Genomic DNA, 72,089 nt, shown 5'->3' with positions numbered 1-72,089 from the left:
GCGTCTGTCTGCGGCCTTGCGCGGGGTCCGTCCAGCATTGTGGGTGTCCGTCTGCGGTTTCCTTGCGCGGGGTCCGTCTGCGGCCTCCATCCAGGTGTCCGTCTCCATCCAGCATGTCCGTCTGCGGCTTTGGAGGTGTCTGTCTACGGCCTCCATCCAGGTGTCCGTCTCCGTCCAGCGTGTTCATTTTTGGATTTGGCGCGAGCCGAGAGGAGCCGGATTTCCTGTGTGTTTGGCTCCTCTCGGCTTGTCTCGGCTCCTCTCGCGTGGCTGCGGGCTCGGCTCTAGGGTGCGGGGATCGGCGTATATCGCACACCCACGATTTTCCCCTGATTTTAAGGGGAAAAAAGTGTGCAGTATACGCCAATAAATACGGTACATATCGGCCTTAACTAAGAAAAATAAATAGCTTTTTAAAAAAAAAATGGGGATATTTATTATAGCAAAAAATACACAATATTGTGTTATTTTCAAAATTGTCGCTCTTTTTTTTGTATTATAGCGCAAAAAATAAAAACTGCAAAGATTCTCAAATACCACCAAAAGAAAGCTCTATTTGTGGAAAAAAAAGACGTAAATTTTGTTTGGGTACAACGTTGCGTATCGCAAAAAAATGGCCTGGTCATTGAGCAGCCAGATTTTCCAGGGCTGAAGTGTTTAAGCATTATTTAAATCACTGCTCCTGAAAAAAAATGTAGTTTAAAAACTTTTTTTTGCACTGATATATGTCCCCTGGGGCAGAAGACGGGTCCCCATACACTTTTTATGGCAATAACTTGCATATAAGCCTTTAAAATTAGCACTTTTAATTTTTCATGTACGTGTCTCATAGACTTTAATAGGGTTCGCTCAAACTTTTTGCCTGTTCGCATGTTGTGATGTGACTTGAATCGGGAGGGTGTTCGGCCCATCCCTAATAATCATAGAGAATGTAGATAAAAGATGCAAAGCTCCCTGAGCCTTAGTTTGTTAGATATAAGAGAGGTGCCATGGCGGTGAGAGCAGCAGAGACACAGACCACAGCCTTCTAGGAACTGAATGGCAGTTAGATCTCTAAATCAGTGAAAAACTTGGCAAGCATAGCCTTCATCCCTCATATGACCTGAGCCAGTTTTCCCTTGTTGTTAAAAAGGTTTCTTTGAAGTTCTGTCATAACTAACTTCCTTTAATGAGCACTCTTCTATTAATCAGCCGCTGCATCTTCCGTAAAGAAGCTGTGGTTGATGATCAAACAATCTGTGAGTGACGAGGTCCGTAGTCATCTGGGACCTGATAACATTGGAATAATTATCATGGAAATACAAGATGGAGTCAAATAGATTAAAATCAAATTATACGATAATAACAAATAAAGGCATAAAAACTTTGTGGCTTGAAAAGGCTGCAGTATTTACTAACGGTAATGTTAAAGTGGATGTAAACCCACTCTCATTCTTTCTAAACTACTGCCATAGTGGTTATCTTTAAGGATATACATGTCTCCTGCATGTATTGTTACCTGTCAAATGTACCTCTGTCTGTTATGAGACCCGAAAAACTGCAGGCTCTGTGGGTGGGTCTGCTGTCCAGAGCTCGGTGGGTGGAGTCGTGATGTCAGCAGACTCCCTGCCCACCTTCCCCACTCCCCTTGTCAACATGCATTTTCTTCTGTCTATTTCTTACACTGAACTTCCGCTATGATCACTAACATCCAGTCAAAACCCAGAAACGTCACCGCATGACTTCAGCATGCCCAATCATGCTGAGGTGTGGAGCAGCCAATCCTGGTAGCGCTGGAGAAGGAAGGAGGGAAGGAAGAAGGGAATCAGGTAGAACAAAGTCCAGGAGCAGGCCGAGGTCAGTACCAGGAAATTAGACAGAGCAAAGTCCAGGAGCAGGCAAGGTGAGTTCGGTATCCAGAATCCTCAGAGCAAGGTCAGAAACAAGCCAGGTCAGCAGATGAGTCTGCAATGTAGTAATAAGTGTGTTGTTCAATAGTGATTTTTTTTTTCTCTCTGTTTGGCATGGGGGTCCATGAAAAGTTTTCTACGGGACCCTGTAAATTCTAGTTACCTCCCTACATAAGAACCATGGCCTCTAGCAGAATCTATAGTATCCAGCACTTTCGAGTGTGTATGATGCTTTTTTCCCTGCCGCATGCTGTGGTTCCATTCACAGGCCTCTATATGACAGTGCACAATAGGGGACAAAGTATCGGAAATCTCAGGAATGTGTTTAATGCTGAAGATTGTCAATGCTCTTAAAGACAGGAAAGTTTGGGCTGGGGTGGTAAGTAATAGTTTTATTTTGTAGGAGGGATGCTGCTTTAATTTTTACTAGATCCATGTATTTTTTTCAGCATAGCCCTGATTTCCTCTGATGTCCAGGAACAGATCTCGGACCCAACCCATATTCATGAGACTGCAAATTGCAAAGATGGACTTTTAAATATTCCCTCATCTCAGTCTATGACTTTATTCTGTATCCAGGCAGTTTTTGTTTTACACTCCTATTCCCATTTAATTAGCGTTCCTATGATCTGTGACTGTATTCAGTGCTGCGTTCGTGTTTGGCTGGCTTTAAACCCAAATGTACGATTGCTGCTGTGATCTTGCTATTGTTGTATTATCTTACTTTATTCCACAAGGGCCTGCAATTGCTTAGATGCGCTTCCAGGCCCATAATGCTGCAGAGCAGGTAATTGTGCTGTTTAATTCTCAGGAAGATCTCTAATTTCCAGATTGCAGATGTGATGGTGAGGAAATGAGTCTGGATGTGTAGCATAATGTAAAGAGCAGATTGTTGATCTATAAGACAGAAGAGTAATGGCTCATTAAGTCTACGTCTAGACACAACCCGTAGAAAATAAAAAGAGCCAGTGTTTCCTAATACAAAGAAAGCAGCGTTCAGCAGTCTATGTGTTCTGCACTTCTGAACACTGCCTGTCGGCTGATGTTACATGTTGTGTATAGTCCATAAAGAACCTCATATTTATCTAACCATTAGAATTTATGAAGATAAGAAGAAAGAAAATGACTGTTCTGCCCATAGCAACCAACCAGCTCCAATACTCATGGGTTGCCCATAGCAACCAGCAAGCTTCCAGCTGCCATTTTCACATGCTGCCCCTTATCAACCAGACAATCTCCAACTGCCATTTTCTTATGCTGCCCATAGCAACAAACCAGCTCAAATTCTCATTGTCTGCCAATAGCAACCTGCCAACTTCCAACTGCCGTTTTCACATGCTGCCCATATCAACTAGACAAACTCCAACTGCCATTTTCCTATGCTGCCATTTTCATGTGGTGCCCATAGCAATTATATTATAGTTATCATATTTATGTGATGCCCATAGCAACCAGACAGATTCCAACTGCCATTTGCATGTGCTGTCATTTTCATGTGGTGCCCATAGCAATTAGTTAGATTTTAGTTATCATATTTATATGCTGAGAATTGCAACTAGACATATTTCTGTCATTTCTCTGATGCAAATAGACAGCTATGGCCAACACATGTACAGCATTAGCCTTGAATGGTTATAGCTACCAACTCATTAGGCTAAGTGCCATAAAAGGTGGCAGTTATACAGCACAATTACAACCCGATAATACTAAAAACTAATGTTATTTGAGGGTTATTTGTTGTAAAACCTGTCCTTGATGGTTTCATGTCCATGACTCTGCTCTAAGAATTGCAGCCACAATTCTTTGCTACATTCCCAGTTTTTGTATTGGCTATCACTTTTAACGTGCATATAAACTGTACAATAACTATACAAAAATGTAATTTATTACAGCTAACCATTCCATAGACATGGTGGTTACATTTGATTGATTTTCCTGCTATTTTTCCTATATTTTGTCCTGCTAATCTAGCCAGTATCTCACTTCCTGTCTTACGTTGCTCATTCAATGTACTCTATCTATGAAGATACAGCATAGCCACCCTTGGACCACCCCTTTATTAAATAGTAACAAATATAACAAACATTCCTTAATAAAGGAAAACAAAATACTACAATAACCATCAAATTAAGGTTGTCAATCCTTGGAGGCACCAAGTATCAAATTATCACTTTGTATCTGCGTACTACTACCACGGTCCACAGCCGCATCACACTGGTTCAGGGACGAACCACATTCTGCAGATACCACCATTGTAAATACCAGTTAATCCACCATAACTGGCATTTTACCAGTGACTCCATGCCTTAGATGGGTCCCTAATAACATCACCACAGCAGGTTATTTTAAAATGCCTCGACCCCAACCACACTGGCCTGTAAAAACATACATATAACAAACCAATTTGATGCAGGGCGGGCGGGAATGCTTCTCCTCCACGTCTCTGACCCCCCTCCCTCCCGGATATCCGTCTCCTTGTATATCCCAACAGACTGCAGACACCCCCCCTGCTGGCCAACCAATGACCTGCCAATTCTAACTGCGAGAGTTAATCCCTGACTTACCAGATTCCCCTGTGGATCCTTATCATGCTAGCCCTGCTCTTATTTTTCATTTTTTGCTGTGGGCTATACTTTATCACTGAAAGTGAAAGAAAAAAACATCCCAGATTTTGGGTTGCCCCCAGAAAAGTAATAGAAGGGAAATTTTCTGATGGGGACGCTAGTTCTGGTGACCTGGGAGTCCCTAAGAGATTCCCTTAATTTACAAGTATTTCCTCTCACTTTCTGTGGCTATGTAATGACAAAAAATAAACTGACAGGTGTTATGACCTCCCTTACTCTTATCCAAAATGAAAAAAACGTTTTGCCTATAGTTCTACCTTAAATGCGTGTGATCATTATTCTCTAACAATTCACTTTACACTGTATTCTGCTTCCCGAGGAAGACATCTACGATTTTTTTTAAGTTGACGACATTCTTCCTCAAATAGTATTACATTCTGGGGGGGGCACATTTTTACTGCTGTAACAGTAAAGAGCCCTGTCTGTAATCTGACGTTAAACCTCCTTTCTTCTAACTACAAATCATGGCTGTTTGTCCTCTTCAGGGACCTTAGAAAACAATTCATCAGTTACTGAATTCACTTTTGATACATTTGTACAGTGTAATTATATCCCCTCTTAAGCACCTATTCTCCAGAGTGAATAACTGTAATCGATGTAATTGATCCTCATAGATGAGGTCCTCCATCCCCCTTATTGGTTGTGTTGGCTGTCGCTGAACTCTTCCTAATTCATCAAAGTCATTCCTTAGGATTGGTGCCCAAAACTGAACTCCATATTCAAAATAAGCTGGAACTGGTGTTTTGTAAAGGGGTAGTATTTTTTATGTATCTCTGGAATGTAAGTCCTTTTTGATGCATGAGAGTATTTTATTACCTTCTTTAACCCCCACATTGCAGGCATGTGGCCTGGTATGGTTCAGTAAGGAGGGGGAACGCTTGCTCGCCCCCCCCTCTTTTTGCTGCATGCTTGGATAAGGGTCTGGTATGGATTTTGGGGAGGGCCCTACACTGTTTTTTTCCACATTTTTCTATTGCCTGCAATGTTTTTTCATTCAGCTGTCAGTGGGGAAGTCCATTGACAACTCTATTCCATTCTAATCTGTTCTTTTGTTTTCTATTTTATTGTGTTCGGTTTTACTCTATTATATTATATTCTTTTATTTTCTGTTATACTCTTTTATTTTCTGTTATATTCTTTTATATTCTATTATAATTTTTTTATATTCAATTCCTTTATTTTCTATTTTATTTTATTCTCTTTGGAAATTGGAAAACTATTCGGATTCAAAAGCTATGCGAATTTGATTTTGAAAACTTTTCAAATTCGAAAACATTTAAAATTTGAAATATATTCTATTTCGAAAACTATTTAAAATTGATTTGAAAACTATTCTAATCTATTTGAATTTGGAAGATTCAAATCGATTTAAATACAAATAAAAACAAAGGGGGCGTGGCCTGGCTAGCAGGGAAGATGGACGCTTAGTTTCAGAGCTCCTATCACCTCAGATTAGCACAGCAGCTTAAGCGACAGAAAACTTCACCTACCCAACAGGAAATTATCTGGTTTTGTATCTGACACCCTTCCTGCACATAATTGGAAGACCAGCAGGGGAAAAAAACGTGGTCCGAAACCACCGCAAACGGAATTCCTGGACCGGGGGAAAGCAAACCAGGAAAGACCGCGGCTTTGGCCTAGTAGTGGAGCGGCGGCCATTTTTACCTTCCGGGGACGGCTCCATACGGTCATATCTGACCCCCTGTACGCCTCAACACCCCACCTTTGCCTGGACCGGGGACCGGACAGCTCGGGGACGCCACTGGATTACCTTGAACCCCTCAAAGTCTGACTGAACGGCCGTGGACCCGGCCCTCATCCGGATTCGGCGGCCATTTTGGTCCTCCTGAGAGACGGCTTCCTGCGGTCATACCGGACCCCCCGTGCCTCACAACACCTTACTTCTGCCTGGACCGGGGACCGGACAGTGTGGGGAAGCCACCGGAACACACTGCTTCCTGTAAATCGCGGCTTGAAAGGCCGCGGACTCGGCCCTCACCCGGAGTCGGCGGCCATCTTGGTCCTCCAAGGGATGGCTCCACACGGACATATTTGACCCCCTGTGTCCCTTGACACCTCACCTCCGCCTGGATCGGGGACCGGACAGCTTGGGGTTGTCCTAGGAACATACCACATCCCTCAAGCGCAGACCGGAAGGCCGCAGGCCCGGCCCTCACACGGAGTCGGCGGCCATCTTGGTCCTCCACAGTATAGCTCCCTGGGGACATACCTGGTTCCTCCTGCCCCTCTTCACTCCACTTCTGCCTGGACCGGGGACCGGGAGGCTTGGAGACGCCACCGGAGCACATTGCACCCCTCATCCGTGACTGAAAGCCGCAAACCCGGCCCTCACCCGGACTCGGTGGCCATATTGACCCTCCCCTGCACCTTAACAATCCTCCACCCCCTGGACCGGGGACCAGTCGGCCTGAGGACACCACAGGGGTCCCCTACACCAGGTAATATCCTTCTGCAGGGCCACGACCCAGGCCCATTCCCAGGGTCGGCGGCCATATTGATACCCTCTGTGGGGGCTCCCACCAACCACTTTAGTCTCCCCCTACTTATTTATACCCCATTACTTCTTGATTTGGGGACCGGGCGGCCCGGGGACATCACAGGATTACTCAAGCCCCTTGGAAGAACTGCCTGGTGATCTGCAAATCGGCACTTGCCCGGGGTCAGCGGCCTTATTGGTTCCCCCAGAAGCACTTTGAGGCCCCCTGTCCCCGCTTTTTCGGATCCCCCCCAACAACCCAACATATTTCATACCGACCGAATGGCCTGGAAACACCATTACCGCTCCAAGTTGTGCCCGGCTTGAACCGCGAAAAGTCCCACAAATTCTGTCAGACCTTCGGCCCGGCGGCCATATTGACCCACACAGAGGTTGCCTACATCAACTCTGACTAATTGATCCAACTATTCCTGCCCAGGTCTCGGTTAGTATGGGAACCTCATCCCGCCGTTCCTCGGCTTCTCGTTCACGGTCACCCAGACAAAATACCGGAGTAGCAGGGCATAACACCATGGATCAACCCCACACTCCCCGAGGGAGCACCCACCCTCCAGGGCTCTACCCAGACCATACACCAAGCCTCCTCACAAACACCCACAGATATTGTATTGACGGCCCCAGGACCAGAGATACCCTCTCAAATGAATAGGGGTATGGCGGACACCGGGAGTACTGGACTACCACAGATTAATATATTGGACTTAAGAGCAGTGGCGGCAGACATCAAGGACACTCTCGCCGCAGCAATAGCTGAACTCCGCATAGACCTGCGTTCCCTCTCTGACAGGGTGTCAACCACTGAACAAATAACGGATGAACATGAAGTAGTTCTTCAAAAATCTACCAGAAAGATAGATGATCATACCCTCCAGCTGAGGGAAGTCAACCGACAGCTAGAAGATTTAGACAACAGAGGCCGACGCCGGAATCTCCGTGTGAGGGGATTGCCTGAGGTAGTTGAGGGCGATCAGATTCAAAGAGAAGTTACTACCCTGTTCAACTCTATTATAGGTAAACCCCCTCAAACCTTTATCGATTTTGAGAGAATACACCGTGCCCTGCGCCCGAGGGGTAGAGATACGGATCCCCCTAGGGACATAATATGTTGTATGACAGATTTCAAACTAAAAGAAGAGATTCTGAACAAAGCCAGGGGACAGAGATTGCATTGCGGTGAAACCCCGGTTCAACTGTACCAAGATCTTTCAGGAATCACCCTACAACATAGGCGTGATCTTAAGCCATTGCTGGAAGCCTTGCGGTCAAGAGATATTAGGTATAAATGGAAATTTCCCTTCTGTCTGTCAGCTTCCAACCAAGGTCGCAATGCATCTTTGAGAGTGCCAGAAGACCTGCCCAGATTTTGCGAAACACTTGGGTTGCCTCCAATCTCAGTACCTGACTGGTATGCACCCTACCGCCGGTCAGTTGGGAGAAGGGGGAGACCTCCAGATACACCCATGGAAACCCAAGCTACTAGGTTTCGCAGGATGAGATCCCCCTCCAACTCAAGATCCCCCCAGGACTCCCCTGGGGCAAGAAGAGAGCAAGACCACATGACCCCACCGGAGGCCAGAAGGGCCAGAAGAGATCACAAATAAATGATCGGATTGACATAGGTACACGTTGTCTAATGCACCTTAAAAATTTCATCAATTTCAGTTTGATATAATTCGTCTTTTCATCTTTCTGATTCCGCAAGGATAATTCTCCTCTAAGTCCCGGAGAAAGAGAACTACTCTTCCCTCTTACCCTCAGGACACAAAGCTAATTGCTTTCCATAACTGTGTCATCACCGACTGATGTCCCTCGGTTCGACCGCATAGACTTCCCTAAAAAAAAAAAAAGCGAACGCATTCTGCTCTCAGAAACTGTTCTATAAACACCAAAGATACACTTTGACCAAAGAACATTGAGCTATTGTCTCGCCCTATACTGAGGACTATCCATTTTCCCCTGTCCAAACCCGGTAATACTCCACCATTAAACGATTGACGATCACAGAAACCGATAACCCTGGAATCGGTTTTCAGAAACTGGAGCTACCTGAAAATTCTCCGATCATCATCTCAACTGGATAGTATGACTCTATCACTTTAGTCCAAACCTTATGCTCATCATTAGTTTTGTCCTCACACTTGTGACTACTTAACACCATTGCCTCTCTTACCTTTTCCTTCCCTTTTAGAACTCTGAGGGGACCTCGACTTCTATAAATACTTACGGTAGCAGGTAAATGGCCTTGACCGGTCTTGTTGACAGCACACCCTTGCTACTGTCACTTTTACTGTATGGGTGGCTGCCTAACATTAATGATAGAGGCTCAATAGAAATGGTATAATAACAACTTTAATAGTGATTTTACGTTGCTCCCCCATAAGTTGAAAAGTTGATCAGTTTGTCTTTATTTTACTTTTTTATATAGTAAGAAGTAATAAGTTTGATTTGACAGAAATGTAAGATTCACACTGAGAGATCCTTTAATATTCTAAACTAACCAGTTCTTATGATCTACTTTAGGTCAATTAACAAAACTGGCACCTGTTGCAACTTTAATATGCACTCTGTCTTCACTCAGTCTGAATCTATTCTGGGGTGATTTGACAAATATTGGTTACATTTACTTGAATCGTTAAGAAACCTAGTTATAGATTTATAGATAAAATTTTATTGACAAAATCTTTTCTTCCTGTGCTGGCTTTGGCCAACCCCACAACAGTGGTGTGATGGGGCTTCCGGGCTCTAGATAGGGTCCTGGGGGTCTGGTTCCCACTGTACCTTTCCGATTGTTCTCTGTAAATAGAAAGTGAGTGGAATATCCTCCACCACTTAATCGGTAACTACAAATTACAGGCCGTCTGGCCTACCTTTAACAACATTGCCCTCTACCTTGCTAAATATCCCTGAGGCCTATATTCTTCCTATCTTAACCCTTTTTCTATCACATCTTTTGCCCCTTCCCTACCGGATTATTGCTTCAGAGACATGACTCCGGTATCATCACCCTCCCCCATCTTACAGAAGGGGGGACCTTTAAGCCACATTAAATTATATTCCCTAAACATTAGGGGATTGAATACTCCCGAGAAACGTTCACGCTTACTTTTCTCACTTCAAAAAGAAAAAGTACACATAGCCTGTATCCAAGAGACACATTTTCGCACGGACGTAATTCCCAAATTGACTGACAGGAACTTCCCGCTAGTGTTCCACGCTCCCAATAGTGAGGCGAAATCTAAAGGAGTCTCTGTTTTAATTTCTCGACATTGTCCCTTTCAAGTCTCAGAAATTCAGAGAGACCCTTTGGGAAGATATATATTCCTACGTGGTACCATACATAACGTGGTGTACACGATAGCTAATGTATATGCTCCCAATACAAAACAAGTATCCTTTTTTCGCTCAACCCTCTATCAACTAACTTCCTTTCAGAGGGGTACCCTTATTTTAGGTGGGGATTTTAACGTTCCCCTACAACCAGATCTTGATACATCCAATTTTTCCACCTGTTTAAAATTTAGTGCTCTGAAAGCTATTAAATCCACCCTCTCTATCCTGTCCCTACACGACACTTGGAGAACCCTTTACCCAAACGTGAAAGATTTTACCTATTTTTCACCACTTCATAAAAAATATTCACGGATAGACCACTTCTTCCTCACACAAAACGACCTCACCTCCCTAGTCAACGCTACTATTGACCCAATGCTGTTGTCAGATCATCACCCGATCACTATTCTGCTCTCGATCCCTACAAATTGTCCCAGATCACCCATTTGGAGACTTGACGACTCCATTTTGCTAGACAATAATTACACCTCTGATATATCCAAGGTCCTCTCAGATTACTTTGCTGTAAACATTACAGATGACACTCCTGCTCCATTGGTCTGGGCCGCTCACAAATGTGTTGTTCGAGGTCATTTCATTTCAATAATGGCCAAGCGAGCCAAGCTGCGGAAAGCACGCATTTTAGAGCTATCAGATAAAGTTAAGGCCCTGGAACTTACACACAAACAAACATTAGCTACCCAAACACATGACGAGTTAGTAAAAGCCTTCTGGAGGAAGTTAAGAAAAGACTTGCCCGCAAACACACACTTACAAGCAAACTGTTCTATGAACACGGGAATAAGTCTGGCAAACTTTTAGCTGCGGACCTGCAAAAAAAAAAGGCATCCTATACCATCAATAATATAACCACCACTTCCGGGGAATCCATTGTTACTAACAGTGGAATCGCAGATCAATTCGTAAAATACTTTTCTGGGCTATACAATTTGCAGAAATCCCGTCAGCAGGTAGAAGCTACTGATAGAAAGACTTTGATGGAGGAATTTTTATTGGAATTCTGCCCAATGTACACCACCCCTGAAGACATAGTAGACCTAGGCTCCCCAATTACCACTGAAGAAATCACTTTAGCACTAAGCCAACTCAAACCTGGGAAAAGTCCCGGTCCAGATGGCCTGCCAGTAGGTTACTATAAGACCTTTTCCGACATATTAATTCCCAATTTTCTGTCAACATTTAACGCCCTTGCGGACTCCCCCTCACGCTCAAAAGACTTTTTAGAGGCTCATATATCTCTGATTCCCAAACCAGGCAAAGATGCTACACTTGTTTCCAACTATAGACCAATATCGCTATTGAATGTTGACGTCAAGTTATACGCCAAAATACTTTCAAACCGTATTCTCCCATTAATCCCCAAACTCATTTCAACTGATCAGGTTGGGTTTGTCCCTGGAAGGGAAGCCAGGGACAATACTATTAAAGCTCTTAATATACATCACTGGCTTTCCTCCTCAAAGAAAAACGTTTTTTTTTTGTCATTGGACGCTGAGAAGGCGTTCGATAGAGTGGCCTGGGATTTCATGCAAGCGGTTCTGACTAAGATGGGCTTACCATCACGCCTTACCCAAATGATCCAATTGCTGTACACTGATCCCACTGCACGGGTCAGGGTCAATGGCCACCTATCGAGCGCCTTCTCTATAACTAATGGAACCCGTCAGGGCTGTCCCTTGTCCCCCCTTATTTTTATCCTCACGATGGAACCATTTCTCAGAAAGCTTCGGGAGAACGATGCCATCAAGGGGGTCGAGATCCGGGGAAAGCATTACAAGACAGCAGCTTACGCTGATGATGTGTTGCTATTCCTTTCGGATCCGATAACCACAATTCCCAATCTCTTAAAAGACTTCAAATTGTATAACATTTTGTCTAACCTACAAATTAATTTTGAAAAATCGATAGCTTTAAATATTTCTCTGCCAACCCAAGTAGTTGAGTTATGTAAACAAAACTTCCCCTTTAAATGGGAATCTAACTATATTACATACTTGGGCATTAAGATCCCTAAAGATCTGAGTAAGCTATTTGCACTAAATTTCCTACCAAGCCTTGCGACGATCAAATCAGACTTATCGGATTGGAACAACGGCAGATTCTCGTGGTTTGGTAGAACAGCAATCCTTAAAATTAATATCCTCCCGAGGATCCTATACCTTCTCCAGGCGGTCCCGATCATGATCCCACAGACCTTTTTTGCTACTTTCAAAAAACACTGTAGAACATTCCTATGGGCAGGCCAAGCTCCCAGACTGAGCTGGTCTAAACTGATCCAGCCAAAGCACAGGGGGGGCCTGGGTATTCCCGATCTAACCCTATACCACAAAGCGTGTCTACTCACTAGGCTCGTAGATTGGCATCTCCACACTGATAATAAGGATTGGATTGCCCTGGAAAACGCATTCCTCTCCTTCCCCATCACCCATTTGCCATGGATAGAACATCGCTCAATTCCTATAGACTGTCAGAACCACCCTTTAATAGGTCCTACGCTCCAAAATTTCAAAGTGATATGCCGTTCTCTGAAAATAACTCCCTCCCCGGGCCCGCTGACACCCTTATCTCATAATCCTGACTTTTCACCAAACATATCCTATAAATATCCAGTTGTAGACCCTAATTCTCAGGCCATTAGAGCTCACCAACTTTTCCACAATGGTAACTTATTAACCTACCCAGAGCTAACTAAAGCGTTTCCTCAAGTGAACATGTCCGTATTCAAATATCTCCAAATCAAACATTTTCTAGGTCTCACCCAGTCACAACGGAAATGGTGCAGAGACCTCTCCCCCTTAGAACAAATATGTATAGCGGGAGAACCTAAACACCATCTGATCTCTACTCTACACTCACTACTGATGCCAGACCCAACTCCTTCTTCAAACACTCGTTCAGCTTGGGACAGGGACCTTTCCATGTCCTTATCTGACGAGGACTGGGACATTATATGGGATCACACACACAGAGGATCCATTAATGTTTCAGCACAAGAAAATCGATATAAGCTCTGTACTAGGTGGTACCGAACACCGGAAAAACTCCATAAAATTTTTCCAGCGGTTTCCCCGTCTTGCTGGAGGTGTGATGGAACAGATGGCTCACTTTTACATATCTGGTGGGACTGCCCGCTATTAGTCCGGTTCTGGAAAGAGGTACATGATCGTATTGTACGAATAACAACAATACCAATAAGTTTTACCCCAGCGCAATTCCTGCTACATCACACTCCCATTCCAAGATCGCAATACCGGAGATCCCTAACACTCCACCTTGTCAATGCAGCTACCCAATGCATCCCTGTTTTCTGGAAGTCCAAAACTATTCCAACAATTGATGACTGGCATGCACGTGTTGACAGGGTGGAGGAAATGGAGCGCCTTATTCACCAAGCTAAGGACATGCACGAGAATTACAGACATACTTGGTCATGCTGGTCATTGTATAGAAACCCCCCTACACAAATACCATCTGGTACCCGGAGAAATTCTAACATAACATCTAGAGATGTACTCACCCAACGACCTAATAGTTAGGTACTTTCTCATTCCGTTTTCGAACACTGGAAGTTACGCCTATTTTGCTCCGACCTCCCCCTCTCGGCACTGCCCACAGACTGTCCCCGTTAAGGGGTGGGTAGGGCGGAGGGGGGCCGCTGTCACAAAGATATTGCGTAGAGCTATAATGCTTAATTTTTCTTCTGTTAACATGGAATTTAGTGTTTGCACTTTGATATTTGTTCTCAGGATTTGACCCATTTATGAACAACAATGTCGTTATCTTGTCTTGTATGACATATTATTTATGATCAATTGTTACCATAAGATCCTGTGAAGACTTTATGTGAAATTGAATGACATATACATGTCTTGGATAATACTGTAATGATTGAAAAACTTTCAATAAAATGTTTATTAAAAAAAAAAAAAAAATACAAATAAAAACAAAACAAATTCTTAAACCAAATTTCAACGGATTAAACTAATTTAACTAAACAAATTTAAGTAAATAATGAATCGACACGAAACAAAACACATTTTTTCGTTCTGCACATGTCTGCTGTTTACCAAGATACTAGCAACCCACCTGACCCCACATTTACAAGACATCATACACTTAGATCAAGTAGGGTTTATCCCTGGTAGGGAGGCAAGAGATGGGACAATTAGAGCTCTTAATGTGGACCGGTCTTAAAGGGGTTGTAAAGGAATTTTTTTTCCCCTAAATAGCTTCCTTTACCTTAGTGCAGTCCTCCTTCACTTACCTCATCCTTCGATTTTGCTTTTAAATGTCCTTATTTCTTTTGAGAAATCCTCACTTCCTGTTCTTCTGTCTGTTACTCAACACCGTAATGTGAGGCTTTCTCCCTGGTGTGGAGAAAGCCTCTTGAGGGGGGAGGGGATGAGCAGGCAAGTCAGGACACTCTCTACTTTGCAGATAGAGAAAGGAGCTGTGTGTTAGTGGGCATACTGACACTCCTGCTCGCCCCCTCCCCCCTCAAGACTAAGGTTTGTAGTTACAGACAGAAGAACAGGAAGTGAGAATTTCTCAGAAGGAATAATGACATTTAATGGGAAAAATTTAAGGATGAGGTAAGTGAAGGAGCACTACACTAAGGTAAAGGAATCTATTTGGGGGGGGGGGGGATTCCTTTACAACACTTTTAATGGACCAGTCATTGACCAGACTCAAGTTACAAGTCACCAGACTTGGCCCCTCTATAATGGGTTGGCTTGGGTCTTTGTATTTGGTACCTGTGACACAGGTTAGAGCTACAAGACATTATACACCTAGATCAAGTAGGGTGCATGGTATAAAGATGAGAGATGGGACAATTAGAACTCTAAAGGTGATATATTCCACCCTACCAAAGGCTGTGCAATCCTTTATTTTTTTTCTACAGATGCAGAGAAGGCATTGGACAGGGTGGATCGGTCATTGATCAAAATCACATTAGAAGCCACCTGACTTGGCTCCTCCATAATGGGTTGGTTTGGGTTTTTGTATTTGGTACCTATGACACAGGTTAGAGCCAATGGAGTTTTATCCACCACATTCAACATTAGAAATTTTCATTTTTATTTTGACACCGGAACCATATTTACAGGATGTTCAAGTAAATCCAAATATTAATGGAATCACAATTAGACACCAACACAATAATGTCTCAGCCTTTGCTGGTGACTTCTTATTTTTTATTAGCCAACCAGATATCTCTTTCCAACCTTATGGCTGAATTTCAGTGATATTTAGAACCGTCAAACCTCTGCTGATGCAGAGATTCAGGTTCAGCTTTATATTCAATTGGGCATCCTCTAATATCTATTACTAGGGGAGAGTATGTGTAGAGTATGCAAATTGCATACTAACGCCGATACACAAGCGTACGCGCGCCCTGCGTACGCAGTTTACGTCGTTTGCGTACGTCGGTTTTGCAGCCAATGCTACGTAAACCCATCGTTCCCGCGTTGCGTTTTCGAAAAATTACGTTGTTTGCGTAAGTGAATCGTGAATGGCGCTGGACGCAGCGGCAAAACGGTGCGCTGCGCCTCCGTAAGAAATGGGCAAATGTACCTGAATCTACCCCCTTATCTTCACCTGAGGACCCTCGTATGCTGCCTTGTAGGCATGTGCATTTCGTTTCGTTCCGAATCGAAATTCGGACGAATTTTTCATTATTCGGACATTCGGATGCATACGAATTCCCGAATTGCAATATTAATGAATTTACCGAATCCGAACGAACGTTTTCGATTCCGAATCGAAAACCCGCGGACGAAATTCGATCGGAATTCGATTTTTTTTTTCGAATTCCGATCGAATTTCGTCCGCGGGTTTTCGATTTGGAATTAAAAAAATTTTTTTTTCGAAAATTCAAAATCGAAAACCCGCGGATGAAATTCGATCGGAATAAAAAAAAAAAAAAAAAATTTCGAATTCCGATCGAATTTCGTCCGCGGGTTTTCGATTTGGAATTCGAATTTTTTTTTTTCGAATTCCGATCGAATTTTGAAATTATATTCGAAGAGAGAATTTTCGAATTCGACCAGATTTTTCTAAATTCGGTCGAAAACGAACGAGTTCCGAAAACGAATTTAACACATGTAACGAACCTAACTTAACGAAATTAATTAAATAACGAATTAAAACGAAACGAAACAAAATTTCCCCTTTTGCACATGCCTACTGCCTTGTATACATTTTGTTCTTTCAAATTAATTGCAATTTTCATTCTTTGTTTTGTTGGAAAAATGACTAAATAAATTCTAAACAAACATAGAATGCATCAGGGGAAATTCGATCTTTGCCTGTGCAAGGCCATGTTTTACCAGCACAGGGATGCCCAGGTGTTGCATGCATCTCTGTGCTGGCAATCTTATAGCTTTTTATTGAGATGCAGTGGTTACACAGACACAGCCGCTGCTCTCAATGTGACATACTTGCAGATGCACGGCCCTGAACTCACCCAAGATCAGTTCGGGAACCGCACCCACACAAATGTCAAAATGTCTGTACAGCCGCTCAGGGCCATCTTAATAGCATCATGGGCCCCTGGGCAAAGTAATGCTATGGGGCCCCTACAAGGTTGCCCCAATTTACGCACCTACTCTCAAGAATGGAAGTACAATATTTCTACTTTATAGTGTGTCACTTGCCACTGTCCCCTGTCACCAGATTCAGCATGTCACTTGCCACCAAATTCAGTGTGTCACTTGCCACCAAATTCAGTGTGTCACTCGCCACTGTCACCTGTCAACAAATTCAGCGTGTCAATTGCCACCCATCCCCTGCCACCAAATTCAGCGTGTCACTTGCCACCGCTACCTGTCACCAGATTCAGCGTGTCACTTGCCACCAAATTCAGTGTGTCACTCACCACCGTCACCTGTCACCAGATTCAGCATTTCAATTGCCACCCATCCCCTGCCACCAGATTCGGCGTGTCACTTGCCACTGTCACCAGATTCAGCATGTTACTTGCCACTGTCACCTGTCACCAGATTTAGCGTGTCACTTGCCACTGTCACCTGCCACAAAATTCAGCGTGTCACTTGCCACTGTCACCAGATTTAGCGTGTCACTTGCCACTGTCACCAGATTCAGCGTGTTACTTGCCATAGTCACCTGTCACCAGATTCAGCATGTCACTTGCCACCCACCCCTTGCCACCAGATTCAGCATGTCTGGAATGGGGGGAGAAGGAGGGGGGAGAAGGATGGGGGAAGGAAGAAGAAAGAGGGAGGTAGAAGGAAGGGGGGAGGAGGGGGAGAGAAGGAAAGCGGGAAAAAAGATGAGCGAGGAGGAGGGAGGAGAGAGAGGAGGAGGGGGGAGAAGGAGGGTGGGAAAGAAAGAAGGGGGGAGTGAAGGAATGTTGAGGGAGAAGGAAGAGGGGGGAGAAAAAAGGGGGGAGAGAGAAGGAAGGCGAGGGAAAAGGAACAGGGGAGAAGGAAGGGGAGGGGGGAAGAAAGGGGGAGGTGGGGGAGAGAAGCAAGGCGAGGGAGAAGGAAGGCGAGGGAAAAGGAAGGGGGGAGAAGGAAGGGGGGAGAAGGAAGGGGAGAGAAGGAAGAGGGGGAGAAGGAAGGGGGGGAAGAAAGGGTGGAGAAAAGGGGAGAAGGAGGGGGAAAGAAAGGGGGGAGAGAATGAGGGGGGGGAAGGAAGGTGAGGGGGAGAGAAGGGGGAGGTGGGGGAGAGAAGGAAGGCGAGGGAGAAGGAAGAGGGTAGAGAAGGAAGGGGGAGAAGGAAGGGGAGGGAGATGGGGGGAGGAAGAGGGGAAGAAGGGGGAGAGAAGGAAGGTGAGGGAGAAGGAAGAGGGGAGAGGAAGGAGGGGGAGAGAAGGGGGGTGGGGGAGAGAATGAAGGCGAGGGAGAAGGAAGGAGAGGGGGGAGAAGGAGGGGGAGAGAAGGGGGGTGGGGGAGAGAAAGAAGGCGAGGGAGAAGGAAGGAGAGGAGGGAGAGAAGGGGGAGGTGGGGGAGAGAGGGAAGGCGAGGGAGAAAGAAGGGGAGGGGAGAGAAGGGAGGGGGAGAAGGGAGGGGGAGGTGGGTGAGAGAAGGAAGGCTAGGGAGAAGGAAGGGGGAGATGGGGGAGAGAGGGAAGGTGAGGGAGAAGGAAGGGAAGGGAGGAAAGGGGACAAGGAAAGGGGGGAGAGAAGGGGGAAGGTGGGGGAGAGAAGGGGGGAAGGTGGGGGAGAGAAGGAAGGCGAGGGAGAAGGAAGGGGGAGAAGGGAGGGGGGAGAGAAGGAGGGGGGGGTCTGGTCACAGTGCTCACTTACTTGAATGGTCCCTGGGGGCTTTCATTCAGTGACTTCTCTTAGTCTTGTAGTCTTTGACTCTTTAATCTTCCCACCCCTCATCCCCTTCACAGACATGCAGGGAGAGAGGGGCAGGAGAAGGGGAAGGAGCAGCGTGGGGGATCCCTTCTAGGACAGCCACACCTCCCGAACGCTTGTCACTGCACATTGAGCAGTGAGGATGGAGCGGCTCAGCAGGCAGCCTGGAAAGGAGGGGATGGAGAGAAGGAGCTACAGGTTTCCTGGCCATTCCTGGGTGAGCTATGGATGTACTGTGCTGTGGAGAGCCTTAGTTATCTGGTATCTTCCAGCTAACTAAGGCTCTCCACAGCACCAGAAACACCTTCCTCCGCTCGCGGAACATCCGCAGCACACTACTTCAGAGCACCAACTGACACTCCCCCCGGCTAGTGCCATTTGTCCAGTTCTGATGTCCAGCTTTGCTGGGGCCCCAGGTGAAGTGGGGCCCCTGGGCTGTGCCCAGGGGTGCCCGCTCAGTAAGACGGTCCTGCAGCCGCTGTGTCCCAATAGACATGAATGGGACTGCCTGCATGGGATGCATGGAACACCTGTGTATCCCTGTGCAGGTAAACACGGCCCTGCATGGCGCACGGATCAAATCACCCCGTGTGAATGAGACCTAAATACATTATAATTGGCATCATTTTTCTCAAGGTTTCTACGTGATAACATCATTCTGAAATGATATTTGCGTTTAGTTTGAAGGGGTTCATCATTAATCACCAAATATTTTTCAGGGAGCAAACTTTAAAAAAAATATGTGTTTTCATGTGTCATTAGAAACTATAAGTAGAAGTAGTTTGCAACATTATTACATAACGTGTAATAGCCAGCTCATGTCTTTTACACAAGTACTGTACATAACAAAAAAAATGATATATGAATAACCTGTACATTCCTTGTAAGGAAAGCTCATTGTGTAATATCACTTGTCTGACGGATGTGGTAATAGACATAGCATGTTGTCAGCTACAGGGGAATTTAGAATCGATTATTCAAGCATCTGCAGGTTTATGATGCACAAGAACCCTTTAGGCTATGTTCATATATATCTATTTTCAAGCAGTGCATGAAAATAGATGAGTTGTCAGTGTAACTTACAGCCCAACTACAGGCATATTTTTAAAAATATTCTCCCAGCAAGGATTTAAAACAAAGAAATAAAAAACAGCTCCGGTTGCAATACTGACTTCCTCAAGCTTAGGTTAGCCCCGGAAGCAATTTCTTTCAACCACTAGATGCCCACATACTTCTAAGATAAATGAAACCTAGCATCATTCAACCTGAATGACTGAGGACATACTGTGAGTGCAGAGCATCATGGACCTATACCCTGAATGGAAAAATTGGGGGAGAAACTGTGCTAAGAAAATATTACTCTCAAATCCCAAAGTTGGTGATGAATGTGGGATAAATAATTTAAACCTACTGAGAACAGAAGAGTGAGCAAAATGTGAAAAAAATATGGTTGCGCTAGCTCCGTAAAGATGGCACAACTAAGTGCATAGAATGAAACATTAAAACATCAAGATGTAATATATGAATAAGTGAAAAAAAAAACAGTAAATATATAGCTATTACACCTAGAATAATGAAATAAGTGAAAACACCTAACTAGGTGATATAGTGGGAATGTAAAAATCTCCACATGTGCCACATGAATAGATCATGAATTCAAAAAATTCAAATCAAAGAACATAGAATGAAATATACACAAATTGATTAATAATTCAAAATTGGTAAGTTGAAAAATTCATGCACCCGTGGAAAGAAATAGTCTATAATAAATTCGTCCATGGATTAGAGTCCTCTCATTGTGAAGAAAACCCTGTGAGATCCACCACCGAACTGAAAGAAATGCCTGCTTACCAGAGTTCCATGATCCCCCACCACAGAGGATCAGGAGAAGCTTGAAATGAAAAGCCCAATCTGATCCAGACAAAACCCAGGCAGATGCAGTCCCAGTCAGCACACTACAAGAACGCTCAATGAATCCCAGACCCAAGTGCCATGCCAAAAAACATATTGCTTCCATAGTGTAAAAAAGTTACAAAATGTATTGGACAGATAAAAAAAACACACTTACAATTGAGCAGTGTAAATACAGCCTTAAACCTGCGGTGCCGGCCCGACACACACAGGTAAACCCGTTCCTGCTGGATGTTGAGTATGGTGGGTGGTGACGTTGATGCTCCGCTCTGCCCTATGTCGTTTCGCAATAGAATTGCATCTTCCAGGGGCACTATACCCTGAATAGATGTAACCATGGCACTCTGCATTCACAATGTAAAGATGGAGAACAGAATATGTCATATTATCAGAACCGCTTTCTGCATCACTGTGGACCTTTACTACTGGGAGAAGATTTGAAAAAGACCCTGCGCATGATTTGACCAGCCCTAGGACATCTGGAAAGGTGTTAAAAAAATACAGCAGGGGCACCCCTGAAGGGAACACTGGGAGATGGGAATAGTAAGACCTTGTGTTGGTGTCTTTGGTGTCATCACTTTGAACAATAAAAGGCAATCCGAATTTCTGGATGTGCAGCCTTTTCTTTTCTTACAAGGCCAGCGTTGAGCTTTAATCACTTGCTGCCCAGCCTATAGCAAATTGACAATCAGACAATCAGGACTTGATGATGTCCACCCGGATCAACGAGAGTCTTGCCCAGCTGTCATTTTGCTATAGGCTGGATATCATATGACATCCTTCCCGATTAAGTCAGCACCGTTCTGCGCCGCGATCTGTCACTGGCTGTTTCCACCGGACACAGCCGATGACTGATCACTGTACTGGCCTGCTGCTGGTACCATGTGACCACTGTAACCAATCACAGCAGGTCACATGATAGTTGTAAACAATGAATGGCTTCCTTTCAAACCATCCATTGTGTGCAATTGTGTTGCTAGCTGTGATTGGTCACAGTGATCACACGATACAGACTGGACCAACCACAGCCCATCTGTGCCATGTGATCAGCTGTGGCCAATCACAGCTAATCACAACAAAACAAACTGAATCGATTTAATTCCGTAAAATGCTTGCTTATAGCAATGATATGATATCTGGTAGACCTATGCCCCCCTTCTGTTTTAGGTAGGGTGAGCCTATCCCAGCCCAATCTAGCTGGACGATCAGCCCATAAAAAGGATCTGCAATTGGTCTTAAAAGAGGTGGAAAAGGCCGTAGGAAGCTTTATCGGAACGGCTTGCATTAAGTACAGAAGACGTGGGAGGACGTTCATTTTCAATATCGCCGCCCTGCCGAACCACGAAAAAGTCCCTTTATTCCAGGTGAGGTAAATTTCTGGTATAGAGCTCAGACAGGCGTGTGGGTAGCTTGATTCCCAGGTAGGTGATATCGTGGGGCTCCCACGTGAAAGGGAAGTTCTGTTTACAAAGTTCAACCAGGGGGCCCGGCAGGGATACGTTGAGCGCAGTGGATTTACTGAAATTTATCTGAAGGTTGGAGAGGGTCTTAAATGTTTGGAAGTCTGCAAGAAGGTTGGGCAACGTGATAAGCGGGTTAGTAAGGAACAACAGGACATCATCCGCATAAGCCGCAATCTTGTATTGCTTGCGGCCTATCGTGATGCCTCGGATATCCCGATTATCTCTCAGCCTACGGAGGAAGGGTTCGAGGGACAGTATGAATAGTAAGGGCGACAGGGGGCACCCCTGTCTAGTTCCGTTGCTGACCGAGAAGGCGTCTGACAGTTGGCCATTCACCCTGACCCGGGCTGTGGGGCTAGAGTACAGGGCCATGACCATGTGAAGGAAGCGATCGGGTAGTCCTACCTTACGCAGGGTAGCCGACATATAGTCCCATGCTACCCGATCAAACGCCTTCTCGGCATCAAGGGACAACATAAAGCCACTGGCGTTTTTAGTGGTCATCCAATGGTGGAAGTTGATGGCTTTGGTGGTGTTGTCCCTGGCCTCTCTGCCAGGGACAAATCCAACTTGGTCAATCGTTATAGGTTAGGCAGAAAGGGAAGCAGAATATTATATCTTTTTTCTCATACTGTCACCAGTCAGTTTCCCTGATCACTGCCACACCAGTTATATGATGATATACTGCACTGGTAACATTTTTTTTTTATTTCTTCATTTTACAAGGAATTATGACAAAAAGTTACAACTTTAAAAAACTTGCCATGCCTCGTTACTAAATACCTTGGACTGTCTACATTCAAAAAAGGGGTAATTTGGGATATATCTATACTGTCCTGACATTTTTGGACCTAAAGAAATGAGATATGCCACCATATACCATAGTTTGTGGACTGTATGGGGCAGATCCACAGAGCAAGTACGCCAGCGTATCTACTAATACGCCGGCGTACTTTTAAATTTCCTGCGTCGTATCTTTAGTTTGAATCCTCAAACCAAGATACGACGGCATCTGGGTAAGATCCGACAGGCGTACGGCTTCGTACGCCTTCGGATCGTAGATGCAATACTTCTGCGCCCGCTGGGTGGAGTTCGCGTCGGTTTCCGCGTCGGGTATGCAAATTAGCGATTTACGGCGATCCACGAACGTACGCGCGGCTGTCACATTTTCTAACGTCGTCTGTAGTCTGCTTTTTCCGGCGTATAGTTAAAGCTGGTATTTTGCGGCGTATAGATAGACTTGCCATGTTAAGTATGGCCGTCGTTCCCGCGTCGAAATTTGAATTTTTTTTTTTTTTGCGTAAGTCGTCCGTGAATAGGGATGGACGTAACTCACGTCTAAGTTAAAAAAATGACGTCCTAGCGACGTCATTTAGCGCAATGCACGGCGGGAAATTTCGGAACGACGCATGCGCAGTTCATTCGGCGCGGGGACGCGCTTCATTTAAATGAATCACGCCCCCTACCCGCCGATTTGAATTCCGCCGCCAGAAATACACTACGCCGCCTTAACTTAAGACGCAAATTCTTTGAGGATTCGAAAATCCGCCAGGTAAGGTACGGCGGCGTAGCGTATCTCTGATACGCTGCGCCCATCTAATTATCTGTGGATCTGGCCCTATAACTTTACAAAGAGTAAATAATATACACTGATTTGGGTTATTTTCATCAAAGAAATATAGCAGAATACATATTGGCCCAAATTTATGAGGAATCATTCATTATCAAAATTTAATAACAGAAACGAAAAAAAAAAAGTTTTTGTTTCAAAATTATTTTAGAAAATAAACAAAACAGTGGTGATCAAATACCACCAAAAGAAAGCTCTAGTTGTGTGAACAAAATGTAAACATTTTTGAGTACAGTGTTGCATGACCGCGCAATTGTCATTCAAAATGTGACAGTGCTGAAAGCTGAAAGTTTTAAGTAAAAGTGCCCTGTATTGAAGAAGTTAATGCTGACCACACATGCAAACAGGCAATTTCAACCACATTCAGTTGCAAACTGTGTAATCGAAGGCTGGTTGAAAGCAGTTACAATTGCCTGAAAACAGCTGTTCGCCCAGCATTAAAGGTGACCTCGTCCTTAATTTGTTGTCTGAAATCGATTAGACATACCTGCTTCCAGATCACTGTGCTGTTTTATAGGATGCGGTCTGAAATTTAATCAGAAATCTAGTGATGAATATAAAGTCGGCACGAATGCAGACCATGTCACAAGAAATAACTTTTTATTGTTGGCATTCCCTCTTTGTAGTGTTACATTTTCTCCAGAATAGTCATTAATAGAGCTTAATTACTGCGGAACATTTTCAACCATTCACCCCTCCACCCCTTCTGTTGCTGAAGTTGCCTCTCAGCAGGTAAAAATTCCTTCTGAAGTCACAAATGACAATCAGATCCAATTCTAGATCAAAAAATTCCCTTTAATGTCCTTTAGTAATTATAACTCTGCATATCATTAGCTGTAAGAAAAAGCACCCAGTCCATTTTTACATTGCAATATTGATTTTACCATTTCTACCTTATGCAAAGGGCATTCCGCAGCCTAAAGAGTTTTTCCAATTTTAAACAGAAAGTGGAAAATCTGTCGACAGGCCCCCCCCACAGCTGATCAATGGGGGTCTCCTTAATTAGTTCCCCACTGAGTACTGCTTTGAGTAGGGGGACCCCTGCCATTCAACAGTCTGGGGGCATGTAAATCAGGCTTTCCAATTTCTATTTCAAAGCAGAAAATCCCTTTACCACTTTAAGTAAAACAAAAATGATTAACTGATGGTAATAAAAATGATAAAGCTGTTTATGGAGACCGTGGATTAAAGCAAAGTTCCACCCTAAAAATGAACTTTCTATTAACAGCTTGCCTTTAATGTAAAAATTTTTTAAAAAATGTAGTGCGATGATCAGTGTAGTTTGGTGGTCAGTGTAGTGTAGTGTAGTTTGGTGATCAGTGTAGTGGTCAGTGTAGTATGGTGATCAGTGTAGTATGGTGGTCAGTGTAGTGTAGTATGGTGATCAGTGTAGTGGTCAGTGTAGTGTAGTATGGTGGTCAGTGTAGTATGGTGGTCAGTGTAGTATGGTGGTCAGTGTAGTATGGTGGTCAGTGTAGTATGGTGATCAGTGTAGTGGTCAGTGTAGTTTGGTGATCAGTGTAGTGTAGTATGGGGGTCAGTGTAGTATGGTGGTCAGTGTAGTGTGGTGGTCAGTGTAGTATGGTGGTCAGTGTAGTACGGTGGTCAGTGTAGTACGGTGGTCAGTGTAGTTTGGTGATCAGTGTCGTTTGATGATCAGTGTAGTTTGGTGGTCAGTGTAGTACGGTGGTCAGTGTAGTATGGTGATCAGTGTGGTGGTCAGTGTAGTTTGGTGATCAGTGTCGTTTGATGATCAGTGTAGTTTGGTGATCAGTGTAGTTTGGTGATCAGTGTAGTTTGGTGATCAGTGTAGTACGGTGGTCAGTGTAGTGGTCAGTGTAGTGTAGTATAGTGATCAGTGTAGTGTAGTATAGTGATCAGTGTAGTGGTCAGTGTAGTACGGTGGTCAGTGTAGTGTAGTTTAGTGTAGAATGGTGATCAGTGTAGTGGACAGTTTAGTACAGTGGTTAGTGTAGTATGGTGATCAGTGTAGTATGGTGGTCAGAGTAGTATGGTGGTCAGTGTAGTGTGGTGGTCAGTGTAGTACGGTGGTCAGTGTAGTGTAGTTTAGTGTAGAATGGTGATCAGTGTAGTGGACAGTATAGTACAGTGGTTAGTGTAGTATGGTGATCAGTGTAGTATGGTGGTCAGAGTAGTATGGTGGTCAGAGTAGTATGGTGGTCAGTGTAGTGTGGTGGTCAGTGTAGTGTGGTGGTCAGTGTAGTGTGGTGGTCAGTGTAGTGTGGTGGTCTTCCAAGCACTAGGCCTGAGGTCTCATCTGGACATCCAAATCTAATTTAGAGCCAAGTCTGTGGCAGAGACTTGTTTTCCTTTCCCAGAAGCTTTAAGTGGCGCTCTGGCTGCCAGGCCTGTGAGAGAGGTCTGTCCGGGGGCACTTCACCCACTCCGGCTGGAGTGGCGACGCATGTAAATACCATTGCTAAAGGGTAGGACTGCATTTACTATCCATAGCCTGATACTGTGAAGTTGCTCTACCTTCACCAACCTATCCTGTCTACTTCAAGTTACATGTTGGTCGTGTTTGACCGGGAAAATAAAGCATTTGAAAATTGTCAACCAATGGTCCTGGACATTCTGTTATTGCTCTCAGCACCACCATCACCCCTAGACACAGTGGCCCGGATTCAGAAAGGAGATACGACGGCGTATCTCCGGATACGCCGTCGTATCTCTGAGTTGCGTTGTCGTATCTATGCGACTGATTCATAGAATCAGTTACGCATAGATTTCCCTAAGATCCGACCGGCGTAAGTGTCTTACACCGTCGTATCTTAGGCTGCATATTTACGCTGGCCGCTAGGTGGCGCTTCCGTAGATTTACGCGAGGAATATGCCAATTAGGTAGATACGCCGATTCAGAAACGTACGTCCGCCCGGCGCATTTTTTTACGTCGTTTACTTGCGGCTTTTTCCGGCGTAAAGTTGCCCCTGCTATATGAGGGGTATCCTATGTTAAGTATGGATGTCGTTCCCGTGTCGAATTTTGAAAATTTTACGTCGTTTGCGTAAGTCGTTCGCGAATAGGGCTGTGCGTAAGTTACGTTCACGTCTAAAGCAATGACGATTTGCGGCGTAATTTCGAGCATGCGCACTGGGATTCTTTCACGAACGGCGCATGCGCCGTTCGTAAAAAAACGTAAAATATGCAGGGTCACATGAAATTTAAATAAAACACGCCCACATCATCCAGATTTGAATTAGGCGGGCTTACGCCGGACCACATACGTTACGCCGCCCTAATTTAGGGTGCAAGTTCTTTCTGAATACGGAACTTGCACCCTAATTTATGGCGGCATAATGTATCTGAGATACGTTACGCCCGCAGATAGATACACCATTGTATCTGAATCTGCCCCAGTGAAGAGGTAACTTAAACACGCCGATCCCAAATCTAATCAACGGCTCCTCCGGGGGTAGCGCTACATTACCTATGTGTTGAGACATTCAGATATGGACGGTTCATGAGCGGTTCATGCCGCGTACACACGATAATTTTTCAGCATGAAAAGCATGTAGAAAAAATTAAGTTTTCCAACTTCATCATTAAAACGACGTTGCCCACACACCATCGTTTTTAAAAAATGCTCTAGCAAAGCGCGGTGACGTACAACACGTACGACGGCACTCTAAAGGGGAAGTTCCATTCGCCTTTTGGCTGCTTTAGCTGATTCCGTGTTAGTAAAAGACGATTCGCGCTTTTCTGTCTGTTACAGCGTGATGAATGTGCTTACTCCATTACGAATGGTAGTTTTACCAAACGAGCGCTCCCGTCTCATAACTTGCTTCTGAGCATGCGTGGGTTTTTAACGTCGTTTTAGCCCACACACGATCATTTTTTACCACCTGAAAAACGACATTGTTGAAAACGTCGTTAAAAAATGCAGCATGTTCTAAAAAAAAAATTGTCGTTTTTCAGAACCTGAAAAATAATGTGAAGCCCACACACAATCATGTTAAATGACATTTATTAAAAACAAAGTTTTTTTCATGCTGAAAAATGATCGTGTGTGTAGCGGCGAGAGTGTAAAAGGATGCAAAGTTTAGCATAGTTAATTATGTGTATAGCTAATGATTTGCGATAGGACTGGATAGGTAGGGGGGTTGAGTGGTGGAGAAGGAGCTAAGTTGGGGTAAGTTGAGCTCATTATCAGGGGCAGACTGACAACCCATGGGACCACAGGGAAATAGGAGATTATGGGGCCCCAGACAATAAGAGATTATGGGGCCCCTGGGCAATAGGAGATTATGGGGCCCCCGGGCAATAGATTATGGGGCCACACAGTATACACACACACATACAGTATACATACACAGTATACACACACAGACACACAATATACACACACAGAATACACACACTGAAAAGGTACTGGAGAGGCGGGGCAGCTATAATCTTGGAATAAAAAAAAAAACACAAAATTTGACATACTGTGCCTGGTTTTACTGAGGCTGGCAACCCTGATGGCGCCCCCTAGTGGCATGGGGCCCCCTAGTGGCAAGGGCCCGAATGCTCAGTCCGCCCCTGCTCATTATCTATTCCATTGCTAGCTTCTGTTCATCCTTTAGATCAGCACCAAGCTGCACATGGATTTGAAAGGACTACAGTTTGACCGCACTAGCGCGTTTTACATTCAGTGGCAGGCGCTTAATAAATGCAGTAGCGAAGTTCTTTGTAGCTCCAGCATAAGATTTAATCCGATGACCACGAGCCCTGCTATTATACAGAAAGGGTCACTCGATGATTAACCCATCCCTGCCTTCTTTACTTTTCTGTCACTCCAGTTTAGAAACAAATAATACGTTGGGAAATTGAATCAGATCTTCTGTTATCTGGGGTCACCTAAGGCCACTGTAAAGAGAAGCTGAACTGTGACCAGCAGACCCATCGCTGACTCAGAGGAGTGACTGAGTTCCAAGATAACTGCTGGGGGATACGGCGCGCCTGCTGTAATTACTATATTGAAATGTATGTTCTTTCCACTTTTCTTGTCATTTTCTCTTGAAACACACAGCTACTGTAATCATCCATAATGGCAGATGATCACTCCTTACTGTTCTACTCGCTCATGTCACATACATTTACATACTGAGCGATGTTAAAGGTACACCACAGTCAATGTTGAAAATAAGCCATTGCAGTGCATACCAAGGACACATACTACCCACATACAGCTTCAAATGTAGTGAATCAGGCCATCTTATTGCTTCCATTCACCATGCTGTTGGGCATTTGGGAACACCAATTGGTGAGCTGTGTGCATGTGCAGGTCATTTAAAATCAGCCCTTTTTAGGTTCCTTCATTTAGGTTTCAGGCTGGGTTCACACTAGTGCGAACTGGATGTGGGTTTCATCTAGGTTCTAGGGTGACCACATTTCCAAGCTGTTATTCAGGAACACACCCCCTCTCTCATCGTCCCCAAAAAAAGATGAGGGGGGGCGGGGGAAATATAGTCCTGGGGTTGATAGGGAATTTGGCGGGTTATTTGTCAGGTGAATGTGCCACTTGCTACCAGATGCAGTGCCGCTTGCCACCCATAGTCTGCCACAAGATGCAGTGCTGCTGTCACTCCCTCTGCATGAGCCATGTGCGTAGAAGGAAAGGAGTGGAGTCACTATCTGCAGAGTGAAGATCACACCAGTCCCTGCTGCTTGCCGCTGGGTGCCGGAGGAGGAGCCAAGGTGGGTGGGGTCAGCAGCACTGCACTAGGCGCAGGCCTTGCTTCTGGCCTTATTGTCTCAGGCCCCGTACACACGAGAGGATTATCCGCTTGAAACGGTCCTCCGGACCGTTCCCGCGGATAAATCCTCTGGCGGATTTTGATCTGATGGTTGTACTAACCATCAGATCGAAATCCGCGCGGAATCCATCCGCGGTGACGTGTCATGCCGTCGCCGCGATGATGACGCGGCGACGTGTGCGACGCTGGAAGATAAAGACTTCCACGCATGCGTCGAATCATTACGAGGCATGCGAGGGAGAGGAGCGGACGGATTGATCCGGTGAGTCTGTACAGACCACCGGATCAATCCGCTGGACAGGATTCCAGCGGATAGATTTCTTAGCATGCTAAGAAATTTATATCCGCTGGAAATCCATCTGCCGGAAATATATCCGCGGAAAAATATCCACTCGGACGTACACACCACCGGATCTATCCGCTGGAACTGATCTGCGGATAAATCCCAGCAGATAGATCCGGTGGTGTGTACGAGGCCTCAGAGTAAATTGTTACTGATTACAAGATGCCAGGCAGGGTTGGCCCTAGCAACCAGTTCAGGAAATGTAGTTACTAGTTATAAGGGAGTTGCTGTGTCCAGGACACTGTATTGTCCCTGAATGAAGGTGCCCGTGACCCAGGACAGACAGATCAATTGCAGGACAGTCCCGGGCAATCCGGGACACGTGGGCACCTTAGTTTCACTGCATCCAATTCGCATGACATGAGATTTATGAAGCCGGTTCACATATCTCCAGGGCGGCTGCAGAGCAGCTTGCACAGGAGTTCTGTGCGTCTTTGGCTCTGTTTCAGGTCCGAATTCAGGCAAAAATTTGGCCCCGATTTGTCCCTTAAATGGAGAACAGGGATGCACCAGACCCCTGCTGAGAGCCACATCTGTCTGCAGTGTGAACCCAGCCTCAGAACACAAAGCTATGAGACCAGAAGCTGCATTTCTACTGCTGCAGGACCTGTAGCATCCGCCATGGAACATCAATAGGGATGAGCTTTGTAATCGAGTCGAATTAATGTTCGACTCGAACATCGTATGTTCGTCGAATTACGAACGTTTTTGGCTTTTTCGTGCCAAATTCGAGTTGCGTTTCACAGCCCATAATTCACTGCGGCATCGCAGTGCATTGCTGGCTGATGATTGGCCAAGCATGCACTATGACCCGCATGCTTGGCCAATCACAGCTTGCAAAAAACGGAGAGCCCTAATTGACCAATCTAGGGTCAATTTGACCAATCTAGGGTGGCTTTGGCCAATTATGGCTCAAGCGGTTTAGTACACAACCCACACTATAAAAGGCCACCTGCAGGTCGGCCTTGTGTTGTGTATAAAAAAAAAAAAAAAAGAGAGAACAGAGAGAGTGTCATTTTTTGCAGGTATATAGAGCAGGCAGGCTAGTCAGTTAAAGTTACAGTGTGTAGAGGATATATATACATCCCAGGTGTTTTATATATATTTATACACTGTATAGTTTAGCTAGATCAGCTATTCCTAATTTACTGGCAGGCAGGTTTGGAAAAGAAAAAGAATTGCGCTAAAACCTCATAAGCAATGTGCATATACAAATCAGTGAAGATAAATAATATAACATTTAACAAAATAAACAGTCCTCATATATGAGTGAAAAGAAAAAACATTGAATGTTTCCCAGAAAAATAAAAATCCATAAGTCACGTGATGTAGTGAAAAAAAAATGACAAATAGGTCCTCATATATTAAAGGCTGGATGACTTTTCAAAAAAGGAGGGCTCATGGATCAAATGATGAAAAAAAGTTTAAAAAGTCATATCTGTGACCAAAAAAGAAACAGAAGAAGAAAAAAACAGATCCTCCTCCACCCATGTGAGAAAGTCCTAAATGGTGTAGTCATATGTAATATACATATATGGTGTTGATGATAGGTGACAATCCAACCAATAGAAGCCTCCACTGAAAGAGCACACAGATCTGCTTACCAGATCCTTATGGTCCCTTAATTACAGGGGACCCCCGGTCGCATATATGATAACACAAACTGCTGGGCTTAACGGGATACGGACAGCCTGGTATAGGTCATCTCCTCATTCCAATTACCCAATGATGGTAACCACATTTACATGAAAAGAAACAAAGGATGCCTCGATCGTGTAAAACCCTTTTAAAACATTTTAATATTGAGTAATCGTATGTACAAAAAACTCACACTTTTGCAGTAGAAAAAAAGCCTTGAGTCTGCTGTAACGGCCGGATGGCAGGCAGGTGATTGTGCTAGCTGCAGTATTCTCACATGGTGTACTGCCTGTGTCCTCTGCAGTTTGCGCCTAAAGCTACTTGGTGTGTACTGCACGTGTGCTCTGTAGTTTGCACCTAAAGCTATGTGGTGTGTGTACTGCTATTTTTCTCAATGATTTTCATCCATATTGCAGGGATCAGACATTACATTAAAGCTGCAAGCAGTTTTAAATTACTTTTTTCTTATAGTAATCTCATTTGGTGCAGGGACAGTTCTAAACACGCGCCACTACTATAGACACCCAGCAGGTATGATATTTAAAGCGGGAGTTCACCCATAAAACAATTTTTCCCCTTAGATGGATGCTCGTTTTGTCTAGGGGAATCGGCTAGTTGTTTTAAAATATGAGCTGTACTTACCGTTTTCGAGATGCATCTACTCCGTCGCTTCCGGGTATGGGTCTTCGGGAGCGGGCGTTCCTTCTTGATTGTCGGAAGCCTCTCGAGTCCCATAGACGTCAATGGGGTTCTAAATGTTCGCGCGAACGATCGGTCCGTTCAAAGGTTCTGGTGCGAACCGATTGGGGGGGTGTTCGGCTCATCCCTAATACTTACATGCGGGCACCATTAAATGGGTGGTCAATTAGCTATAGCTCAAGGAACTCCTAGCAACCTCTGGAGGAACCCTGGTTGAGAATGGCTTAGATTAGACTCAGATTAGCAGCAGGATGCATGGCAAAGGCATATACTGTATCAATGGGTATGGTATGGGCTTTCAAGAGAACCTATAACTTTTCCCTGAAGGTAGAGGGAGAAAGAGAATAAAGTGTTAGGGTGATTGGTAAGTGATTGGGGGGCTAAGGATGTATTTACTTGAAAATGTAGGCTTTTTCTGGGAAAATGTTTACACCCAAATACCCAACCCTGGGTTTCAGATGCATAAGGCTGCTTTCACACTGAGGAGCTTTGCAGGCGCTATTGCGCTAAAAATAGCGCCTGCAAAGCGCCCTGAAGGAGCCGCTCCTTTATATCCAGTGTGAAAGCCTGAGGGCTTTCACACTGGAGCGTTGCGCTGGAAGGACTGTAAAAAAAAAAAGTCCTGCCAGCCGCACCTTTGAGGTGCTGTAGGAGCGGTGAATATACCGCTCCTACAGCGCCCCTGCCCATTGAAATCAATGGGGCAGCGCCTCCAAAACACCCGCAAAGCGCCGACGCACCCAACGCTTCAGTGTAAAAGTAGCCTTTAAGTATACTACTAATTCCTCAGAAAAATACTCAAAAACCGGGATGGACCCCGAAATAGAAAATAAAATGCCTATCACAGTTTTCATTCTTGTGTTATTAGGCTGATTTAGTTGGCCTTGTCACACAGGCAGGAAAAGTGTTCACTGACCGGCTCTAATATGGCCGGTCCATGGTGATCAAGCTCACAAAACTCCAATAGAATTTTGTTTTAGTTGTCAGACAAGACGCTCAAAGCAAACATCTGACGTCAGCCTTATGCTTTCTACAACATAGCAGGTGCACATTAATAGAGATTAATCACAGTGTACACAGTCAACATATGCATGTACAACGTACAGTAATGATGAAGTCGATAATGGAGAGAAAACAAAGCATGCATTCCTTTTGAAACAGACGGGGAAGGGGTTAAGGGGGATGAATTAAAATTCTATGAGTACAGCTTGTTTGCCTGTGAATTTGTTAAAGCGAAACTTCAGTAATTTTTTTCATCTTTCCATCTATTAAATCCCCTGCACTTGTTTTTTTTTAACTTTGGATAGTAAAAAAAAAATGTTTCTGCCAGTAAATACCTTATACAGCCCACCTCTTTCTTGTCTGGTCATTAGCCTAGGCTTATGACATCATGCCCAGCTCTCTCTCTCTCACTCTTGTGAGAGTTTGCCAGGAAGGGAGGAGGATGAGTCATAAGAGGGCCAATGAGAGCGGCAGAGCTGGAGGTGTGCCTCCTGTGTAAATCCAGGAAATGAACATACAGCAGCTTCAGCTGCCCACAATTAAAATGGTTGCAGCCAGACTCAGTGGAGGAGGATTTCTGCAGCATATTTGGCAAGTACAGAATCACAGTAAGTATATAAAATAATATGCAAAGTGGTTGGAGGGAAGCCTCGGAATGGCAAAGAGCTTTCTTTTGAACTTTGTTTTTGGTGTACAAAGATGAATTCCAGATATGGATCTTATTGCATAGATCCATTGGTCCATCTTGGACCAAAGTGCTGTAAGTATGCATATGCCATATCTGTGAGACCACTGTGGAAGTGAAGAATTACTGCAGTATTCACTGCTACTAGATTGAGCGCCGCTGTATCTTGGGTCCCATGCCAGCTGCCACAGTAATCACCAGTGGTCACTCGCTTGGCACAGGTGCCATTCACCAAACACCTTGCATTATTCTAAGTAGCCGAACACCCCCCCCCCCCCCGTTCGGTTCGCACCAGAACCTTTGAACTGACCGAACGTTCGCGCGAACATTTAGAACCCCATTGATGTCTATGGGACTCGAACGTTCGAATTCAAAAGTGCTAATTTTAAGCATCATTAAAATCACTGCTCCTGAATCTTTAGGTGCAAACTACAGAGCACACGGCCAGTACACACCAAGTAGCTTTAGGTGAAAACTACAGAGGACACAGGCAATAAACTACGTAAGAATACTGCAGCTAGCACAATCACCTGCCTGCCAGTAAATTAGGAAGAACTGATCTAGCTAAATTATACAGTGTATAAATATATGTACAACACCTGGGATGTATATATATCCTCTACACACTGTAACATTAACTGACTAGCCTGCCTGCCTGCTCTATCTACCTGCAAAAAATTACACTCTCTATGTCCTCTCAACCACCACAACACACTACACAAGGCCGACCTGCAGGCGGTCTTTTATAGTGTGTGGCGTGTACTAAACCCCCTGAGCCATAATTGGCCAAAGCCACCCTGGCTTTGGCCAATTATGGCTCTCCGTTTTTTGCAAGCTGTGATTGGCCAAGCATGCGGGTCATAGTGCATGCTTGGCCAATCATCAGCCAGTGATGCCGCAGTGAATCATGGTCTGTGAAACGTAACTCGAATTTGGCGCGAACAACCCGTATTGTTCGTATTTCGACGAACGATCGAATACGAAGCTCATCCCTAATTCTAAGTGAATGCAAGGTGTTCTCTGATTGGATGTAGTGGCGATCTTGCAGTCTTGCCTCTCCTCTCCACCTGATCCAATTACAGAATGTCTTATAATGCCTTGTGAATTTAAAGTATTAAAAGCAGAAAAATGGGCATTGCAGTTTGTAGTGTATGGGACTGCATAGGCGCAGAACAGTCAGGGTGCCCACGCTGACCCGTGTCCACAGCCAAAAGTCCCTGCAATGGACATGTGAGCATCAGAACTGGACCAGGTGGCCTGTTCTGATGAATCATGTTTTCTTTCACATCCTGTGGATGGCTGGGTGTGTGAGTGTCGCTTACCTGGGAAAAGATGACGCCAAGATGCAGTATGGGCAAAAGGCAAGCAGGCAGAGCCAGGGTGATGCTTTGGGTAATACTCTGCTAGGAAACCTTGCTCCTTCCATTCATGTTACTTGACACGTACTACATAACTAAACATTGTTGCTGATCAAGTACACCCCTTTATTGAAATAGTATTCCCTGATGGCAGTGGCCTCTTTCAGCAGTATAATTCAGCCTGCCACACTACAAAAATGGTTCAAGAATGGTTTGAGGAACACAACAATTAGTTTGAGATGTTGACTTGGCCCCCAAATTCTCCAGATCTCAATCCGATTTGGTATCTGATGAATGTGCTGGAAGAAATAGTCCTATCCACAGAGGTTCCATGTCACAACTTAAAGGACTTAAAGGATCTGCTACTGACATCTTGTTGCCAGATACCGCAGTATACCTTCAGAGGTCTACTGGTGTCCATGCCTCAATGGGTCAGGGCTGTTTTGGCAGCAAAAATAATTTTGTTTGGTGGCAAAAGAGAGACCTGCTCAATATTAGGTGGGTAGTTATAAAGTTATTGCTGATCAGTGTTTATTTTAAAGGATCTCTTTTGGCTATAGTTCTCCTATGGAATACAGGAGTGGAGTTCTTCCTGCACTCCTGTGACCAGTTTTCAGCCAATAGTGATGTAAAGCCTGATGTCGGCTGATGTCACTCAGCTGGTCCAGGCTCGGGAAAGATCCGACCATATTTTTATATTACTGTATACTTGAGTATAAGCCGAACTGAATATAAGCCAAGGCACCTAATTTTACCACAAAAAAACTGGGAAAACGTATTGACTCGAGTATAAGCCTGAGGTGAGAAATGCAGCAGCTACTGTAAGTGAAAAAGAGGGTCAACAATGCCCATCTGCAGCCTCACTGTGCCCATTTTCAGCCTCACTGTGCCCATTCGCAGCCTCACTGTGCCTCACTGTGCCCATCTGCAGCCTTAGGCCGCGTACAGACGAGCATACATGTACGATGAAACCGGTCCGCCGGACCGTTTTCACCGTACATGTCTGTCCGGGGATTTCTGTATGGTGGCTGTACTCACCATCATACAGAAATCCGCGCGTAAACAATACGCGGGGCGTGTCCGCGCCGTCGCCGCGACGATGACGCAGCGACGTGGGCGGCCCTGCCAGTTCAATGCTTCCACGCATGCGTCGAAGTCATTCGACGCATGCGAGGGATGGCGGGCACTCGGACATGTACAGTAGGTCTGTACAGACGACCGAACATGTCCGAGCGGGCAGGATTTCAGCGGGCTGTTTTAAAACAAGTCCAGAAATATTTGCCCGCTGGAAAAAGGCCCGGCGGGCAAATGTATGCTGGAATCCTGTCCGCTCGGGCCTACACACGACCGAACATGTCTGCTGAAACTGGTCCGTGGACCAGTTTCAGCAGACATGTTCGGTCGTGTGTACGGCCCATTACTGTGTGCATTTGCAGCTTCATTGTGCCCATTTGCAGCCTCACTGTGTCCATCTGCATGACTAAGCCTCACTGTGCCAATCTGCATGCCTCAACCTCACTGTGCCCATCTCCCTGTCTCATGTACCTGATCTCCTAGTGCTGTGCCTATCTGCAGCCTTATGATCTCCCAGCGTTGTAACATGCAGTCTAGTCATCGGCCATCCAGTGTAACAAAGCCCTGCCTCCTCCTCATCCTCATCCGTGATGGAACACTGACACAGTTTCCCAGAAGTGAGTCAGTGTCAGGGCCGGCGCTAGCGCAAGGCAACATGAGCACTTGCCTTACAACGCCAGCGCCGCCAGGGGAACAGGGCGGAAAACTGAGCGGGTCACCGGGACAGTCGCCCGCCCGATCATAGAGTGTGTGTGTCTGTGGGCTCAGAGCTGCCGTTGCAGGCGGTAAGACCAGGGCCGGCGCTAGGTCAGTGTGTGTGTGTGACAGACAGTCTCACTGTCTGTCTCGTCTGCCTTGGCTACGCGACGACGGTGAAGTGTAGAGGAGGAGGGAGGGAGGGGAGCGCTGCAGCCACACTGGCAGTATGTGTTATAGTATATATAAAAATGATCAGCGCTAAAGTAAAGGTGTAATATACATATGGCTAAATAGCCTGCACACTGTGACCTATAATGAAGATTGGGCTAGGGGAGCCCAAAACAAAAAATGAATAACAAGTGTAAAGAATATTATATAAATTATAAAATATATAACAATACAGCAATAGTGACTGTCCCACTGCAAACAAAGACACTAAGAACAAAATGTGAATGTAAAGTCTATCAATATGAAAAATGGATCATTAAAGGAGCAAATCAAGAAGATGGATCATCTGGACAAGGTGTTGCAATCCAATAGCTTATCTCCTATTGCCCTTACCTTCAGCCAATGGTTTGTACGCATAGGGCAAGGGATTCCTCCTTTTAGTGGATCAGCGCCGTCACTCCTGTAAGCGTTCCTATGTTGACCTGGAGCGTTGAAGGTCCTGGAGTCTGTATATCTGTGTGTCTCGGGAGAGAGCCTTTATCCAGTGAATAGGTGCATGTGGCAATGGGTTCCTCCTTCTATTAGATCCACGCCACTCCTTATGGTGTCCTGGAACCTATGAAGGTTCTGGGGTCCAGATATCTGTGTATCTCAGGAATCGGGCCAAAGAGTGGGGTGAAAAAATAGATGCCACAATGGTGAAGTACGTAAGGCAAGTATTTTTTACGTTGGTATGTTTATTGTGCAAAAAAAGGAAAATTTAAAATGAAATTTAAAAAATCTGCAAATCGCGCTGCCGCGCTACAGCATGGGACGCGGCGTGTAGGTAAGCCGACTACCTCCGTTGGCCTCCGGAGGAGGTGCATGCTACTGGTTTTGTGCACCTATAGATTAAGCAGCTTTAGTATTTTTTCTTTTTTCATGGAATCACCTTAATTGGTCCTTTATTATTTATTTATCTACTTGGCTCACATTTCAACACTCGCAGTAGCGCAATAGATCACCCAAACTTTCAGTATGTGTTATAGGTTCTCTCTCATGTCACGCTGCCCTGGCGGCCCCTCCTCTCTTCTCGTCCATCCTAGATGATGTCACAAGCAAATGGGGATGGACGAGAAGAGAGGAGGGGCCGCCAGGGCAGCGTGACATTGATTGATTGATTGATTGATTGATTGATTGATTTTAATATTTCTTTACAGCGCCACATACACCCTGAAGGGTGTGTCTAAGCGCTGGAAGGAGGTCCGCTGGTCTATTCTGGACCAAAAAGCAATCCAAGAGAAGAAAGAAAAAAGACTTCGTAGACGAACTGATGGCTCGTGTACATAAAAGAAAAGAGAAACCATGTAAAATATCAACAATAAAAACAAACGGTAGCAAGGGGGTTTGGAGTGAGGGGGACATAGGGTGAGGGGAGGAGGGGCCAGGTCAGTTTAATTAGGCGTGGTCATAATCAACTTGCCCCAAAGAGGAAGGTTTTTAGAGCCTTTCTGAAGGTAATAAGAACAGTGTACTTCCTCAAAGACAACGGGAGAAGGTTCCAAAGCGAGGCGGCTCTGGCTCTGAAAGATCGGCCACCGAACGAAATCAACCTTACTAGAGGGATGACAGCAAAGTCCTGATCGGCCGATCTCAGTGCCCTGGGGGGGTGGTAATGTATGGCCATGTTATTAATGAACAGTGGGCCATGTTGTTTGAAGGCCCTGAACATAACACACAAAGCCTTGAATTCAATCCTCCTTGCGCATGGGAGCCAATGAAGTAGTCTGAGAACGGGTGATATATGGTCCCATCTTGAGGTCCCCGTAATCAACCTAGCTGCCTGGTTCTGCACCAGCTGCAGCTTGGAGAGGGACATGAGAGAGAACTTATCACAGATGCTTCCTGCATACTGGCTGCCAGGTAAACGATGTGCCCCAATGTGCTCCAATATGCCCCGATGTGTGCCAATATGCCCCGATGTGCGCCAAGTGCCCTGTGCCCTGATGTGCCATGTGTCCTGATGTTCCGTGCCCTGATGTCCTGTGGCCCAGTCTGCTGTGCCGGAATGTCGTGTGCCCTGATGTGCTGTGCCCTAATGTACTGTGACCTGTGCCAGGATGTGCTGTGCCCTTTACCTTTACCGTGATGTGGCCTGGTGTGCTGTACCCTGATGTGCTATGCCCTGATGTTCACTATGCCCTCATGTGCCCTGATGTGCTGTGCCCTGTGCCCTGATGTGCACAGTACCCTGATGTGTTGTGCCCTGTGCGTGCGTGCACGCCGGGGGGGTTCGACAAAATGCACCTTCGCCTGAGTTGGCAAAAATCCTTGCACCGGCCCTGGTCAGTATTCAGCCTATCACAGACGAGGAGGGACTTTGTTACACTGGACAGCCGCCGACTAGACTGCATGTCACAGCGCTGGGAGATCAGGCGCATGAGGTTACAGATGGACACAGTGAGGCAGGGAGACTCAAGTATAAGCCGAGGGGGGCTTTTTGAGCACAAAACAATTTGCTGAAAAACTCGACTTATATTTGAGTATATACAGTATTATTATTATTATACACGATTTAGAGAGCCAGTGACTGACAGTGACCACTCTCTGCTCAGAGCGGAGGGAGAGCTCTCAGTTCTCGGGATAGAGCTAGCAGAGGACAGCTGGGATCGGTGCTGGAGTCATCTAAGTGAGATTGATTTAGATTTTTGGGGGGAATTCCAGACTTCTCTTTTATATCTGTTTCAAAGTTCCATGTTAAAAAAACTGTCGCCAGAAACATTAGCATAGAATATATTTCACTGTATAGTGGTTAATGTTCAGTAGTTTGTTACAGAGTAATTATGATTTTGCGCTTAGTGTCATCAGAAAGAGTAATGTGTGACGCACTTCATTATACACCATTCACAGATCTTACCATTCAATGCCTTGATGCAAAGGAACAACCGTCTACTCAGTTTGACGCCGCTTTGGTTAATGTAGTCTAATTACAATCTAGCACTGACTGAGTTAATATATTGTAATTAGAGACATTAGCGAGCGAAGCGTCTCAAGAATTGGTTGATTTAGCTCAGAGCTCAGGCGTTTCACACGGAATGGGTTAATTAATCAGTTTATCTTGTTCCTGATTTGCAGCAATATAATAAAGCAATTACTGAATACATTACGGTTATCCCTGATGTAAGCAGCAAATCCTCAGGGCAGAGCAGATTGTCGCTCTACAGGTGACTGACGCTCTGCCATCTTCTCTCATGCAATAAACAATCTGGTCATGATTCGAAACTTGTCCTCACAGCATGCAACATTAAGTGCGCCCCTCCCAGCGGAGTGCGCCCGGCATCTATTGCTGCATGGTGGGCTCCTGGAGGGAGGCGGATTGGAAATCTGCTCTTCAGATAAAGAAGCTGCTGGTGGGATAAAGATGTAGGGGGTAGTTCATGTACTTAGGCTCCAACGACTATTTAAGCCTCTTTTTCTGAGGGAGGAAGCACAGGGGTACTTTTTACATTGTAATTCATATATTTAAATCTGGAGTATATTCTGCTTATAGTTTGCCTTTTCAAGTTCCTTCATCCGCTCTCAAAACATGCTAAAACAATTGATAACCAAAACCTTTCCATCTTAATTTCATACAGTGCCTTGAAAAAGTATTCATACCCCCAAAATTTTCCACATTTTGTCATGTTACAACCAAAGACGTAAATTTATTTTATTATGATTTTATGTGATAAACCAACACAAAGTGGCACATAATTGTGAAGTGGAAGGAAAATTATATATATACTTTTTTTTTTTACAAACAAATATCTGAAAAGTGTGCGTGCATTTGAAGTCCCCCTTTTACTCTGATACCCCTAACTAAAATCGAGTGGAATCAATTGCCTTCAGAAGTCACCTAATTAGTAAAATAAAGTCCATCTGTGTGTAATTTAATCTCAGTATAAATACAGCTGTTCTGTGAAGCCTTCAGAGGTTTGTTAGAGAACCTTAGTGAACAAAAAGCATCATGAAGACCATGGAGAACACACCAGACAGGTCAGGGATAAAGTTGTGGAGAAGTTTAAAACAGTGTTGGAGTTTAAAAAAAGAACATCCCAAGCTTTGAACATCTCATGGAGCATTGTTCAATCTATCATCTGAAAATGGAAAGAGTATGGCACAACTGCAAACCTACCAAGACATGGGCGTCCACCTAAACTGACAGGCCTGGCAAGGAGAGCATTCATCAGAGAAGCAGCCAAGAGGCCCATGGTAAATCTGAAGGAGCTGCAGAGATCCACAGTTCAGAATCTGTCAACAGGACAACTATTATGCCGCGTACACACGATCATTTTTCAGCATGTCCAAAAAACGACGTTTTTCCAACTTCATCATTAAACACGACGTTGCCCACACACCATCGTTTTTAAAAAATGATGAACAAAGCGCGGTGACGTACAACACGTACAACGGCACATTAAAGGGGAAGTTCTATTCGCCTTTGGGCTGCTTTAGCTGATTCCTTGTTAGTAAAAGACGATTTGCGCTTTTCTGTCTGTTACAGCGTGATGAATGTGCTTACTCCATTATGAACGGTAGTTTTACCAGAATGAGCGCTCCCGTCTCATAACTTGCTTCTGAGCATGCGCAGGTTTAAAACGTCGTTTTAGCCCACACACGATCATTTTTTACAACCCGAAAAACGACATAGTTTAAAACGACGTGAAAAAATGCAGCATGTTCGAATTTTTTTTTTTGTTGTTTTTCAGAACCTGAATGTGTAGCCCACCCACGATCATTTTAAACTACGTTTTTCAAAAACAGTGTTTTTTTTATGCCGAGATAGAGAGTGTCATTTTTTCTAGGTAGATAGAGCAGGCAGGCTAGTCAGTTAAAGTTACAGGGGCAGATCCTCAAAGAAATTACGCCGGCGTATCTGTTGATACGCCGCATAATTTCAAATTTTGCGCGTCATATCTTTGTTTTGGTATCCACCAAACAAGATACGACGGCATCTGTGTTAGATCCGACAGGCGTACACCTTAGTACGCCGTCGGATCTAAGATGCAATTTTCCGGCGGCCGCTGGGTGGCGTTCACGTCGTAATCCGCGTCAAGTATGCAAATTAGCGTACGAGCCGCCGTCGCATTCTTTTACGTCATTTCCGTTCGGCTTTTTCCGGCGTATAGTTAAAGCTGCTATCTGGTGGCGTACTCAATGTTAAGTATGGCCGTCGTTCCCGCGTATAATTTTGAAAATTTGACGTCGTTTGCGTAAGTCGTCCGTGAATGGGGCTGGACGCCATTTACGTTCACGTCGAAAACAATGACGTCCTTGCGACGTCATTTGGAGCAATGCACCCTGGGAGTTTTGACGGACGGGGCATGCGCAGTTCGTTCGGCGCGGGGACGCACGTCATTTAAATGAAACACGCCCCCTACTCGCCGCATTTAAATTCCGTGGCCTTACGCCACGAGAGATACACTACGCCGCCGTAACTTACGGCGCAAATTCTTTCAGGATTCAAAGATTTGCAAAGTAAGTTAAAATGGTGTAGCGTATCTCACATACGCTGCGCCCACGCAATTGTATGTGGATCTGCCCCACAGGGATATATATGCATCCCAGGTGTTGTACATATATTTATACACTGTATAGTTTACAGTATTGTGTTATTACCTTATAGAAGGTCTTGAAGTTTCTGTTATGCAAAGTCAAGAATCTTCACATTTTGCTTAATACCAGTCAGCCAGTAGTTCATTGTAGACACTGCTAGAGGATATAAAAAATCTTTTTTGGTGAAAGTTTTTGGCAAAACAATGATAATATACCCCATAATTTCTAATGTGTATATTAATTGATTTTGAGGGACTGTCTCTGATTTGGAACAAAGTCCCTTTGTCCTCCTCATTTGTCCCTCATTTTGGTCTGATCTATATAGTTGAATATAAAATGCACTATTTTGTATAAGCCGACCCGAATATAAGCTGAGGCACCTAATTTTATCACAAAAAATGGGAAAACGTATTGACTCGAGTATAAGCCTAGGGTGTCCTTCTGCATGCCTCACTGTGCCTCACTTTGCCTCACTGTGTCCATGTACATGCCTCACTGTGTCCATGACTAGACTGACATTTAACATGGGAGTCTATGGAAGGGGTGCCCGGCTTTAAAAAATCGGTTCTCCCCAGCTGTAGGTCCCCCAGACAACAAACTATGCACACTTGTGTAGGAGAAATTGGGCTACATGTGTGCCAAGTTCTGGGTCCAGGGAACCTACGACCGGCCGGTACCTGGTCCCCAAACTCACCAGAGAAATGACCGTTTAACATGGGAGTCTATGGAAGGGGTGCCCGGCTTTGAAAAATTGGCTACACGTGTGCCAAGTTTGGGGTCCAAGGGACCTACGGCTGGCCGGTACTGGGTCCCAAAATCCGGGAGATCAGGTGCAAAAAGGTGACTCGAGTATAAGCCGAGGGGGGCATTTTCAGCACAAAATAATGTGCTGTAAAACTCGGCTTATACTCAAATATATTCATCATGTCATTGAATGTACTAAGAATTTTTCAAAATCCCAAATTTGCTAGTGTATGCCCAGCTTCAGTTCAGTCAAAAATTAAAAAAAAAAAAAATCTACACAAAGGGGCATTACTTACACAGTATAACAAATATGATGTGTCCCACGTGCTGCTGGCTCCTGCTTTAACTGAAATCTTTAGTCCTCCAGTCCCTGTCCCACCCCTGCAACTATAATCTTTTGGTGCAACGAGGGTTAACCACTTCAATACTGGGCACTTTCACCCCTTCTGCCTAGGCCAATTTTCAGCTTTCAGTGCTTTCACACTTTGAATGCCAATTGTGCAGTTATGCAACACATAGAGCATTATTTTGGTGTTATTTAATCAACACTGGGTTTTTCTATTTTTTGCTAAACACACGATAAAAGACCGAACATTTAAAGAAGAACAATTTTCTTTGTTTTTGTTATAAAATTTAGTAAATAAATATTTTTTCTTCTTCACTGATGTGCACTGATATGCACTGATGAGCACTTATGAGGCTGCACTGACAAGGTGGCACTAATGGCCACTGATGAGGTGCACTGATGAGGAGGCACTGACGAGGCTGCACTGATGAAACTGCACTGATGGGCACTGATATGCTGCACTGATGAGCAGGCACTGATAAGCTGCACTGATGGGGCTGCACTGATCATTAGAGCACTGATGATCAGTGCCCTAATGATCAGTGTAAGCACTGTACTCACTGTGCCATGTCAGACTTGCCAGTTATCGGCTCTCCTTTCCTCACACATACACAGTGGCAGGGATGGACTGGGACAAAAATTTGGCCCTGGACTTCATCCAAACTGGCCCACTTTGGCAGGTCTCTCCCATGGCAGCCGGACAACTCCCGCCCCCCCAGGCCACCCCAGGCCACCCAAGCCCCCTCTCCCCCTTCACTAGCCACTAGCCGTTCTACTTTATTAGAGTAGAACGGCTGGTACTGGTACTCTTATAGGCAGTACCAGTGGGGAAGCTAGACATTATTTCACCCGGTGCAAAGAATCAGTTCAGTGCCCCCCCCCCCCTTATGGGACAAGATTAGGCAGAAGTGAGAAACTCCCAGGCCATAGCTGTTGAGTCAGCTGTCTGTCCCATCCCCCATGCTCCTCTATTGTCCCCCCTGCTCCTCCCCTTGCTTCTCTGTTCCCCCCCAGGTGAGCGCTGCGGGGAGGGAGAGACAGAGACAGAGGAGCAGAGGGGGGAGGCGGTCCGCTGTCACTGAACCTGGCCCACTGAGTCATCGGCCCACCGGGAAACTCCCTGTAGTCCCAATGGCCAGTCCATCCCTGCACAGTGGTCACAGAGCGTGATGCACGCCCCAGGTGGCACGAAGGAGGTGCGCACAGGGGAGGACGACCATACAACCTCCCAGAACTGGAGAGCTGCTCTGTAGCCGTCTTTTGGCTATAGCAAGGGCAGGAACTGGTTAATAGAACTGAGGGACCTGTCATAGCCACTTCTCAAAAGTCTCGACCACGCCCTTTTCCATTCATAAAAGCTGTACCATAGCTTCTATGAATCAAATGTGATCTATGAATGGAGGATGAGCAGAAGAGTGTGGCCCGCCTTTTCCTTTCATTGATCGATTTTAATAATTCATAGAAGATATAGTACAGTTTCTGTGATTATTTTTATTTTTACCAAACGTAAGCTTTTAGCTCATAGTGTAGCCCTGTCCATCATAGATGTGAAGGAAAATGACTCTAGGGTCATAGAAAGGGAAAAACCCTGCCTTGCTTTACTCAATATAAAAAAAAAAAAAGTTTTCAGAACTATTCCCACTTTAAAGATCATTACTGTAAAAAAAGAAAAAGCCTTATGTTTGAGAATTCCACTGCAAATTGAATTTCCATTTGACAAACTCTGTATTTTTCTTTCCAGCTTATTACTGCATTCTGTTATTGCACTGCTCGGTTTTCCAGCAACGGGCAAAATTCTTGCTGCTTGCTTATTTTTCTGTTAATGGTTTTGATGTCAGGTAAACGAAAAGCTAATAATTAGATTGTTTTAGGAAATGAAGAATATAAACTGTAGCCATAGAACGAAAATACCAATATCACTTAAATAGAAAATATTGGCTTTTTTTTTTTTCCAGGATCCATACATGGCTCAGACATTATTGCACTGCCTAATGAACCAGACAGAACCCTCGACTACTCTTATACACAATTTCCCATTGTAGAACTTTTTGTATTATTTCTAGCAAGATGGAAACAATGTAACAAAAAGCATTAAAGAAAGCTCTTCACTAAAAATGTGCAGAAAAACTAAAGTGGTAGTAAAGTCCGCTTTTTCAGTTGTACCCACAGGTAAGCCTATAATAAGGCTTACCTATAGGTACAGTGAAATTCTCCTAATTGTGCACCGTTTTGGAGTTATTCACATTTGTAGCAGCCGGTGACATCTCTGGTGCATTCGCACTGTGCTCTGAATGGACGGCACTCTCCAGTGTGCCATCCATTCAGGGCACTGTGCCGCAGCCATGACTCCCGTGTGCATGCGAAGGAGTATTTAAATAGCCGGAGCCCATGATCCCGGAAGGAAGACCAGGTGAAGATGGAGGCCCTTTCAGGAGTAAAGCCCTGTACACACGATCGGTCCATCCGATGAAAACGGTCAAGGTGCATTTGGGGCATTTGGGGCCAGATTGGCTAATTTTCCACACATCTGAGTGGACCAGTGCTTGCATCCCTGGGAGGTCTCAACAGTCAATCACACTCATTTCTACAGCTTCAAGCATCTTCTTTATCACTAATCCATCATGTCTAAAAAAAAAAAATGTTTTACTTTAATTTTTATCGTTATTTATTTATATTTTTATTTTCATCTTCATTTTAATTGTTTATACTTTTTTCTATATATTTTTGTTTTCTGTATATTTTTGAATCATACTGTTGCCCTCCTCCTTCCTATTGGCTACATATGATGGATTGTGACCCTACACAGGGCCGATCCGCCCTATAGGCTCACTATGCAAGCCGCTTAGGGCCCCGCAAAGCTGCACAGGGCCCCCCCAAATTAATAGAGTCCCCACCTGGTGAGAAGTTATTTTCGGCCCCTCACCCCCTTCTCAACCGGCTTGCTGCATGGGAGAAGAGGTAAGAAGTCGGCACCCCTGCTTCTCACTTTAATGTAAGATGTCATTTCCAACAGCAGAACACCCTCTCCCCCCAACTTTAATCTTTAATGTGACATGTCCCCGTCGCTTCCCAAACACTACTGCACACCCCTTTATCTGTCTGTTTATCTGCAGACAATCATCTAAGCCATTCAACTGAGGGTTTGGATGCTGTCAATTGATTTACAGGATCTGGACATTCCCATCCTCCCCTCCTTTTAAAGATTTGGGTTTGCAGGTGGTAGGCAGGGCATAACCAGTGTACCTGAGAGTTGGGAGAAGTTAACAAACGCGAATAACCTTATCTATATGGTAGAAATTGAATGATCACAGAAATAAGACAATGTACAGCAATGGCACTACATATGTTGCAGATATGACAGCACTAGGACCTGCCACTGTGGGAAAAGAACTTAAAGGGGTTTTCCACCCATTTTTTGAGTTTATTAAAAGTCAGCAGCTACAAAAAGTGTAGCTGCTGGCTTTTAATAAACTGACACTTACCTGCTCCATGGCTCCAGCGACGCGCCGGCCGGGGCTCCGCTCCTCGCCCCCCCTCGCCGGCCGGCGTCTTTATTCTTACTGTGGGCACCCGGCAGTGACAGCTTTCAGCTTCACGGCCGGGCACCAACTGCGTATGCGCGAACGGCGGTGTGCATGCGCGAGCGGCGCGGCGTCGTCCGATTGGACAGGCGCTCGCCTACAGGGAGGGGCTGTGAAAAGGCGATTAAGCTAATCGCCATTCCAGCCCCTCGGCGGAAGGGGGAAGTGGGACAGGAAGTCCCCTTCTCCTGAAGCCCCCACTCCCCCCCCCAAAAAAATGACATGCCAAATGTGGCATGTAAGGGGGCGAGGAGTGGGTTAAGCGGAGGTCCATTTTTAGGGTGGAACTCCTCTTTAAAGGTTCACAGGGATCTCAAGGTTGCAGATTGAGGGGCTTAAGAAGACCTATGTAGAGCAGAGAAAGTTGGTCTTGCCTGCTTTCTTTGGGTTTTGGTATTACTGGATCAGAGTCTGGGGTACAGAGATTTCAAAGAGATTTGGCAGGGAAGATGCCTCTGATCCTGTGTCCTGGTGTTGCTGGCGACCAGTAAGGTGTGTGCACATGTGAACAACCCTTATAATGACAGACCTGTCAGCAGTTCAATGCTTTACCTTCTCCCTGGAGTCCATGAGGCTGCAAGGGAGCAGCCAGAGTGTGCATGGCTGCATGGTGAGCCCAGAGAGTGCACAGAGTATGTACTTTATGTAACCACAGGTGTGCTGTAAGTTGGTTTGAAGGACCAGGCAAAGGCCATGGCTTGAGGTCTGAGCAACAGTGCTGCAGAAGGGGGAGCCAGCTGAAGATCTTTTATTTTCATGTTGGCAGTGATGGTGGAAACGCCTGCAAGGGAAGGCTTTTTTTTTTCATTTAATTTTAATAAAAGCGTGATTGATGTGATTGGTCACAGCAATGTAGTGGTAGAGAGCCACTCCCACTGGCTCTGCATCTTTTGCCTGTGATCCACTGTGCACAGTCACAACACAATCACAGAACTCTGCATGCACAGAAGCTCAATTCCTAAGGCCCCTTCCACACGCAGCGGTCCGCCAGCTCAGCGGGAGATCTCTTTGTTGATCTCCGCTGAGCCGACAGATGACAGGTCCCTCTCTAAGCGGGGAGGGGCTTGTCGAGTGCCGCTGTCTCCTATGGAGAGATCGGACCAAAACGGACAGCATGTCCGTTTTCATCAGATCTCATCTGATCCACCATGGACAGATGGCGATGTATCGCCATCGGTCTGATTTTAGCGGATCGGATATCAGCGGACATGTTACCGCTGACATCCGAAGCTCCATAGACCTGTATGGAGCGCCCTGTTCAGGTCCGCCGAAAAAACTGACAGGGGGACCTGAACGGTCCGAACGTGTGAAAGGGGCCTAAGAGACATGCCAGAACATCATCCTGGAACAACAGGGGAGTGGATCGGCCATACAGGTACAATGTTTCCTCCTTGTCGCCAGCCCTTTCAAAAGGTCAGCTGAAATGATAACTAGGAAATTTACAAAGGGTGCTTCAAGCCTCAATCCAGCCAATTTACATCTTCTCTTTTTTCAGAAGCTTGTTTTCAGCCACCACTGGAGGGATCTGAAGAGAAGAAAAGAGGAACTGCTGATCTATCCCAATGCAAAGTTCATCTTTTAGCACCCTCTAGTGGTGGGACAGATAGAAAACATAAATGTAAAATGTACAGTATGCACTTAAAAAATGTATATAGTTTCCCTTTAAACGGGAGTTAATTTTTAAAGTTTATGTAATCCCAATAATTAAAGGGTTGCTTCACCTTTACAAAAAATTGTAACACTGAACACCCTCCAGACATCCCCAGTCCCCACTGCAGCCACCTTCGGAGTTGCGGAACCATCATCAATCCTGCAGCCGCTCCAACAAACAAAGGGTTGAAATCTCTCTTCTCCGATAGCGCTTCCAGGGCATACCAGATGGAATCTAATTTGTCAGTGCCATCTATGTGAAGAGTGGTGAGCCAATAGAATTTAATATCCTGTACCACTGGAGCACTTGCAGGGTTGCTGGCAGCTTGGCAACACTAGAGGTATGGACTGGGGGGTGGGGGTTTTACGGTGTTAGGTCACCTTTACAGTTTTTCTGTAATGGTGAATTAACACTTTACACGTTTATTAACACTTTCTAAGTTTAAATATGTTAATGTAATTTCAAAAGTAATTTTCAAATCTTCAGGTTTTGTTAAAATAATACGTATTTATCCTGCTTTGAAGGTCCTCCTTCAGGCATTTTCTGCTGTAGAGGGAAGATGCTCTAAATCCTAGTTGTGTCCCTGCCTTGTCACCTAGTCCCATGGGCTTGCAGTAAAATAAGACCTACCCTGAAAATAAGACCTAGCGCTATTTTCCAGGAGGGCTGCAATATATTTTAAAATGCTTGTAAGATCCTATAATCCACTCTATTACAGTAGTATATAATGTACAATGTGTGTGTTTTCTGTAATATAATTGCAGGGAAGAGAGCTCCGGCTGGTAGCAAAAGCGCAGAACGGCGATATAACGAAGGTATTTGGCACAATTATATTACAGAAACATACACATTGTACATTATATACAACTGTAATAGAGTGGATTATGGGATTTTACAAGCATTTTAACTCAGTTCACACTGGGGATTCCTGACAGGCAGGGAGGGAGAGGGGGAGAGGAGACAGCACATTACATGGTAAGACCTACCCCGAAAATAAGCCCTACTGTGTCTTTTATTGCCAAAATTAATATAAGACCCAGGCTTATTTTTGGGGGAAACACGGTATATTAATGGCATCAATGGCGGCCATAAAGATAGGAACAGGCTTCTGAAGAGCCTAATGCCGTTTTTAATATCATGGAAAAAAATATGTTTTTCTCGACGTGATTCTTGTCAAGCCTGCCTTGCATACACACCTTAAAAAAAAATGCTCGAGCAAAGCGCGGTGACGTACAACACGTACGACGGCACTATAAAGGGGAAGTTCCATTCGGATGGTGCCACCCTTTGGGCTGCTTTTGCTAATTTTGTGTTAGTAAAAGTTTGGTGAGAGACGATTCAGTCTTCGTGCTTTTCAGTTTGTTATAGCGTGATGAATGTGTGATCTCCATTACAAATGCTAGTTTAACCAGAACGAGTGCTCTCGTCTCATAACTTGCTTTTGAGCATGCGTGTTTTTTTTCCTGTCGTTAAAGCCTACACACGACAGTTTTTCATGGCGTGAAAAACGAGCCAAAAAATTAGAGCACGTTCTACATTTTTAATGCCCATTTTTCACGTCGAGAAAATTGCTCTGGAGCCTACACAAAATCGTTTTTAATGACCAATTTAAAAATTGCATTTTTCACGTCATTAAAAATGGTCGTTTGTACGCGGCATAAGATGTAAAACAAAGAATGAAAAAAAAAGATCAAAACAGTATTTTATTTAAAAAAAAAAACAATTATTTATCATTTATACAGTGTTTTAGCAAACTAAATGTCATTTAGTTGGGGTTTACGTCTACTATAAGGGAGCGTTTTTCTGCCTCCAGTCATTTTTGATGCCTTGACATGAGCACTGGGCTTTTGATGAATCAGCCACAGCCTCTGTAATGTGTATGTGTGATTATGCATAGCTGCAATATTCAGATCTCTATTTAGACCCATCTTAAGTGTGCCTCCAAGTGAAATTTTAAGACGATCTTTCTTTTCTTTAAAGTGCGGCAATATAAAAGAGTCAGCCCACATTAAAGAAGTCATAAAAGGCTTTGCTGAAACTGAACATCTTCATCTAAATTCCACAACAAGATTATTATATAGTCTTTAGCCAACTGGGAGTCACAATCTTACACGGGCTTGTAAATATCAAATAATATCAAATACAGGGAACTGGAGTTCTGAGTAATAAATTACATATGCATGAAATATATCTTTTATGTGGAAACCAATTTAGTTTAATAACTGTTTGTGATAATGTAACAAAAACAGATGTGCTATCCAAGTATCTAGACCAGCGTTTCTGAACCTTTTTGCCTTCAGGGAACCATTGGCAAAAGGTTTGAGATCTCGGAGAACACTTAAAAAAAATATTCTGATCTACAGCTCATGGAACGTTGGATCTGATCAGTGAGCTGTAAATATAACAGCAATTAAGAAATCAAAGTATCTTATAATAGATTATGGGCCAGATCCACGTAGATCGGCGTAATTTTAAATGAGCGTAGCGTATCGTAGTAACGCTACGCCGCCGTAACTTTGAGAGGCAAGTGCTGTATTCACAAAGCATTTGCCTCTAAAGTTACGGCGGCGTAGCGTAAATCTCCCGGCATAAGCGCGCCTAAATCAAATGAGGAACAGGGGGGGCGTGTTTTATGTAAAGTAAGCATGACCCCACGTAAATTACGCTTTTTTCGTACGGCGCATGCGCGCGCATGCTCAGTATCACGTCGAATTTTCAAATTAAATAACGCCCGCTCAATGCCTAGACGACGTGAACGTAATTTACGCAAAGCCCTATTCTCGAACGTTTTACGCAAACGACATACACAACGGAAAATTCGACGCTGGCCCGACGTCCATACTTAACATTGCGTACGCCTCATAGAGCAGGGGTAACGTTACGCCGAGAAAAGCCTTACGTAAACGACATAAAAAAATGCGCCGGCCGGACGTACGTTCTGTGAATCGCCGTATCTAGCTAATTTGCATACTCTACGCGGAAATCAACAGAAGCGCCACCTAGCGGCCAGCGTAAATATGCACCTTAGATCCGACGGCGTACTAAGACGTACGTCAGTCGAACCTAGCCCCCATTCAGGCGTATCTTGTTTTGTGGATACAAAACAAAGATACGCCGGAGCAGCCTAGAATTTACACCGCCGTAACTTCTTTGTGGATCTGGCCCTATATATTTAAAAAAAAAACTTACCTCCTTAATCTGAAACTTGGGCTTGCTTTTTTCTGCACAGATGAAACCAATCACCAGTATTTGGTCCGACTGAGTATTACTAAGAAAGAAAAAAACAGAGCCAAGAAATACTCCACAATATAGGTATACATAGAGATACATATATATATTGTACATAGCCATCTATAACGTATTTGCAGAATTTATCACTTACAAATACTTTGACAGAAAAATGGGTCATCTTGAGACAAAAGTGTCCACAACTCCAGCCCAGAGGGCCAGGAGACTAATATACAAGGGGAGGAGACCATGACCAACTTCTATAAGATAATTGATACCACAGAATAGGAATTATGAAAATAAAAAGATAATAGAAAAATATATGTATCTCTAATGCCGCGTACACACGATCGGAGTATCAGATGGTCTAAAATCCCATGGATTTTTTCATCGGAATTCCGTTCAAGTTGTCTTGCATACACACAGTCAGACTAAATTCCGAACGTCCAAAACGCGGTGACGTAAAACACTATGATGAGCTGAGAAAAATGAAGTTCAATGCTTCCGAGCATGCGTCGACTTGATTTTGAGCATGCGTGGATTTTTCTCAGACGGAATTCCACACAGACAATTGGAATTTCCCATCTGATTTTTTTCCATTGGAAAAATTTAAAACATGTTCTATTTTTTTACTCCGATGGAAAAAAGTCTGATGGGGCCCCCACACGATCGGAATTTCCAATAAACAAGTCCATCGGACTTGTTTCATTGGAAAATCCGATCGTGTGTACGCGGCATAAGTATACCTATATTGTAGTGTATTACTCTACTGTGTTTCTTCTTCTTAGTAATCATGCTCAACAATACCTGCTGAACCCATGAAGAAGCTACAACTGTGAAACACATTGGGTTAACTATCACCCTCCCTCTTGATGCATTTATTGTGCTTTGTATAGTTATCCTTTTCATGCTGTGATATGTATACAGTATTTGAGGGAGGATGATATTTCAGGAATGCAGAGATGTCTCTCACTTGTTTATGTCTTTTAGAGGTTTGTTTCCCCCAAAAAGATTTTAACCACTTCAATACCAGGCACTTACTGCCCAAGCCAATTTTCAGCTTTCTGTGCTGTCGCTGTTTAAATGACAATTGCGCGGTCATGCTACACTGTACCCAAACAGAATAAACAGACAGACAGAATCATTTTGTTCCCATAAATAGAGCTTTCTTTTGGTGGTATTTGATTACCACTACCATTTTTATTTTTTGCTAAACAAATAAAACATTTTGGAAAAAAAAAAACGTTTTTCTTTTGCTTCTGTTATAAAATGTTTTAAATAAGTAAGTTTTCTACTTCACTGATGGGCACTGATAAGCCGGCACTGACAAGCACTGATAACGTAGCACCGATGAGGTGGCACCAATGAGGTGGCACTGACGGACACTGATGATGGGCACTGATATGCAGCACTGATAGGCGGCACTGATATGAAGCACTGATGGGCATTGATGGGCACTGATAGGTGACACTGATGGGCACTGCAAGGCTGCAATGATGGGTACTTATGAGTGGCACTGATAGCCGGCACTGCTGGACACTGATGGGCACTGATACGTGGCACTCATGGGCACTGATATGCGGCACTGATAGATATCCCTGGTGACTTTGGCAATGGTAGGCATTTTGAATGGGCACTGTTTGGCAGCTGCCTGGGCATTGATTGGCAGCTGCCTGGGCACAGATTAGCATTTTCCTGGTGGTCTAGGGGGGGCATATTTGGTGGTTCAGTGTGGTGGCCATCCCTGGTGGTTCCGGTGGCATCCTGTTGATCCTGGGCGAGCATCCGAGGGGGTGGCTGTGCCGATAAACAATCAGCACAGACCCCCCCTGTCTGTAGAGCAGCTGATCGGCTCTCCTCTACTCGCGTCTGTCAGAAAAGCTGATCAATGGCTCTTCCTGTTTATATTGTGATCAGTCATGATTGGACACGGCTGATCGCGTGATAAAGAGCCTCCGTTGGACCAAGATTGGTGTAGCGGTGTGTCAGACTGGCACAGACTGGCACACAGCACCACCGATCGCCGCGATGCACGCCCCCATGGGGGCGCGGCCACTGTTATCCTGCTGGACGTCATATGACGTCCAGTCAGGATAACTGAACCACCGCCCGGCCATCATTTTGCTACAGGCCGGGCGGGAAGTGGTAAATATGAATTGTAATAATTTTAAATATCTGAATTTCTGATTCTACCCCTGTGAAGGGGCTCAGCCCACAAAAAAATACAATTTACTCAACTTTTTTGTTTTTCTGCACAGATGCTCAATTCTGGGTGGGTTGAACTTCAAATAAGAACACACAAATTTATTCTTCAACTGAAATCAAACAATTTTGTTCCATGTTCTTGATGCTTGTTAAAGCGGGAGTTCACCCTAAAAATGTTTTGTTAACCTTAGATTGATGCTCATTTTGTCTAGGGGAATTGGCTAGTTTTTTTTAAATCGAAGCTGTACTTACCGTTTTAGAGAGCGATCTTCTCTGCTGCTTCCGGGTATGGTCTTCGGGACTGGGCGTTCCTATTTGATTGACAGGCTTCCGACAGGCTTCCGACGGTCGCATCCATCGCGTCACAAGTAGCCGAAAGAAGCCGAACGTCGGTGCGGCTCTATACGGCACCTGCGCATCGACGTTCGGCTACTTTCGGAAAATCGTGACGCGATGGATGCGACTGTCAAACAAAATACAGAATGAAAATCTTTTGTTATAGATGTCATGAACATACAAACAGAAAAAGGATTCAAACAAAATACAGAATGAAAATCTTTTGTTAGATGTCATATGAACATACGACTGAAAATCAAAATACGAACAGAACAAGGATTCAAACAAAATACAGAATGCAAGTCTTTTGTTATAGATGTCATATTCGTTCTTTTGCCGTTTTCGTTTTGTCGTATTTTCGTCGGATCATTCGTTCGTATTTGCGGTTGTTCGTTATGCGACTAATTCGTAATCCCGTCGTTTTCGTATTTTGGTGCTTACATTTTTTCGTATGTACACATTATTCTGCCGGTACGAATATTAACATTTTCGTACGAAAATAACATTCGTACGAACGGGAATGCACATATCTATCTTTCACTCAAATCCAGAATTTGTCCAAGGATACAATCATCAAACTTCATTCTGAGGGTACGATCACAGTGCAGATCACAATTTTCTCCCTGTTCTTTTAAACCCAAGTTCTCTAACTGAACAGAAGACTCAGAGAAAGGGTTCCTCACCCTTCATACATTTGTGTTGAAAGAGAAGGAACATAATATTCAGTTTTGCTCTGCAATACATCCAGGTGGCTTTCAATTAGACTAGAAACTTGCTGGTATCCTTTCTCACTTCCAAGGCCAAGCAACAAAGGAAACATCTCCAGATTTCCTTTACCAACATGGCTTTTCCAAAGATTCAATTTCCTTTTGAATCCAAGTATCTTGTCACTTGAAGTCAGGATATTTTCTCCAGAACCTTGCAGAGACTTGTTCAGCTTCAAAGCACTTGGCAAAATCAGACCTACTAATTTCTTGAAAGCACTCCTTTAGTCCTTCTTTAAGCTCAAACACCCTGCGGAGAACGTGTAGCACGAGATTTACGTGGTCTTTCTACATGCTTTGATAAAGTTGCTGAAACATTCTTGAGTGTACTGGTCTTTATTTAATAAAGTTCACCATTTTTGTTGCATCATCCAAAACACTTTTCATTTCAGTTAAGAGTTTTTGACATGAGCACTTCTCTATGAATAAAGCAGTATGTTGGAACATTAGGGTTTTCCTTTTTTACAAGTGAGCAAAAGCCTTTCATGGAGCTAACCATTGATGGGGTACCATCAGTACATATTTCAATACAACCATTCGAAGACAGGCCTTGTGATTCCAGATACTCAGACAAAACATTTAATATATCTTGGCTAGTGATGGGCCGAACACCCCCTGGTTCGGTTCACACCAGAACTCCAAGACATGGAAAATGTTTGTAACCAAGCTGCAAATCCTATTAAAGTCTATGGTACCCGAACTTGAAAAATTAGTCCCCATTTTAAAGGCTTAGGCCGCGTACACACGGCCGAGAAACTCGACGGGCAAAACACATCGTTTTGCTCGTCGAGTTCCTTGTTCGGCTGTCAAAAAACTAGTAGAGCCAAATGTTCCCAATGCCCAACGAGGAAATAGAGAACATGCTCTCTTTTTGGCTCGACGAGTTTCAGGACGGGTTTCTCGGCGAAAAGTGTACACACAACCGGTTTTCTCGGCAGAATACGTCTCCCATCGAGTTTCTTGCTGAATTCGGTCGTGTGTACGGGGCCTTATATCCAAGTTATTGGCCATAAAAAGGGTATGGGGGGCCGGAATCCTGCCCTGAAGGACATGTATCAATGCAAAAAAAATGTTTTTTCTTAAATATCGTTTTTAAAGGAGCAGCCACCAGGTGACATCGCTAGGTGACCCAGCCCCTTAAATATTTAAGAAATGTCAGATGGATGCCTAGGTTGCGGGCGGTGCTTTTTTTTTTTTCTCTTTTTCGTCCGGCGGTGTAGCGGGTGTCTTAATTAATGGTGGATCTACATCGGGTAGAACATTGTTTTTTATGTTTTTAATAAAATCTGTGTGTTTTTTATTTGCTTTTCTTTTCTTATTTCTTTCTACCCCATACTCATTCTCATAGTGGGGGGACAGGATCTGGGGACTCGTTGTTGAGGACACATCGGCCGGCTTCCTGTGCTGGACCCAGTGCCTTATGGGGTGCTTAGCGGAAAAACATTCCGCCAAGCGCTCCTCAAATTTGGGTCTTTGCCAAATGTGCGATGTTTAGGTTAAACTTATGCTTAGTCCAAACCAGGGATAGGCTGGGACCAAGGCTGTGGCGGACATTTTCCAAAGTACAGATCTTAGTGATGGACACCAAGGTTCAAATTAAAACCATTAAATAAAACTCTCTGGCCTAGTTTAAAATACGTTTAAAATAACATTTATAAAAAGACTGCTTGTGGTATGCTGTTATAAAATGTCTAAAAGATTTTCAAAATTCTTTCCTTATATATTTTTCAGTTGCATTGAGATGCAGCAGCAGCATCAAAGTAATTTGCAGACGTAGATGAAGTAGCAATACGCAAACATGCGTCAACACAACAGTTCTCAAGGCAATTTCTTGTAGATGTTTAGATAACATTCATATGGCTGAAGCCTCAAAGCAGAAGGTGTCAGGGCTCAGTGTTAACAGAGCATTGTACCCATAGATCCCCCTTTAGAGAAGGGTCCCCATAGATCCCCCATAAGAGCAGGGTCCCCATAGATCCCCCTTTAGAGCAGGCAAGGTTCCCTGTATATCCCCTTTAGACCAGGGTCCCCATAGATCCCCCTTTAGAGCTGGGTACCTATAGATTTTGCTTTAGAGCAGGCCAGGTTCCCCATATATCCCCCTTTAGAGCAGGGTCCCCATAGATACCACTTTAGAGCAGGCCAGGGTCCCCATAGATCCCCCTTACAATATGATCCGATTCTTCTAGTGGAGCTATAAGAATAGGACACATACACTACTGATGACGAGGAAGCTGGGGGCTGGGGCACTGAGACCGGCATGGGCAGGTTTAGAGTAGGAAGCTCCATTCTCCTCCTCTGACGGTCATGGCCTTGGGGTGGGTCAAATCACCCCAGACGATGCACTTTGCTGCGAAACGCGTCGGGAACTCCACTGCTGCCGTTTTTACCTATAAGCGCTGCTTTTATCCTTTTTAATGTAAGTGTTCCTACCTACATAAAATGTCATTTATATACAGTATTATGCTATGTGCCTTTTTCTTTTTCCTTCAATCTACATCTTATTGGCTCCACTTCCCGGCCCTCATTGGGTTTCCACCTGGAAGCTACTTACCATCGAAGCACCCTCTTGTTTACATTGATTGGTGTGGGAATCGTTTGTTCAGCAACTGCAACTGAGGATCCAATTCTTCTATTGGTTCATACCATGCCCAGTTGACCCTTTTGAACATATGTTCTTTTGGGTTCACTGCCTTCGGTAAGCCTTTTCTATATTGGATGGTGGCGGTTTTTCTAATTTCACGTGTCAGAATATAGGGATCACCATCCTAATTTTTGGACTTCTTTTGGACATTTATTTATGATTGTTTATTTTATTTGGTGATACATATATTTTTATTCATTTACCGTATTTATCGGCGTATATCGCGCACTTTTTTCCCCTTAAAATAAGGGGAAAATCGTGGGTGCGCGATATACGCCGATAGCGGCTTCCCGTGCTCAGTGAATTCCTGCGCCGACATATACCGAGTGCAGTACACTCGGGTACATTCGGCTAGGCTCGGCTTCGCTCGTGCTCACGCATAAACGTCACAGAGCGCGAGCGAAGCCGAGCCTTGCCGAATGTACCCGAGTGTACTGCACTCGGTATATGTCGGCGGAGGCGTTCGAACTGAGCGCGGGAAGCGGGGACTCGACTTGAGGCGCGCGCTGGAGAAGCCGGAAGGACCCCACCGAGGCCGCAGACGGACGCCGGACCGGACGATGGACGCTGGGAAGACACCAAAACTGTAAGTAATAAAATCATATAAAGAAAATTTTTACAGGAATTTCGGGGGCAACTTTAGGGGTGCGCGGTATACGCGGGAGCACGCTATACCGCGATAAATACGGTAATCATTTCTTATTCACTATATATGACACTATATATGACACTATAATCAACATATAAGTGTTTATTTATTGTATATGCGCTGCACTTTTTTATGTTTGTTTTGTATTTACCATTTGTTCACTGGTAGTGTCAGCTGCTCACATTCAGACAGCGCGGAATTCTTCTTGTATTTTGTTATCACCTGGTTGGTTGATAGGACGCCGGCGGTTCTACCAACCAGCAGGCAGCGGCGGGGGAGGTGGATCAGTGGATGCTGCGACTGTCAGACAGCATATTAATCTGTCCTGCTCCTCTGACCAACTGCACGCAGCCCAGCTCAAAACAGACGGAACAGGTGGCTGCGGACCCTGCAAGGACTGTTCACGGACACCCATCCCTGGTCCAAACTGCTCACCCAACACTAATCACGACCCTTGGTTGTTTCAGGCAGAAGAAAAGGTTTTCTTGAATTGCACTACTATTTTTAAGGCCCCGTTCACACCTAGGCGTATATACGCCTGTAGTGTGAACGCCGCTGCCGCCCCGACACGCCAGAGGGATGCTTTAGCATTGCCCTCTATGGAGATGGTTCACATCTCCACGCCGAACGCCGGACGCCTGCCGCCTGAAAAAAGGTCCCGGACCTTTTTTTCAGGCGTCTTTCGGCATTCGGCTAGGAGATGTGAACCATCTCCATAGAGGGGGTCACAGGCTGCATTCACAATCGCGGCGTTTTGTCGTCGCGAATCGCGGTACAAAACGCTGCTATTTGCCGCCGCAATTCGCGGGACAAAACGCCGCGATTCAGTACGCTATAGTGTGAATGCAGCCTAAATCGTACAAATGCTAGAGGATAGCACAGTGAACTCAACAACCTGGATAGCGAAGCAGTTTTTTTTCAGGATATCATACAAGACCTCTTCAATATCATATGACATGTCATCAATACGCTGACTTATTTTCCTGTCTGAGAGTAGAACCTTTTCAATTTCCTTTACTGCAGCTGTTCCTAGCATGTGATTTACAATAATTTTACATCTTGGCATTATTATATTTCCACCAACTGTGTGAGTTTTTCTTTTCTGGGCAATCATTTCTGCCACCAAATAGCTTGCTTCCTGTGCCTTTTTTTTTACTAATGGAGACTTTTTAAACAAAAGATGTACTTTGCTTGCTTTGAGATTCCAATAGCCATTTGAAATAATCATCAGCTTTCAATACCAACTGGCTGTGGTTTGTAGTAAAGTGTGTTTTCAGTTTTGCTGGAGCAATTGCTGTATTTGTAAGTTGTTTGCCACAGATAAGGCACCATGAAATGGGACAATGTGAATTACCGTATTTATCGGGGTATTGCGCGCTCCGGCCTATAGCGCACACCCCTAAAGTGGACCCGACATTCCTGTAAAAAAAGATTTTTGTACTTACAGTTTTGGTGTCTTGCGTGGCGTCCATCGGTGGCCTCGTCGGGTCCGGCGTCCGTCTGCGGCTTCGGGTGTCCTCTTCGTCGGGTCCGGCGTCCTTCTGCGGCGTCCTCCCCGCTCGATCCCCGCTTTCCCGCGCCGAGTTTGAATACTGCGCCGGCATATACAGAGCGCAGAACACTCGTGTATAGTTGGGCAGGCTCGGCTACTCTCGCGCTCACGTCCTGTACGTCCAGGACGTGAGCGCGAGAGCAGCCGAGCCTGCCCGACTATACACGAGTGTACTGCGCTCGGTATATGCCGGCGCAGTATTCAAACTCGGCGCAGGAAAGCTGGTATCGTAGTATATCGCGCACCTACGATTTTGCCCTGATTTTCAGGGGAAAAAAGTGCGCGGTATACGCCGATAAATACGGTACCTGTCCATGAAAAATTTACTGTAAGGCCTCATGTACACTGCTGCTGGTAAACGTACGTTTAGGAGCAGTTGGGCGTTTTTTTTTTTCAGCTGCCCCTGAACTCTCCTCTATGTTATAGTATCAGTACATGTATACACAGTCGTTTCCAGGCAGTTGAGTTTAGAAACATTTTTGGGAGCGCAAAAAAAAAATGGGTTGAGGCGGATGCTCAGAGACATTTGAAATGCTAAAGGTCTGTAACGCGGTAACTCACGTTTAGCAGCGTTGAGTTTCGTTTACAGATGTTTTTCATTTTAATGATGTAAACGCGGCTAAGCGGACATTTTTAGACGCCGGTTTCTAGCTGTCAAGTTAAATCGTTTAGGAGACGTTAAACAACGTCCCGTGTACATGAAAGGGGTTGTAAAGGTTCGTTTTTTTTTTTCTAAATAAGTTCCTTTAAGCTAGTGCATTGTTGGTTCACTTACTTTTTCCTTCCATTTCCCTTCTAAATGTTTTTTTCTTTGTCTGAATTTCTCACTTCCTGTTCCTCCTCAGTAAGCTTGCCCCTATCATCTGAGACGTTCTGGCTGGGGGTTAGTCAGCATGCTCCCCCCTCCCTTGGGACTTCATCCCTGCGGGGAGACGCTGAACAGAAGAGATGCTCCTCTTGTACCTCACTCCTCATCCTCACAAAACGCCACATTTGACCTTGAACCATTTGGTTTTAAAAACAACTGATAAAAAAACACAATGATGTACTTCGTCAATCAACCACCACTCTATCACTAATATCAACAACTTTGCATTATATAGCAAAAGTCTTTCTACAAAACAATTGCACAGACCCTGTGCAAAATCCACTCTGCAGAAAAATGTCAACATAATTGAAAAACTAAATGTATATGCACCTGCCTCTGCAAGGGCACAAAGAAAACGTTTTTTTTTTTATGTGCACAGGCACTGCACAATGTGGAGGTCACCAGGGCACAGTAAAAAGTGGAAGTCACTTAAGCACAGTACAATGTAGAGGTCACCAGGGCACAGTAAAATGTGGAGGTCACTAAGGCACAGTACAATGTGGAGGTCACTTAGGCACAGTACAATGTGCAGATCACCAGTGCACAGTACGATGTAGAGGTCACCAGGGCACAGTACAATGTAGAGGTCACCAGGGCACAGTACAATGTGGAGGCCACTAAGGCACAGTATGTAGAGGTCACCAGGGCACAGTACAATGTGGAGGTCACCAGGGTACAGTACAATCTGGAGGCCACTAAGGCACAGTACAATGTAGAGGTCACCACGATCAGGCTGGGGTGAGGGGCGTCAGATGATAGATGTCAGATGTCCCATGGGGCCTACACACGGTCGAAATTTCCGACCAAAAGCTCACATCGAACTTTTCTTGTCGGAACTTCCGATCGTGTGTACCCGCCATTAAGCTAAATTCCTTACTTAAAGTGGGAGTCCACCCAAAAAAAAAATTTTTAACATTAGATTTAGGCTAATTATGCGAAGCAGAATCGGGTGTTTATTTTAAAATAAATTTAGTACTTACCTTTTAGAGATCGTTGTTCTCCGTGGCTTCCGGGTATGATCTTTGGGAATGGGCGTTACTATTTGATTGACAGCCTTCCGACGGTCACATACAGCGCCTCACTAGTTGCCGAAAGAAGCCGAACGGCTACTTTCGGGAACTCTTGATGCGCTGTATGCGACCGTCGGAAGGCTGTCAATCAAGTAGGAAAGCCCAGTTCCGCAGCCCATACCCGGAAGCGGCGGGAGAACATCGATCTCTAAAACGGTAAGTACAGCATTGATTTTAAAATAAAAACCCCGATTCTGCTTTGCATACTTAGCCTCAATCTAATGTTAAAAAATTATTTTTTTGGGTGAACCTCCACTTTAAAGACATACAATGGTATTGTATACAAAAGCCTGTTATTTACAGAGCAGAGTGGCCAAAACACAGAGAGATAAATGCATCAGAGGAGTTACACTTCCCTACTCCTTCTCTCTGTACAGAATATCAGTTAGAGAGGAAATCTCATAAAAAAAATTAAAATGAATTTTGTGTTGTCTCTTTCAAATATGGTTTGTTTAGAAACATTTAAAAGGTAAGACAAAGGTATTTCCTTCAAACCATTATAGGTTCCTTATAACACTGCAGTAATTCATTTTAAACAGTACTCCCTATAAAGTTGAAGAATGATCGTGTGTACGCGGCATAAGGCTTGTATGCTGTTGTGCTTTTTTAAAGTCATTTCTACCCGCACTAATTTATTTTGAATTCTTTTTCAATGAAGATATTTTTAAATACAAGTCAATATATATGACATAATCTATAATATGAAACTTATTCACGGAGACGTATGATCATACAAAATAGCAAATTTATTGGTAGACAAAAATATGAATATTTACATGAAATTAAAATACCAATTGCGTTACATGAACGACTTGAAAATCAATAAAAATACCCCCAAAATGGGCATGCAGTACACTTGACATTTGTGCCATGATAAGTTCTCAATGTGGTTTCAATAACTTTGTGTAAATGACAACGAGACAAAAGAATCTATTTCACATGTCCAACCGTTACTATACTGCAGGTAAGTAAGTGGTTAATAATGTGAAATCTATTGGACATTTGTTTTGTCAATAAAATTGGAACTATGTAAAAAGAAAAATATATTGAAAAATGTACTCTTTAGGGAAAAATCTACCAGTTATTGATTATGAGAACAAATCATAATTGCAAGATATCATGGGATATGTCCATATCATAGATAGATGCATATCTTTGTCCTTGTGTGTAATTAAATGGGTTCTTCTGCAATTGTCTAAGAGAGAGCTGAGTCAATACTGTTTATTTACTAAAATCTATTCACAATGGTTTCTCTGCCAAAGTTTTCTTGAACAAAAAGTCCCGATACCGAGATCTCAAAACACCACTCTTAGCTACTTTGATACCATTGTTCAAATCATTCTGAGTACACATCAGGCCTGGTCTTTCGTTTCCACCAAGGGCTCATAAAAATTAGAAGGTGGTCAGTTTAGCTATCTGTAGAAATATTCCTATGGCGGGATTGTCTCTTTAAACATCTCTTGTTTGGTTGCGAAAAACATAATTGTTTCTGATTCAATACAAGGTTTGTAAAAGTTATAGATAGTGGCCCAGATTCAAGAAGCACTTGCGCCCGCGCAACCACAGTTGCGCGGCGCAAGTGCTTACTTGCTCCGGTGTAACGAGTGCTCCTGATTCAGGAACCTCGTTACACCGAATGCAGCCTAGGATGTGACAAACATAAGCCTCCTTATGCCTTCACATCCCAGGCTGCATTCTTGCGTTGGCCGCTAGGGGGCGCGGCCTTTGTGATCGGCGTGTAGTATGCAAATTGCATACTACCACCGATTCACAAAAGTTGCGCGGGCCCTGCGTACGCAAGGTACGGAGTTTCCGTACGGCGCCTTTAGCATAAGGTTGCTCCTGCTAATAGCAGGCGCAACCAATGCTAAAGTATAGCTGCGCCTCCCGCTCGCGACGTTCAAATTTCACGTCGTTTACGTAAGTGAACCGTGAATGGCGCTGGACGCCATTCACGTTCACTTACAAGCAAATGACGTCCTTGCGACGTCATTTGCCGCAATGCACGTCGGGAAAGTTTCCCGACGGAGCATGCGCTGTTCGCTCGGCGCGGGAGCGCGCCTAATTTAAATGATTCCCGCCCCCGGCGGGATCATTTACATTAGGCAGCCTTGCGCCCGGCTGCTTAGCATATTGCCCGCGCAATTTACGGAGCAACTGCTCCGTGAATCGTGGGCAAAGCGCAATATTTGCGTGGGCGCAGAGAAAAAAATTTGCTCTTTGCCCACGCAAATATTGCGCGATTCTACTTGAATCTGGGCCAGTTAATTTAATTGTTAATGTCTTGGATACTTGGCAAACGTGAGCTAAGGTGTGTTTTTTTTTCTTTTCTGAAAGGCTTCCATTTACAATCGTTCACCTTTATTTTGAGGCCTACTGGACGTTCATATTTCTGCCAGTAAATATTGAATGTATTATTCTTATTTGTAACATGACCCACGACAATGCAAAGGAATTTACTTTTGTCTCAGACAAGCAATTGTAAAGCAGTTTAGAAGAATGAGGAATGCAATATTTGAATATTTTTTTGGATCCTATACAGCTCTACTCACTAACATTTATTGCTAAGCTTGCCAGGCTTTGCATTGTTTTGCTGTTTGGTAAGGAACGCATAATCCTGCTCTGCTGGTCTAGAAAACCTTTTCCTAATGTGAACGCCAACAAAAACAACTCAAATACATCTCCAATGCCAGCGGCTTTCCAGGAAAATGCCCACATTTCACTTGTTTCTGAGTTTGATACTTGTGTGTACTAAGCCTCTCAAATGTTGTAGCATCAGCCACATGGTCAGGCAGAGTTTGTATTAAATGGGACAGGCTCATTGGAACTTCGAAAGATGAAAAGAAAGATAACTTGGCATGACTTTGCGACACAGCGGACAGATTCCTCTGTATTTAAAACTAACTGCCCCGCTGCCCCAGTCTTCAGGTCCGAACTGCATGGCCACTAGTCCAATGTCAGCAGATGGAAGATGTTTAGGGAGCTGTGCAAACCCTACTCTCTTGCCCCTTCCACAGCTCATGCATTGAGTGAGAAGAGTAAAGGTGTTTACAGGCTTTAGGTAAATGCCAACTGATGATCAAGCAGCTAAACCATCTTTTTTTATGAACAATCTTACAAATATGCAGGTTCTCACTGGGTGAATGGTTATTGCCTAGTGAGATGAGAGAGGAGCTCTGCATGCAATGGTTGTCTTGCTTCAAAACCATCCTAGACAAAAACAATTGTTCCCCTTAATATCCTGAGGAAGGAGAACACCGGTTAAGCAACACACATGCAAAAATAAACAAACCTTAACACCGCCACAGTGTCCTCCTTGCATTAAAGGAACACTAAAGTCAATTTTTTTGGGGGGTAAAATAACAAACATTTTATACTTACCTCCACTGTGCAGCTCGTTTTGCACAGGGTGTCCCCGAACCCAGTATTCTGGGGTCCCTCGGCGGCTGTCTCGGCTCCTCCTTGCAAGAGCTTTCTACCTTTATGAGAGCTCCCTCGCATGGTGGAGAGCTCTTGCGAGCACGCTCCCGTGATACAGCGGCGGCCATAGCCGCCAACTGTATCACTCGGCCCCGCCCACCGGTGCGCCGCGTCATCGGATGTGATTGACAGCAGCGCCAGCCAATGGCTGCGCTGCAATCAATCCGTCCAACCTAGCCAATCAACTGACTGGGAACCGAACAGGATGACGGGGACATACGCGGGACTTTCGAGGGGTGAGGTAAGTAAAACGGGGGCTCGGGGGGGGGGGGGGGGGGCGGCTGTGCTGTCGGATGTTTTTTCACCTTAATGCATAGGATGCATTAAGGTGAAAAAACATTTACCTTTACAACCCCTTTAAGTCTTAAACTTGATCTCCAAGTAAGAGCTCTAGTCTATTCCTCAGTTATGACAGAAGGCAATGCAGAAACCTTTCTATTGGCTACTGAGTCACCTCTGTTGCACTGTAGGTCAAATTAGAACCGGTCAGTTTTAGAGAATCTCTAGGTCTACACAAAAAATACAAAAGTTTCCTGACATGTAAAGGGATGTGCAGTGATTTTTCTTCTTAGCTTTATTTTTGTTTTTCTAATTTCTCATATTCCATATTTTCAGTAACTGTACAATGGCAGCTCCTGCAATACTATAGAAAGGCAGCTCCTGCAATACCATAGTAAATCTGAAGACAAAAATCTGCAGAAAATCGAATAGTGTGTATGGGGCTTAAGAGCCACTTCACACAGGGGCGACTCGTCAGGCGACTTGGTCATCTGACAAGTCGCGTCCCGTTCCTTACAAAGGAACCATTCTAATAGGAGCGACCCAAGTCGCTCCGACTTAGAAAAAGGTTCCTGTACGACTTTTGGACGACTTCAGGGCTACTTTGATTGACTTCAATACAGAAGTCATTTTTCAAGTCACCTCTGAAGTCGTGGGCAAGTCGTGCTGCCCCAGTGTGAACCGGCTCTTACAGACAAGGTGGACCATATAACCTACAGAAAGTAAGAAAAAATGCTACTTTCAATTTTCAAGAGAGGTGCTTGGATATATGACCAGTCAACGTTCAGGGACTAAGTTGCCATCATTTTTGTGCCTGATCTTTAGATCCAAATGCTCACATGCTGTACAGCCCTGTCTATTTACTGACTAATGAGATGATAAATTATATTCCATCTCAGTGATTCCCTTAAGGTTGATTATTTCAAGCAGGCCTGTAGTAGGGGGATGCTATAGGCTTCTCTGCTACAAGATATGGGTGGTTGCCATTCCTGAAATATGTTCTGTAGCAGATTTAATCAGTGTGTGGTTTAGTTTTAGCATATCACTCTAATGCCGCATACACATGCTCGAAAATTCCGACATCAAGACCATGGATTTTTTTTCAACGGATGTTCGCTAAAACTTGTCTTGCATACACACGGTCACACAAATGTTGTCGGAAATTGCGAACGCCAAGAACGCGGTGACATACAACACGAGCCAAAAAAAATTAAGTTCAATGATTCTGAATTTCTGTGTGTTGAATTGCGTACACACGGTCGGAATTTCCGACAAGAAGTTCTTGTCGGAAAAATTGAGAACCAGCTCTCAAACTTTTTTGGTCGGAAATTCCGACAGCAATTGTCCGATGGAGCATACACACGGTTGGATTTTCCGACAACAAGCTCACATCGAACATTTGTTGTCAGAGATTCCGACCGTCTGTAGGCGGCATTGCAGTTTTTAAACCATATGCAGGAGCTTTGCAAGGCAGAAAGTGTTCAACCTATAATGTAGGACATAGAGGACCTTAAAAAAAAAGCACAAGACAAATTTTAAGGCCTGCATGACTGGGTGGGGTGGCAGAAACAAAGGGGATTAAAAATGAGCAGAAGGCATTTGCTTTAGGGCCCTTTCACACATGCGTGTCCGTAGTTCATCCATCCATTTTCGGATGAAATACGGATATATACCGTATTTATCGGCGTATACCACGCACTTTTTTGCCCTGAAAATCAGGGCAAAATCGTGGGTGCGCAGTATACGCCGATACCTGCTTTCCCGCGCCGAGTTTTGAATACTGCGCCGACATATACCGAGCGCAGTACACTTGGGTATAGTCGGCCAGTCTCGGCTCCTTCCGCGCTCACGTCCTGGACGTACAGGACGTGAGCCGCAGTGTTGCCCAGCCTGCCCGCCAATACACAAGTGTACTGCGCTCTGTATATGTCGGTGCAGTATTCAAACTCGGCACGGGAAACGAGCGGAGAGGACGTGAGGATGCCGCAGAAGGACGCCGGACCCGACGAAGAGGACACCCGAAGCCCGCAGACGGACCCCTGACCCGACGAAGAGAACACCCGAAGCCGCAGAAGGACGCCGGACCCGACGAAGAGGACACCCGAAGCCACAGACGGACGCCAGACCCAACGAGGCCGCCGATGGACGCTGCGCAAGACACCAAAACTGTACAAAAGTACAAAAAAAACGTTTTTTCCACAGGATTGGGGGCCACTTTAGGGGTGCGCGGTATACGCGGGAGCGCGTTATACCGCGATAAATACGGTATGTATCTTTATGGGATAGCGGGTGTCAGCGGATGAACATGTTAGTAAAAGTTAGTAAAAGTTTGGTGAGAGATGATTCGCGCTTTTGAGTCTTCGTGCTTTTCAGTCTGTTACAGCGTGACAAATGTGCTATCTCCATTACGAACGCTAGTTTCACCAGAACAAGCACTCCTGTCTTATAACTTGCTTCTGAGCATACACCTTTTTTTCCCCCTTGTAAAAGCATACACACGACCGTTTTTCACGACGAGAAAAAATAGAGTAGGTTCTAAAAAAAATTCAGGCATTTTTCTCATGCTCTGAAGCATACACACGACCAATTAAAATGTTTTTTTTTTCTCGTCATGAAAAACGGTCCTGTGTACGCGGCATAAGTCAGAGCTATCAAGCAGTAGAAACTTGGTCTTGGTTCCTTGTATTGTATTGGTGGAAAATTATAGTCCCTGAGGCTGTGTTGCAATTTGGGGTCATCTGGTTCTGGTCATCTCAAGCACATACAATTACGTTTTCCTTCAAAGACCTTTAAAAATCAGTGCATAATTGATGTGCTTTGTAATAAAATGCCTGATATTGCCATTATATACCAAAACAAAATATGTGAGATCCATTTGTGCAAATCATTTTTTGGTAAATAAAGTAGTGGTGTGTAGTTTGTATGTGGCTTCATCTAGAATACCCTAGTCATGGTCAACCTGTGGTTTTGGGCAGAAACTGCCTGCCTGTTACTATAAGCAAATGGGCTACAATAGGCAAATGGAGATGGTCTCGCTACCCAGGAGTGACACAATAGTCCTCAAGTAGCTACAAAACAGCACAATATACTGGAAAAATGTTTATATCGTTACTCTCTAAAATATTAATTAAATGCTATGGTCATTAAATTTTTAATACAACTTTAAATGACACAATAAGAACATAAAATGTATATTAGGAAAACATTTTCGGCTGGGCGTGTTGTCAGAATACGAAAATGCAGGCCTGCCTGCTGTGGAAAATTGTCTAATTAAGATCAGTGGTGTTAGTGTCATTCTTCAAGCACGGGTGCTGCCATTTAATCAAGCTAGCCTGTTTCCCTGCTCCGTTAAACACACTTGCTCCTGACAGGACGCACGACTTACTGCCCTCTTGGAGAAAGCTTCATTTGATAATAAAATACCTCATCTCCTCATCTCATCTGAAAAATTCAGCAAGGGTTTCAGAGACAAAGGGCTGAAGGACACATCATTATCTGTTTCTTTTTCGATAAGTAGGTTATTATAATTGTTATTGCAAATTCCGAAGATAGAATTATAGATTTTCCTGATGCTGTTTTTATTCAACATAAATCCCTTGGCATCTTGTGGTTTTTGTTGCAATATTATGTGTTGCTAGGTATCTCAAAATGTGCGTCAATAGGCTTCTGGTGCTCACCAATATAGGATTTTTGACTTATGAGTAAAATCTGTTTGTGATGTACAGCACAGGATCTTTAGGCCTAGTACACAAGAGAGGATTTATCCGCGGATACGGTCCACCGGACCGTATCCGCGGATAAATCCTCTCGAGGATTTCCACGGATTTGGATCCGATGGAGTGTACTCACCATCGGATCGAAATCCGCGCCGAAATCCCCTCGCGATGACGTGTCGCGCCGTCGCCGCGATGATGACGCGGCGACGTGCGCAACGCTGTCATAAAAGGAATTCCACGCATGCGTCGAATCATTACGACGCATGCGGGGGATCCCTTCGGACGGATCGATCCGGTGAGTCTGTACAGACCACCGGATCGATCCGCGGGAGCCAATTCAAGCGGATAGATTTGTAGACATGTCTACAAATTTTTATCTGCTGGAATTGGGAAATTTCCGCGGATAAATATCCGCAGGAATGTACACACACCATAGAATCTATCCGCTGAAACCGATCCGCTGAGATTTTTCAGCGGATGGATTCTATCGTGTGTACGGGGCCTTAGTCTTTCAGCCTAGGTTCACACTGCTGCGAATTCAAAATCGCGGTAAAATGTGCGATTTTACCGCGATTTCGCGGCTGCGATTTTGCCGAGATTTTGCCGCGATTTCGGCCGCAATTTAATGTAAATCGCGGCCCGAAATCGCAAAAAGTAGTAAACTACTTTTTGAAATCGCAGATGCGGCGTCGCACTGATTAGGACAGTGCCATTGCCGACAATTGCCGCCGATTTGAGATGCGATTTTACATGTCAAATCGCATCTCAAATCGTTCCAAATCGTACCCAGTGTGAACCAGGGCTAAAGGAGAAGCACATCCAAAGCTTGTTTGGCTGTACTTCTCCCGTGGATCACAGGAGTGCGTTTGTTTAGGTCCAGGCTGGGGAAAGATCGTGAAAGATCGTGACCATATGGTCAGGATCGACCCAGGAGCTTGAACCGGCACCTGGCTCAGCCTCTCAGTGAGCCTCTGGAGCCTGAGCCAGCCGCTCCCACCCAATCCACAGCCTAGCACTCCAGTAAGCACGGGGGGGGCAGAGCAGAGAGCTGGTGACTCAATGTCACCAACTCTCTTCTCACAGAGCAGACAGGGCACTCCAAAACCTAGGTAAGTATGATTCTTAAAAAAAATCCCAAACTTATTATTGTGTTTGTTGAAAGATACACATAATTTTATACATATTTTGCATTGTGTGCCTCTCCAGACGGTCCTCTGACTGTTTCCAGCATCTTATGAACGTGCATGTCTATATTTGCGCTTGGTAAAAAATATTCCCCCCTCTATGGTACACCATATGACTTTATCTTTGAAGGTTTTCCTTCTGATGCGGCCTTTAAACTGCTTTTTAGGCACTTCCATCATTATTCACGGGTAATTTGTTAGATTCTAGTTAATTATTTTAACATCATACCCTAAGCCTTTTTGAATATGATGTGGATTTTTGTCCAGTCATTTATATTGATTTCCTTGTGTAAAATTGTGTTTTCTATTTATATATATTTTTGTTTATCTTGTGTGATTTTGCTTTATTTGCGTTTCAGTAGTGCTTGACAAAAAACTCATGAGGAAGCCAATTCGAATGGCGAAACATGTAAAGAAATGTGTCTGTATGCATATTTGAAACTTATTACTTAAATATTTTACTGTATGATAGAATTTTTTACATTCTATCTATTTAGTTTTGTATAAATAAAATGTATTTTTGATATTTTTTTTGTGTTGTTTTCACACCTTAAAAATCCCATTCAATCTCTCTATGCATGCCCTCAAATTAAAGCTAAAAGTCTTCAGCACATCTTGTCCGTTTCATTTCAAATCCATTGTGGTGGTGTATAGAGCCAAAAAGATTAGAATTGTGTCGATGTCCCAATATTTATGGACCTGACTATATTGTGCATCACCCAATGCTTCCCACTCCTTGGGCCAGATTCTTGTAGAACCGCTTTAAACAGCGGCGGCGTAACGTATCTCATTTACGTTACGCCGTCGCAAGTTTTACGGGCAAGTGCTTGATTCACAAAGCACTTGCCTGTAAAGTTGCGGCGGCGTAGCGTAAATCCTCCGGCGCAAGCCCGCCTAATTCAAATGATCCGGGTAGGGGGCGTGGATCATTTAAATTAGGCGCGTTCCCGCGCCGAACGTACTGCGCATGCGCCGTCCCTAAAATTTCCCGACATGCATAGCGCTAAATGACGTTGCAAGGACGTCATTGGTTTCGACGCTAACGTAAATGGCGTCCAGCGCCATTCACGGACAGCTTAC

This window comes from Rana temporaria, chromosome 9, assembly GCF_905171775.1.
Source record: "Rana temporaria chromosome 9, aRanTem1.1, whole genome shotgun sequence".
In the NCBI taxonomy this organism is placed as follows: domain Eukaryota; kingdom Metazoa; phylum Chordata; class Amphibia; order Anura; family Ranidae; genus Rana; species Rana temporaria.
Note: the sequence above shows the minus strand (reverse complement) of the source record.